This window comes from Myotis lucifugus, unplaced genomic scaffold (genome assembly GCF_000147115.1).
Source record: "Myotis lucifugus unplaced genomic scaffold, Myoluc2.0 scaffold_18, whole genome shotgun sequence".
NCBI lineage: Eukaryota > Metazoa > Chordata > Mammalia > Chiroptera > Vespertilionidae > Myotis > Myotis lucifugus.
Window position 1 is genome coordinate 9,165,660 of NW_005871066.1, and position 72,089 is coordinate 9,237,748.

Genomic DNA, 72,089 nt, shown 5'->3' on the forward strand with positions numbered 1-72,089 from the left:
AAAATAAGCTGTATTAGAGCACTTTCTCAGTAATATCATACAAAAAAGTGCTTATCCAAAAGTGTGAAATAAAGCAACTACCAATTTGTTACTTCATTTATAGAAAGATATTTCTGCTTCTCCCAGGTTTTTCTAAGTTTACAAACAACCACTTGAAGTTACAATAGCCTGAATATTTTAAATAGAACATTTTTTGAGAGCACAACTATTGCCAGATGTCAGTTATAGTTGAGGTTCAGACCCAGCCTCCTAAAATAACAACAACAACAAAAAACAACAACATGAAAAACACAGCAGGAGGAGAATTCCAATTAGTCACACCCAGGGAATAAACCAAAAAACTATTGCATAAGAATAAGCCCTAGGATATCCAGGTCCTTTTTCCCTTCCCCCTTCGTGGGCCAGAGATAAGACACTCCTGAGATTTCAAGCTGCAGGCTACCAGAGCCAGTGTGAGCGTGCCCTGCTCTACAGCATCCTCAGCAGAGATCGAGATGCTGAGGGAACTGACAGATGCTTTGTGTTGGTCAGGTTGTGATTCAGTCAAGAACTGCCCATCAGGAGAGCCTAGCAAATGTGAATTGCTCAGTAAACCCCCACCTCTCAATCCTTGCAACTGTGTACAAGCTTCTGAGCTATTATGCACAAAGCTCATCTGGTTAAAAGTGTCTGCATAGAATTTCAGGCTGCTAATCTGTCTTCTAAATTTCTCATTAGCAATTTCCTCTTGCCTGGAGGCTAGTCAGGGTAAAACTGAAAATCAAAGAGATACAGGCTTGTGGCTTATGGCTCTCTCAATGGATTGTTGCTTCTCCCTCTTCCTGCCACTCTTTGGGCTGGAAGAAAGAAGGGAGGAGTCAGGAGGGTAAGTTTCCATCTTGCTGTAAATCTCCGTCTGATGGGCTGTAAACTGATAGACTCTTTCTGGAAAGTATGTCATAGTATTTGTGAAGAGCCTCAGGTAGGTTAACTCTTATAACAGAAATACACCCAAAAGCAGAATGAATCAAACAATAGAAGTTTGTTTCTTGCACACATAATAAATACTATCTAGGACAGTGATGGCGAACCTTTTGAGCTCAGCGTGTCAGCATTTTGAAAAACCCTAACTTAACTCTGGTGCCGTGTCACATATAGAAATTTTTTGATATTTGCAACCATAGTAAAACAAAGACTTATATTTTTGATATTTATTTTATGTATTTAAATGCCATTTAACAAAGAAAAATCAACCAAAAAAATGAGTTCGCGTGTCACCTCTGACACGCGTGTCGTAGGTTCGCCATCACTGATCTAGGAGAACATATGCCACCAGCTTCCATCTCTAATATATGGCTTCCAAGTTTGTGTGGAGCACATCTCCATTCTGACCAGCTGGAAAGGTGAGAAACACGGGAGACTTTCTAGGACCAGGCCGGGGAGTGGCATACATCACTCCTGCTCAAATTGCATGAGGCCAAGTTCAGTCAACGACCGTATCTTACTGTAAGGGAGACTGGGAAATAGCGCCCGTGTGTCCAGAAAGAAGAGAAGAATGGCTAGCTGTTTCAGCTAGAAACTTTTAAAATATAGCATATACACTTTAACCCAATCTAGGAATCTGTTTTAAGGAAATGTTCAGAAATTCAGTCTGTGGCAGACCTAGAAGTCTTCCCCCCCAAAAAACTGTTTTCTCCTTTTCCTTCGTAATAGAAACTGTCCATTTTTTGCCAGTGCATGGCCATTTGGTAAAAAGAAAGCTCAACCCCTCTTACAACTAGGCATGGCATATGACTAAGTTCTGGCTTGTGAAATTCCTATGGCAGTTCCTAAACTCAGTTCCTAAAAGATTGTCTTTCCTTTCTGTTTGGACTCTCCTCCATTCTTCTGCCCAGAGAGTGGATGTGAAACCTAGACTCTTGACGCCATTTTGCACCATGAGGATGAAACCTGCTGCCTAGAGATGACAGAGTGCTGAGCTGTATGGAATCAAAGGTCTCTAGAAGCCCAAGAGCAGAGCCCCTAATGCCCACTTCCAGTTCGGAGGTAAGAGAAAAACAAGCTTCCTTCATGTCCAAGCCACTTGTTTGGGTCTCTGTTATCAGAGCCAAATCTAATCCTAACTGATGTAAGCCAGGGGATTTTTCTTCCAATATTTTTATCTTTTTCATGCTTTTCTATATATAGAATGATGCCAGTTTGCTAAAATATATTCATTATAATTCATTGGGTCATGTTATCATATAATTAAATGGGGGATTCTAAATGGGAGCTGTCTTCTGAAAGTTGCAAGCAATGCCCCCTTTTAAAGACTGAGATTTCAACTCACTTTTCTGGAAGACTGTGACTTTGTTTTACAAAAGACCACATAAAAGGGTCCTTAAGGTGCACAAAATAGAACAGTAAGAACCCACCCACTGTTAGTGTGGAAACTGTGTTATTCTAGTTTGAAAATGAAATTTGTAGTATACAATTGGACCAATGTCTTCAGATTTCTGTGTTTGTTTTGGGTTCTCATTGTTGTGGCTTTAGATCAGTGATGGCGAACCTATGACACGCGTGTCAGAGGTGACACGCGAACTCATTTTTTTGGTTGATTTTTCTTTGTTAAATGGCATTTAAATATATAAAATAAATATCAAAAATATAAGTCTTTGTTTTACTATGGTTGCAAAGATCAAAAAATTTCTATATGTGACACGGCACCAGAGTTAAGTTAGGGTTTTCCAAAATGCTGACACGCCGAGCTCAGAAGGTTCGCCATCACTGCTTTAGGTGATAGTGGGGCTATAAAGGGGAGAGAGAAATGCTTCCTGGGTGAAATGAATGGAGACAGGGCTGTGTTTCTATTATGGCTCTTTCCTGTGCAAGGTAGTGTGTGTAGTTGGGTCATTTTAGTGGGCCCGTTGAAAATGAGGAGAAAGGAGAAAATCTGAAAGGGGTGATTTTGTGAGGACTTGGAGAAGAGTATGAGTCCTGGGTGCTTCAGAACTGTTGGAAAGGAAATTAATGGAGTGTGATGATGGAGCATTAGGAGGGGTAGCGGAACATGTCAGGTAGGGTGGGTACCATGATGTGAGTTTGGGGGAAAGGGTTCAGACAAAGGACTTAAATGTGCAGATTTCCATAGGAAAACAGAAGCTCCAGATCCTTGTAGTCAGCTGCCTCCTAGTATCTCCATGTGGATGCCCTAGAGGTGTACCATCTGCATGGATACCCAAACCCCTTACCGGTGTATAGTCACTAACCCCTCGACCCTTTCTCCTCCCACCCAAGCAACCACCAAGTCCTTATCATTATTCCACCTTCATATCGTCAGGTTACCCACTCCTTTCCATCCCACTGACACTTTTTAATATCTGCTTTTTAGACCACCATAATCTCTTGTGGGAATTTAAGCAACAACTTCCTACTTAATTTCCCCTACCTCGGTTTTTCCTGCTCCAACATAGTCTCTACATTTCAGACAGTATCATCTTATTTTCAAATATCTGATCAATAATAGGAGAAAATTCTTGGGGAATGTGCATTTTATTTTTCAGAAAAACCATAAATGAGAAAACATTGCCAAAACATGTTTAAATTCTTAAATTGGTGGATACCCCATTATCCCTAATTACCCTTCTATTGAGTTACCGTTAATGCTCTACTCTCTTCAGTGTACCAAATCAATATTATAATGTGGTTTTTAAGTCTAATTTTTAATCTCCTTGGTTTTTTATTTTTTTGTGCCAGCCCTTCAAGGATACTGCTTTCTCTTTTTTCATCTTCATTTTTTCACTCACATTGAAATGCATTTGCATTACTCAGAGCAGCTCTTGGAAGTCTTTAAATACATGCATAGAGCACACATATTATTCTAAACATATTTCATAGACCTGATTGCACTAGCCAGTCTTCAATAAAACTGTCATTGTAGTTACTGCTATCCAAATGGTGACTATTTGTGTGGAATTAAGCATCACTTTCATCTTTCTAGGCTTCATCAATAACATGAAACCAGCTGGCCTATTCCTGTACCATAAAACTTTCTTTTAAAAAAAAGTCTGTTCATCACCTGAGATTCAATTGTTTTGTTTCATTTCACCTTGCACTCTGTTCTCCTGATTTTCTGGGCTACTAATTACTTGACTCATCTCCTACTCCTATTTATAACTCCTCACACTGGATGCATCCAGCTGTTTTGACTTGGCTTTTCTCCTCACCTACACTTCCCACTCACCCTCTGTGCATTTGTCTGCTTCTGGCCACCCAGGTAAATTAGCTACCTGCTCCAATCCAGTTCCCAGCACAGACCCTCTGAAGACCATCATTCTGTCAAGTCCTTGGCTTCCATAGCTGTGATCCAGGATTAGTTTATATCTAAGATCTTTCTCTGCCATAAAATTCTTTCATATCACTATCTATAAGAAGTTATATGAACACAACTTCATTTTTCAGCCCCTGGCTTCTAAGTTTTTGAAGGAGCTCCTAATTTCTTCAATAAGTATTTACTGGTATCTGACTGTGCCTTGCATCTTGGTCTGATGGCTCTCCCAGCCTTCCCTGGCTTCTTCTCTCTTTCCTTTCATGTAGGCATTTCCCCTAATAAAAACTTCACATGTTTAATTCCAGTGTGGCATCTGTCTTGGAGAACCAGGACTAAAACTGGTGAGTTTTGAAGTGTAGTACTATTCTTCCTTTCATCACTATTCTTCACTCATCACTATTCTTCCTTTCTTTTTAAAAAAATTATCTACCTAAAGCCAGAGGTGATTTTTTTTTCAGTTGTATTGAGCTGTAATAAACATACAATAAAATTTACCCCTTGTAACTATAATGTTTGATGATTTTTGACAAATATATACAGCCATGTAACTACTACCACTCTAAGCAATACAGAGAGCATTTCCATTGACCTAGAAAATTCTCTCTTTGATTCCCATACTCAATCCATAGCTCCAAGCAAACTCTGTTCTGCTTTCTGTCATTATCATTTTGTCTATTCTAGGATTTCATATAAATGGAGCCATACAATATGTAGCTTTGTGAATGACTTATTTCACTTAGCATACTATATTTTAAATTTATCATGTTGTATGTATTAATATTTCATTCTTTTGTATTGCTAAGCAGTATTCCATTGTACCATCATTTTTTTTTTGTAGCCATTCACCAGTTGTTTCCAATTTAGGGCTATTATGAATAATACTACTGTAAACATCTATGTAAAAGTTTTTGTGTCAATATATATTTCCACTCCACTTGGACAAACACCTACAAGTGAGAATGTGAGGTCATATTATAACTATATGAATTTTATAAGATACTGTCATACTTTCTTCCAAAGTGACTGTGCCCACCATTTTATATTCTCATAAACAGAAAATTGCAGTTACTCCACATCCTCATCAATACTTGATAGTTTAATCTTTTAAAATTTAGCTATTCTAGAGTTTTTTTATCTCATAATATCTCATTCTGGTTTTAATTTACAATTCTCTGATCACTAATGATGATGAGATTCTTTTAATTTAATTTTGACCATTTACATATCTTTTTGTGTCTATTGAAATTGTGTAGCCTTTTAAAAAATGGGCTATTTATCTTATTATTATTGAGTCATGAAACTTTTTTATGGATGCCAATTATTTAATTTATATTTCTGAATAAAAATGGCATTTTATTATATATGTACTAGAAGGATGCCAGGTTTCTGGGTTAATAAATTATATCTCTACTGACATAATATGGAATCACAGACTAACTGGAAACTTATTAAATGCCCACCTGTGCTTGGGGATTCACCCTGTGAAAATCCAACTGAAATAAGGTCTATTCAGCAGGGTCTGTCCCTACTCTGTGATCATCTGACACCCACCCTTACCCTCCTCTACTCCTAACTTCGGAAAACAATTCTAAAATCGAATAATCAGTATTCAATTACCAGTGGTTATGAATGGGCATATTGAGTGAATAAGGGAATGAATGATGGATAACTGTGAATAATCCACTCAAATTAAGCATGGCCTGGGCCAATTCTGGTTAGCGGGAAACTTGCCATGATTATTTGACTATAGATTCAAACCAGCTGCTGGTGGGTAATACCTACTGGTTCTGAAGCCCCTACCCTGAGCCAGACTTGCTGCATGTTTTATTTTGAATCCTACAGCCATCCTTCAAGGAAGGGGTTATTCCCTTTTACCACCCTCATTTTAGAGACACAGAGGTTGGCGATCAGTAAGCTGAAATGACCTTGTTCAAGAGCATGTCATCAGAAAGAGGCACACTCAAACCCAGACTTGTTGCAGATAGAAAGATTCATTCTTTTTTATGGCCGAGTCATATTCTATTGTACATATGCACCACTTCTTCTCTATCTTTTCCTCTGTTGATGGAAGGTTTAGGTTGCATCCATATCTTGGCTATTATAACTAACACTGTAATGAACACATGGATGCATATGTCTTTTTGATTTAGTGTTTTGGGTTTTTTCTGATAAATACGCAGATGTGGAATTGCTGGATCCTTTTTGTCTCATTATATACAGCCTTTGTTTTTGAAATTTATTTTGTCTGGCAGAAGTATTGTTACATCAGCTTATTTTGTTTGTTCGTTTTCATTTTCATGAAATATATTTTTCCATTCCTTTACTTTTAGTCTATGTGTGTCTTGATCTAAAGTGAGTCTCTCATAGACAGCATTTGTAAGGGTCTTGTTTTGTTATTCATTTAGCCACTGTATGTCTTTTGATTGGAGCATATAATCCATTTGCATTTAAAGTAATTGTTAATAGATTGTGTATTTATTGCCATCTTATTATTTATATTTTTGATCTTTTTTTTTTTCTTCTTCTTCTTAAAGAAGATCCTTTAACATTTTTTGTAATACTGGTTTGGTAGTGACAAACTCCTTTAGCTTTTTCTTACCTGGGAAACTTTTTATATGTCCTTTGATTCTAAATTATAGCTTTGCTGGGTAGAGTAATCTTGGTTGTAAGTCCTTGCTTTCATCATTTTGAATATTTTGTGCCAATTCCTTCTGACCAGCAAAGTTTCTGTTGAGAAATCAGCTCACAGTCTTATGGGAGCTCTCTGCTGCTTTTAGGATTCTCTCTTTGTCTTTAACCTTTGGCATTTTAATTACGTTGTGACTTGGCATGGGCCTCTTTAGATTCATCTTATTTGGGACTTTCTACACTTTCTGGACTTGTATGTCTATTTCCTTCACCAAGTTACAGAAGTTTTCTGTCATTATTTTTTTCAGATATATATAATTTTAGAGAGGAAGGGAGAAGGAGAAGAGATAGAAATATCAACAATGAGAGAGAATCATGGATCGGCTGCCTCCTGCATGCCCCACACTGGGGATCAAGCCCGCAACCCAGGCATGTGCCCCCAACCAGAATCGAACCCGGGAACCTTCAGTCAGCAGGGCAATGCTCTATCCACTGAGCCAAGCTGGCCAGGGCTTTCAGATAAGTTTTTAATCCTTTGCTCTCTCTCTTCTTGTTCTGGTACCTCTATGATGTGAATGTTGGTATGCTTACAGTTGTTTCAGAGGCTCCTTAAACTAAACTCATTTTCTTTTTGCTGTTCTGATTGGGTGTTTTCTGCTTCCTTATCCTCCAAGTTGCTGATTTTATTCTTTACTTCATCTACTTCACTATTGATTCCCTATTATGTATTCTTCATTTCTGACTGGTTCTTTTTATGTTTTCTATCTCCATTTTAATGTTTTCTATCTCACTAAATTCATATACTCTTCCCCGAAGATCACTGAGTACCCAATATTTTAAATTGTACATCTGGTAGATTGCTTGTCTCCATTTTGTTTAGTTCTTTCTCTGGGATTTTGTTCTTTTCTTTCATTTGGGATACTTTTCTTTGTCTCCTCATTTTGGCTGCCTCCTTGTGTTTGTTTCTATAAAATAGGTAGAGCTGCTATGTCTACTGGTCTTGGTAGAGTGGCCTTATATAATAGGTGTCCTGTACGACCCAGTACTTCAGCCTCCCTGGTCACCTCAGCTGAGAGCTTCAGGTCCATCCCCCCACCCTCCCCCACACCCTCCTGAGGGCTCTGTTCACCCTCCTGTTGTAATTGAGCCTTGATCGCTGTTGGCACACCAATGGGAGGGATTTTCTGCCAGGCCAATAAGCTGCAAGGACTGGCCACAGCCACCATGGAGGACCCACAGAGTAGGACTTGCTTTAGCAGGGCTTTGGTGCCTGCTGAGTCTGCTCCCTGGGTATGTCCCTCTTGGAGGTGCTTCCATTCGGTCTGAATCTGTCCACCAGGTTTGCTGGCTCTGGGGCCTCTCAGGAGGTACAGGACAAGGTCAGCCACTGCCTGTGCCCTGCCCAGGGCCATCTGTCATAAGCTACAGAGTTCTCTAATTTCATTCTAAATAAAGGGTTATTTAGGGGGGGAAATGCACCTATTAAACCCAAATTTCTCCAACTTGACCTTGAATTAATTATCTTTGCCCATGAGAGGAAGGAAGGAAGGAAGGAAGGAAGGAAGGAAGGAAGGAAGGAAGGAAGGAAGGAAGGAAGGAAGGAAGGAAAGAAGGGAAGAAGGAAGGAAGGAAGGAAGGAAAGAAGGGAAGAAGGGAAGAAGGAAGGAAGGAAAGAAAGAAAGAAAGAAAGAAAGAAAGAAAGAAAGAAAGAAAGAAAGAAAGAAAGAAAGAAAGAAAGAGAAGAGAAAAAAGAAAAAAGAAAGAAAGAAAAAAGAGAAGAGAAGAGAAGAAAGAAAGAAAGAAAGAAAGAAAGAAAGAAAGAAAGAAAGAAAGAAAGAAAGAAAGAAAGAAAGAAAGAAAGAAAGAAAGAAAGGAAGAAAGAAAGGAAGGAAGAAAGAAAGATCCTTTTTTAGCCTCGGGATGGATGTTTCCTGAATGACTTTTTTTTTTTAAACTGACATGAGAGAGAAGTGTTTGCTTTGATGGCAGGCTTTTATTCCCAGGTGTATGGGAAAAACTGGTGTTGTGCCTGGATGGCCTGGGGCTGGAAGCAAGCCTATAATTATATCAAGAATGAAACATCGAGAGGCTAAGCAACCTTTCCAGAAGCACTCTCATCTCTACGCCCAAATGAAAAGAGTGAGAGAAACCCACAGGTCTAAGTAGTATGTGTAAACAAGAAGAAATTTACTTCTGAAAAATAAAATAAAACGAAGGAAACAAAACTGACCACAGTTCTGCCCTTTTAAAATTTTTCCTACCCATATCCTGAAAACACACCCACATTTACGGTTCAGCCACATTTGTCTTTGGTCTTCTCTAATAGGCTTTTGAAAGAAATGTGTCCTGTGCCAGTATGAAAAGGTGCTTTACGCTCTGAAGTGTCTGAAAGGGTATACTACAGAGTTCCTCCTGGGTGGAGTATAGCTTGAGAAGCTAATGGTTCAGACTACTATAGGCTTTGGAACTCTGTGCATGTGAGTGCAAATCTTTACTGTGCCTCCTAACAGCTGTGTGACTTGGAGCATGTACCTTGCATCCTCTGCCTTAAGTCTTTCTGAAAGCAGACAGAAAATCATCAACAAATCATTAACCTCTCATTTGTTAGTGTTTGTGGCAAAACTTCTAATGCTCACCAGTACTCAGCTTTCCTCAAGCTGTGGGCACATACATAGTTAATGTGCGTTTCCAACTCACCCTTGAATCTGGACAGATATATGAAGCAGTTCTAGTCAACTGAGTGTGGGTCCAAATGTTATACACCAATCACAGGCTTAGCTGTAATGATGCCACATGATGCTCCTTGCTCCCTCTCCTCGCTGTCCCACCCCCATTGATGGTGCCTCATGATGGGAGCAGCCTGATCCCCGAGGTATAAGTTGGAGGAGTGCCCCGAGGAGAGCCACCCAGCCAGAAACATCCACAATGAATTTTTGCCTGAGCAAGTAATACATCTGTATTTGTATTAAGTTTCTGAGATCTAGGGGTTGCTTTTAAGCATTTAGCCTCCCTGAGTAATAACCTTTCCTAACTATTCAACGGGAAACATCATTATACCTGGTTGGATTATGGTAAGGATTACTTGAAATGTGTAGATAGAGCACCTAACACAAGGCTTGGCACCCAACTGAATAAAATTTTGTTCTTTTCTGGCAGACCACATTCAACTATAGTCTCCTTCCCTTGTGGAAAGGAAAAATACAAAACTGTAGGTTACTATGCAATTTAATCTTCAGCTTTCTATGGCCAGTCTGGTCTCTCTAGGTGACTATATTACCAAAAAATCCAAAGGTTTTCTAATGACTCCAGAACTTTTCTCAATCCTTTTCCCAAATCCACATCTTCTCTGTACTACCCTTCTGGTGTGGTTTTTTCTTTTTAATTATTAAAAGAACTCCAGATTTAATAAATGAAGCAAAAATTAGATCCAAGGAACTTTGAGCCAAATCTATAGCCCTAAGCACACCAGTTTCTGCAGACTAAAAGCTGACAGAATCCATTCTCTGTCTTCAGGGTACATGACAACATGCCATCTAGCTGCATGATTTGGGCATTTTTCTGAATTCCAGGCATAAACTGGGATCATCGTTGTGTCTCTCGTAAAAGGGAGACCCTGAAGCTGCATGCATACCTGTTTCCCAAACCTGTGACCACTTCAGAGCTTCCCTCTGTCAAGCAAATTGTTCTTTTCCTGAACATATCCCATCCCTCCCCCCAAACGATTGTGAAACGTAAGAAAAACAGAACAAATTGCAGAATTGGAAAATGTCTCCAGTTTGTTGACACATAAGAAGCTATCATTTGGGATGGACAACCCCAGGTGTTAACATAAGGTAGAGAGGTTTGGGAAAACATACCCTGTAAGTCCCCATTCTTGACAACCCACAACGTTTTCTTGGTTTCCATGTGTTTTGACTATAAAATAAATAGGAGTGTAAATGCAAATTGTTCTACATCTGTGACATATAGTACGTTCTCTGGAAATCATCTAACTTGATGGCAGATAAGGAGATAGCTTTAAATGTTAAACATAAGGTTGGGGCTAAAAAAAAACCCAACAAAAACATGCAAGGAAAATTCTCTGTGGTACTAAAAGACCATCTATCAAAACAGAAGAGTCCCGAGAAGATGGATAGGGTGTGCCCTTGGGCCAGTGGTTGGCAAACTCATTAGTCAACAGAGCCAAATATCAACAGTGCAACGATTGAAATTTCTTTTGAGAGACATATTTATAACTTAAACTATATAGGTAGGTACATTGTTATTAACTTAATTAGGGTACTCCTAAGGCTTAGGAAGAGCCACACTCAAGGGGCCAAAGAGCCACATGTGGCTCTCGAGCCGCAGTTTGCCGACCACTGCAGGCTTAGGCATATAGAGTCAGTAGGGACCCTCTTCCCACTCACACCTTCCAGCCCAGTTGAGGATGTAAGACAGTGCAGGCTTACAGCTGTCACAGAGTTTCATGCCACAATGAACCCAAGTGATCAGACCAAGGTGTCTAGTAAGATCCCACGATAGCACAGCCTAGTGGATTACTTTCTACGTGAAGATCCCTGAGGAGTGCCCATGTTCCCAAGATCTCTATTGAAAAGTCCTTCCCTGAAACTAAGTGGGCCCTGGAGGGTGAAATCTATGATCAATAGAGCATATCCTACCCCTTTACTTTTGTGTGTGTGTGTGTGAAGGTATTACATATGTGTCCTTATCCCCCCATTGCCCCTCCCCCACCCCACCCCACACCCTACCCCCACACCCTCACCCCCGGGTGTCTATGTCCATTGGTTATGCTTTACTCTTGTTGTCAAGTTTAGAAAGATGGTGTAATAATGGAATGACACTTACGCCACTACTTGGAAAAGCCAAATGCCTTTGCTGTCCTCCTTTGTTTGCTGCTATCCAGCCTTGGGGTAAAGTTATCTGCTACCCAGGCAAGTTCATTAAGATTTGGGATTTCAAATCTGCTGCACAATTCCAGTTGTAGCCAACTTTTAACATCATCCCAGCTCCACTGTTGGAGTTTTTGTTTTTTGTTGTTGTTTTTTTAATTGTTATTGATTTCAGAGGGAGAGGGAGAGGGAGAGAGAGAAACATCAATGATGAGAGAGAATCATTGATTGGAATAAAACCTTGACCTCCTCATTCATAGGTCAATGCTCAAACACTAAGCCACACTGGCCAGGCTGGAGTGTTTTTTAAATTTTTTTTCATTTTATATCTATCTCAGGCCCCCAAGCTTTTTCCAACACATATACTTGCAATTGTCAGAAAAAGGGCCTCTTGGTGTATGAGCCTCCACTATTATGACTTAGGTGCTAACAGCTCTTTTAAGAACTAACAGGTTATTTAAAAAATTAAAAAACACAGAAGCAAAGAGACACAACATTTATTGACATGGATTTTTAAAAAGTCCAATAGAAAAGCCAAATTCATTCTCTCTCTCTCTCTCTCTCTCTCTCTCTCTCTCTCTCTCTCTCTCCCCCTCTCCCTCTCCCTCTCCCTCTCCCTCTCCCTCTTGCCCTCTCCCCCCCCCCTTCTCTCCCTCTATCTGGTTTTATCTTACTCTATAATATTATAATTCTTAACCACACAGCCCCTTGCTGGAAGGTGCCTCTCCTGAGGAGACAAGGGAAATATGAACAAAAATAATGCTTGTTTACCGAAGATTTTCAGAGTCTTGTGACCGGACTCAAATTAGCTCAGGTCAATGGACTGGGAACAAAGAGGTTTCACAGTCTTCCTCAGACCCTAATGGTGTGCTCAGATGTCTGTGGTTGTCAATCACCTCTTGCCCCTCTCATTCCCCTTCCCTTGACATAAAAGAAGCCTGAACTCTGTACTTTCAGAAGATGGATTTGAGGTACCACGAGGGCCCCCATCTTCTCTGTCAGCACCTTCTCCACCAAAAAACCTTTCCTTACTCCTAACTCTGATGTTTTGAGTTTTGACTTTTTGAAACATCGAGCACATGGACTCTGGACCAATAACAACAAGACAAACAAGTAAACTGAATTCTATGGGGTGAAGCTCTCCTAGGAGAGATAGGACGCCAGACTTTCACCTTTGGCAGAGCAAGGCCAGCTTAAAAATAGTAAGAAGAAATCAATTTAAAAGTTACTAAATTCTTAAAGGACCGGTGTGAGCTAGCATAACTGTTTAAAGTACTCCTGGTAGTCCCTGATCCCAGGGGGGTTGTCACTGACAAGCTCTTTTCCAGGGATCTCGATCAGGAAGGCACATTTACTTTACAGAAAATCAAACGGAAAGATCCTGGGTTTATAATGGATTTTTCTGCATTCACAGAGAGCAAAAAACCAGGTGAAGAAGAGCAATTCACATCTTCTCACTCCTCAGGCAAGTGCTATAAAAAATCCTATCTATGGTCACAACCAACTGTTTTCTCACAACTAATTTTAATCTATTAATCCACTCATTCATCTTTTAAAATTGGATATTTGGCTTCAGTATGTATTTTATCTACAGTAAATATCTACAAATACCTACTTATGCCTAACCATAAGCACCTCCACCTTAGTGTTGACTCTGAGTTTATTTTTTAATGTATTTTAAATCTTTCAGGTTTAGAAAGGTTTTATTCACGGTTTGGGACTTGAGCTAGTTAGTAACTTTATGCTCTATTATTAGGTGTAAAGAAAGCATTAAAGCTTCACAGATGAAATGGTAAGTGGGATTATCACATTATTGATAGAAAAATACAATGTCTAAAATACTTTGTTCCCGTTGAAACCGGTTTGGCTCAGTGGATAGAGCATCGGCCTGTGGACTGGAAGGTCCCAGGTTCGATTCCGGTCAAGGGCGTGTACCTGGGTTGTGGGCACATTCCCAGTAGGAGATGTGCAGGAGGCAGCTGATCGATGTTTCTCTCTCATTGATGTTTCTAACTCTCTATCTCTCTCCCTTCCTCTCTGTAAAAAAAAAAAAAAAAATCAATAAAATATATTTTAAAATACTTTGTTCCCTAAGCCTCTACTAGGCCAATTTCAATTCAAGAACTACTGGAAACCAGAAGAGTAGCAAGACCTTAACAGCACTACCTAGGTACTCCAAAAGTTTTCCTTTCCATGTTTAAAAAGTATGGTTTGTTTCTACTTTAAAAATACACTTTTATTATAGAAGTTTTGAGAAAGACAGGAAATGAAATACTAAAGTCCATAATCCCATCAACCAGGTATAACCACTGTTACTTAACCACTCTTGTTAACAATTTAGTATCTTTTCAGACTTTTCTTTCCCATGCATTTATATAAGTATGTTTTCAAAATTGCTTTCAGATATAGAGTCTGTTGCACCTTCTCAAATTTCTGACAAAGTGTTTGAAAGTTAAACAGTAAGCATAAAGAGTGTTCTGCTTCTGAGAGCTCAGAACATTTTTATAAAAATCCATAATTGTAATTAAAGACATTATTTTTGCTTGAACATGCAATGTGCATATATTAGTTAATACTTAAATTCCCATCTGTCATCACCTTTGGTAATGTTATTCAATTGAATTGTCTATTATGGGAATACCTTCAGCTTCCAGTGGGAATCTGGTTCAAAGAGGCATCAAATACTTTCAAACACAACCTAACCTAGGAAATCAAATGGATGCAATTATTAAATATTTATATTTATGTTTTAAATTTCTTCAAAATGCAAATAAGATATAGCATTAGCCCTGACAGAGTGGCTCAGTTGGTTGGAGCATTGTCCCATACACCAAAAGGTTGAGGGTTCAGACCTAGCCAGTTTGGCTCAGTGGTTGGAGTGTCGGCCTGTGGATTGAAAGGTGTGTTCGATTACAGTCAAGGGCACGTACCTCCGTTGCAGGCTCAATCCTCTGCCCAGGTTGGGACGTGAGTTGGAGGCAACCAATCAATGTTTCTCTCTCTCTCTGTCTCTCCCCCTCCTTTCCACTCTCTCTAAAAATCAATGGAAAGGATATCCTCAGGTAGGATTAACAAAACAAACAAAAAAAAGTTACAGGGAGGTGGTGGGGGAGGGGTGGGTATTCAGTTCCCTGTCAGAGCACATACCTGGCTTGTGGGAATCCTCAGATCCCCAGTCAGGGCATGTATAGGAGGCAACAAATTCATGTTTCTCCCTCACATCAATGTTTTTTTTCCTCTCTCTCCCCTCCCTTATCTCTCTCTAAAATCAGTAAAAGACAAAACAGACATATCCTCCAGTGAGAATTTTTTTTAAAAGATAGAGTTTTATACTAGAGAGTTTTATTTTGATATCTCTAAACATTTAGTCATAGACTAGGGATTATAACTTCAAAATGTAAACTAAGAAAACATATTTAGAAAGCTATATTTTTAGAACTGTTTAAAATAGAGGTCACCACAAGTTTCAAACTATTCTGAGCAAGATGCTGTGAGCAACTCCACTATAAAATATTTGGAAAAAAAATAAAAACAGATCTATTGGCAAAGGAATCTATTTTTAATTCACTAAGGTTAATTAAGCATTTTTTTAAGGTTTGATTTTGTTTGAACCCAAGACTCCAGGTAAAGGCAAGCCATGGGAATGGGACCTCCACTTTTTCCAGTGAAGACTATATGGCATCTTCTTGATTCTTAGTTTCTTCAACATAAAATGATTAGTTCTACTTGAATCATAGTAACAGTATTTCTAGCACATGGTCAGGTCTGTAGCTGTCAGTGACTTCAGGGTGTTATTTGCTTGTTACCTTTTAAATGTCTCCAGGCAGCAGTCACCGGCCTGAAAGCCAGTGAGCAAGTGACCTTGATACTGAAAGGAAATGCCGCTTCATTTATTTATGCAAACACACAGAAAATAGATTCAACATTTGCATTGTAAGAGGGAATATCCTTTCTCAAAAGAACTCCACTGTATTCTTAATGAGAGAGATAGATGGTCCCCCAGAAAATCACACATGAAGTCCCTTCCATTTGTATATAATGAATTCCTGAAAATGTATTTGGAAATCGAAAATCAAACACAGTGGGTTCTACTTCTAGAGAGCCAAGACGTTATAAAATCTATAATTGTCATTTAAAAATTATTTTTGCTTGACTGTGCAATGTGTGCATATTATTTAATACATTAAAAATAATAAACTTAAAGTATAGATAAAATACATGTTTTGAACTAATTTCTTACCTACCTCAACGGCCAGTTATCTCAGCCGAGAGAAGAAACGTATTTAAAGCTAGGGCAAGGACTAGCTGATGCTATTTAATGGTGTCAGATAAGTTTTCCTAAGCTGGTTTTCAGGAGCACGTGGGATGCCAGCACCATCTTCTCTGAGAAGGGCAGGCGGGAAGCTGTGTCTCTGAAGCCTTGTGTATTCTCCCCTGCGTTTGGATCACTGCTCATTCTCAGTCAGCACTTACACAGCCCCCAGTTCCTCCACCGACACACGGTGCCTTTGATGATGTTTCAGACTGTCATCTGTGCTCTCTAGTTGGTTCTTTTCCTCCGAGACTAAACTTACAGTCAACCATTTCACGCCCATGGAGCATTTCACTGAAGGTCGCCATGACCTGCCCTCCGCATCCCTAACTGCATCATCACTGGTTTTGGCCCCTTCATTTTGCCACCTTCCAGACATTGTTATAAGATAATAAAATAAAAAGCTATTGATACTCAAATAATTGCATGAACATCCACAAATAATAACTGGAAAAAATAGAATGTTGGCTGGCAGGCAGAACCACCATAACATGGCCTAACGTGCATTTGTCAACTGAGCATAAGTGTCCGATCAGCAGAGATCCAACATGTGACAGTGGGGAGACGATGTAAAAGTTGTGTGAATGTCAAGGACTGCCTAAAACTCTGAGAAATAGCCACTGCTGGTACCAAGTTTAACTAAATGATAAAACATTACAGGCATTGTAGCATTAGTTTGTGGGAATGTACTTACATTTAGAAATTTATTCTTCAGAAACTTTGTGAATATGCTTTCTTTCCCTAAAGGTATACACTTGGACTCTGCCCAGGTACCAAGAACAATCAGAGGGAATAAAGGTGGGAGAAGAGCAAAATAAAAACCGCACATAGACCAAAAATTCTAAACTCGGCAGGGCTCCCAGCAAAGCTGCCCACCAGGAGACCGGGAGGATGGCCAGGGTGTGGGGTGTGGCAGGGTGAAGTGGGGCTTGAGTGCACTCCTTCCTTGTTGCCTGTGGCTTCCAGTACTTACAAGCGCACACAGATGTGGTTTATGTCTCCTAGGTGACCTTGGCCTGAGTACCAGGAGATCTGCATTCTAGCCGATGGGAAAGATCAGTGTAAATAAGCCCTTACTTTGAGAAAGAAAAATATATCAGAAATACACGCCTCTCTTTAAAAGGGAAATCTTTCTTTAATTAAAAGAAAACTGAGAAGTAAGTCCCTTGGGTTTAAAAAGCACTTTGTTTAGCCAGGCACTTTTCTCTGTATACCTTCTTTGTGCTGATAAGGTATGGAAAGATATGGAATATTTATAACCCAGGGACTAAGCAAGGGTCTGACTTGCTGACTAATACGTTTGAGGCAAAAGTCTAAAGTAAAATTAAAATTAATTTTGCGCCCTAGCCAGTTTGGCTCAGTGGATAGAGCGTCAGCCTGCGGACTCAAGGGTCCCAGGTTCGATTCCGGTCAAGGGCATGTACCTTGGTTTCGGACACATCCCCAGTGGGGAGTGTGCAGGAGGCAGCTGATCGATGTTTCTCTCTCATCGATGTTTCCAACTCTCTATCCCTCTCCCTTCCTCTCTGTAATAAATCAATAAAATATTTAAAAAATAAATAAATAAATTTAATTTTGCGAGGTTCTGAGCTGTCGGGCCAGAACGCATAATTCAGTAGCATCCTTAGACCTGGGCGAGCACAGAGGGGTATGAGTCTCCTCCCCTCAACCCCCACACCAAAGTTACTGTCCAAGTGGTGTCCCTGAGCCCTGGTCCAGGTGATATGGGGCTGGTTTTTGTTTCTCCTCTTCAGTAGCTATCTTATTCTCTAAAACCCCTCCTATTTGGAGTCAATCAGATGCCTGGAGTAACTCTAGGACTTGCATCTGTAATGTGATCTGGGGTTCCATTACCTGGGTCTCTCCCAGTGTGTACTAGTAGCCAGGTGTGCTGATCACTTCTATGGCCTAGAAACTATTTCTTTTGAGATGGGGCCAGCAGAGTGTTTTTATGTTTTCTAACATGCTAATTTTGAGTGGTTTTAATTTGTGTTGGGTAGGGGACAAGTTCAGTGCTCTGGGCTACCAGCTATTCACTGCTGACCCCTGGGTTTGAACCACCGGTGTGAGCCCACTAGTTAGATCAGTGATGGCGAACCTATGACACGCGTGTCAGAGGTAACATGCGAACTCATTTTTTTGGTTGATTTTTCTTTGTTAAATGGCATTTAAATATATAAAATAAATATCAAAAATATAAGTCTTTGTTTTACTATGGTTGCAAATATCAAAAAATTTCTATATGTGACACGGCACCAGAGTTAAGTTAGGGTTTTTCAAAGTGCTGACACGCCAAGCTCAAAAGGTTCACCATCACTGGGTTAGATCTTGCCTATTTATGCTCTGATCACCGTCTACAGTACCTGAAGGCAGCAGGGGTGACAGCAGGCTTCCTTTGCCCTGTGCCCCCACTGGCACCCAGGATTCCCCCACAGCCTCACAGCCTCTACCCCCCATGTCTGGCAGCACAGCTTCCTGAGTGGCCACACCTATCTCCCCAAGGGTCTTTTGAAACCATGGTTCAACAGGCAACTGGCCCTTCTTTTTTTTTTAAATATATTTTATTCAGAGAGGAGGAGAGGGATAGAGAGTAGAACATCGATGAGAAACATCGATGAGATATAGAAACATTGATTAGTTGCCTCTTGCACACCCCCCACTGGGGATGTGCCCGCAACCAAGGTACATGCCCTTGACTGGAATCGAACCTGGGACCCTTCAGTACGCAGGCCGAAGCTCTATCCACTGAGCCAAACCGGTTAGGGCCCAACTGGCCCTTTTAATTGAAGTCCTCTTTTGCCAATGATTAATATCATGACTTTGCTATCTCCCACATCTGTCCCAATCCCATGGGGACAGGATTGAAGATTCTGTGCATTCATTGGCTAATGGAACTCTAATTGCTCTGTCCATAGGTTACTGGCCTGTTCTCTTCACTGGCTGCCATCATCCTGATTGTCATCATCATATGGCTCTGTAAATTCCCTAATCTGAACCAATGTCACATGCAACCTCAACCCCCAGACCTTTGTCTTCTGATCTAGGTCTATCGTTAACACAATTCTCTATATTCTCACCTTCTTGCCCCAACATATGTGTCTGTTGCAGCCCACTTTCAAACCTCCACAAGTCTGTAGGCTCTGCATTCTACATTTATCAAGACTCTACCCACTTCTCACCATGTTCACTATTACCACTCGAATCCGAGCCACGGATTTCAAATAGCACCTGAATGCTCTTTGGAAAAACAGAATTTCTCAGTCACTGTGAGTTCATTCACTTCACCCTCACTCAGGCTCTTGCAGGCCTGAACGTCCTTCTCTTTACTGCGCCTCTGCCACTCCTGGTGGTTGGGTAGACGTGATCCAGTGGACCAGGGTTCCCTGTGCTGCTCCTTTGCAGACTTAAATACCCAGGTGGGCTATGCTGCCTGGTTTTTGTAGCTTTATTTTCCTTTTGTCACCATAAGAAATGTCCAAACCTGTAGAACATTTTTATAGGAGTTTATTTGAGCCAAGCTGATGACCTGTGCCAGGGAGCAAGATCTCAAATGTTCCTGAGAGTAAGTTTTGCTGCTGCTTTTATGCATTTGAAATTAAGAAGGGAAAGAAAGGAAGATCATATGAACGTGGGAGAAAGCAAGGCGGGGATTGAATTACAGGATAGTTAACAAGATTATGTGCTTTCTTGATGGTGGTTACGGTTTATTTCAAAGGTGTGTTAACCTAGATGCATAGAAACAATGGCAGGACTTAAGCCAAAGACAAACTTTTTACTAAAGGACTTATATGCCTACCCACTATGACTACCCAGGTAGGAATTGATGATCAGATCAACCTGTGAGGTTGTTTTCCATAGAGGCTCCTTTTCTCATCTACACTTTTTAACCTGATCTCAAGCATTTTGACATAGACAGCTTTGTTTAACAGAAGACATTCTCAACAAGTATTAGACCATTCTTTGATAAGACATTGATTTTTACCTTCGGGATGAATCTAATATGAAATTTTGCCTTTTGCTTTTAGTATTTTCTATTGTAGCTTTTCCCTCACCAAAGTCAGGGAACAAGCCTCCTAAAACAAGATATAAAGCTGAACTAATAAGTGGATGACCTAATCATTATTTGGAGGAAATTGCTTTTTAATCTTTAAATATGTAAGACTAGAGAGGATTTCGGCTAACGGTTTTGATGGCTCATTTACATCTGAATGTCAGGGTCTTTTGGAGAGCACGTGGCACTGAAATAATTGAGAGTTCTTAGTAACTTAGCTCAGCCCCGGTCAACTAGGAGAAGCATCCATCACACTGTGTGCAGGGGTTCACCTGTTTAAGATCCGGGCATTTACAATGTTTGGGTCTGTAGGCTTTTCACTTTCCTATTAGGGCAAGGAAGTGTAGCCCTTGAACCTGCAAGCCTTTGCCCTGCGTCATTCTAGGCAAAGGAGAAACTTTACTAAATATAACCCACTTGTTTGCTGACACGGTGTCCCCACCAGCATAAATCTCGTAGGTCCTGGCCTCCCTCTGAAGATCCCTTCTCCTCTCAGATATTTGGGGAGGGGCATTACCTCCTCACAGCTGCCTCACCAATCTGCAACCACAGTTGTGCCACCAACCTCCACTCCATCCATATCTTTATTCTCTGTTCCTCCACAGACCCTTCCTTGACTTTGCTGCCAGCCGCTCTTAAACCTGTAATGTGAACCAGTGCTAATGATTATCCGGGCCTTTAATTCCCAACAGTATGGCTAACCCTGAGTTTAATGAATAGCAAGACTTTAATAAGCCTTTGGAGCTAACAGGCAGGAATTACAACTCTGAGAGAGTTAAAGCTGGTACTAGAAATGAGGAATTGTAAAGCTCACAGGGCAGTTCACTGCCCAGCCCTGCTCTGGCCACTTCCCCAGTCCTACACTCTGCTTTTCCTTCTACCCGCTGCAGGGAGAGGGAGAGGGAGGGGGAGAAGGAGAGGGAGAGGCCCTCTGGTTCTTCTTCACATGGAGCCCTTGCCTTATCGTTTCTGTTTCAATGTTCCCCAAGTCTTCCCTTATTTTTGAGCCCCTTCTAATGTGCCCCAGCATGATTAACAGTTGAAATGTCCTCACCAGGGAGTGTCAGTCTTGCCTTAAGATCCCTAACAAGACACTGAACTAGAAGACAATAAAGTAAACATCAGTCCTTTTCCAGAGTCTGGGTTAATTAGTCTAGAATATTGCAAAGAGTAGGGCCCAAGCTGCCCAGCCTGGCCCTCCTGTGATCCCTCCTCAGCCTGGGTGAGGGTAGGTTCCCATGCCCCTCCCGCACCAGCTTCCAGCCTCCACTCCAGTAGGAACATCCACATATTTTCCAAGAACGGGAAACAATTTTTCTCAGAGACTCTGAAGACTAAATAAAGTTGAAACACTTTCCTGTGGAAAACAATTTGCAGAGCTGCCTTCCACCCTCGATGACACGGCTTCTTATGTTATTGTGCGTGAGCCGGATCCCCTTGGAAAGGCAGCGTCTGAATTTCTGCGTTCTAGAATATTTGCTTTTTCCTTTTAATAACCAAATATCCATTGTAGAGTCCTCCCAGAATAAAGGGTTAGTTACCCCGGAGGGGAATATTCTCCCTCCACCCCCCTAGTCTACAATACATCAAAGAAGGAAAGCTTTGAACGTACAGGTCTTTTTTTTTTTTCTCCCAAGATTTCAAAGATCCCAAGACAAATTCTTTGTTATGGATCAAGATCAAAGAGTTATGTCTTTCCTTTTTCCCCAGGAGTCTCTGTGAGGATGCTTTTCCCAAGCTATAGCCTAAGGTGGGCTGCCGGCCTCGCATCTGGCAGCAGGGTTACAGAGATTAGTGGGGGGAGAGGCAGGGGGAGCTATGGCAAGGGATCTAATGTAGGCTCCTGGCAGCAGGTGCCATGACCATCCTGCAGGGGCCCCAGTTCTAATCCCACTTCCCCAAAGGCTCTGAAAGGGCGTCACCCAGCCCTCACTCCTTTTTCAGTCATTCCCTGTAGGTGCCAGCTCCGGAGCAGGGGCATGGCAATGCGTCCGGGCCCATGTTCTCACTCTTAGACTTCAAATTCAGATGCAGCAGAACGACCTGCCTATAACCTCCTCTCTCTCTGAAGCATTTCACGCTCAGAGTCCTAGGATGTTAAACTAGAAGGACCTTAGAGTTTCTCAAATCCAAACTTACCCATTCAGACAAATAAGTGGAGGTCCAGAAGTGAACTCACATGGCAAAGTTGCAGGACCGGTTTGCCCCAAAGCTGGGACATAAGCCTCCTGCCTTCATGTAAAATGATCTCCCCATATAGCAAGGTTTTATGAATATGATGATGACATGATAAAAGAACAGGGGGAGACCCTACAGATTTTATCATTCAGAAAGAAGTCCCTAAGAGAATTCTATGTTACAAGCCGTAACTAGGCACTGGGAACACAAAGATCAATAGAATATGGTACTTCTCTTAGCTCACGGTCTGGTCTTTGAGAAAGGTGATGCCTCAATAATAAATATCTCTTCAGATCTAGTTAATTTAAGGCTACCACGAAGAGGCACTTTCCCAAGCTGAAAACTGTGTGCCCATTCTGATTTTGACAACATGGGGATAACTTAAGGTGTGCTGGAATACTTCAGGAATACTGTAGCTTTAGGGAAGTTTAAACATTGCCTGCTTGTTCAGGTAACAGGCAGAGTGTGCAGGGAGTTAGGGGATGGGTCCCATGACCTCGACTCCCTGGAGTGCTGAGTTAGTGTTTGTCCCAGAAGCCCAAGGGGTGTGCCCAAGCCTGGTGACCCAGGCACTATGCCACTCTTGCATGAGTCTGCAGATCTCTTCTCCTGCACAGAACCTGTTTGCATATCTCCTGGTGGGGCAGCCTCTCATAATAGCAAGAGCCAGTTCCTGCTTAGTAAGGTGACACTGCATTTTCAAGGCCCAGCATTGGCAGGGACCCAGGCAGGTGAGGACAGCCTGAGTCTCCCGAGGGTACCCTCCACCAAGGCTTCCCAGGAAGTATGTTCTTGAGCTGAGGCCAGTGGAGAACCAAGAATCTGGGCAGGGGAGTCTCAGAGAGCACTCCTTGCCAAACCACAAGCCAGGTACATTCTGCCAAGGGGACTCCGCCCCACACACCTGGTCAGCCAACTTCAAAGCCATTCTACCTCCCATGGAGCTCTGGATCCCTGAAATTCACTCCTGGATTAATACAAAATAATACAAAAAGCAAAGGAGAGGAGAGTTAAGATCACAGGGTTTTGGGGCCAGACTGCCTGGGTTCAAACCTGGCTCCCCTTCCTGCCCCGTTAACCTTGTGTAGGTGGGTCAGCACTTGGGCTATAGTCTTCTCATCTGTAAAATGGGGATAATAGAGGGAGCTACAGATGGATAAGTACATGTAAAGTGCCTAGTCCATAATAAGTATTGAGAGAAGAAAGGGTTTCTACTGCTCCAGTTTAATCTGTAACCAAAGGAACACAGTAAATTCTTAACCAAGGCCTTCCATGGGGGCTAGCCACGTACACTGTACTTTCTAACAGTCCCATTAAAAAGATAAATGATTATAGAAGGCAGTGCCTATTTTTCCTTCATCCTGATAAAAGTTTCAATGTAATTGCTTTCAGTGGTTGAGCGTTGACTTATGAACCAGGAGGTCACGGTTCGATTCCCAGTCAGGGCACATGCCCGGTTTCAGGCTTGATCACCAGTGTGGGGCATGCAGCAGGCAGCCAATCAATGACTCTCTCTCATCATTGATGTTTCTATCTCTCTCCCTCTCCCTTCCTCTCTGAAATCAATTTTAATAAAAAGAATAGGAAAATAATTGCTTCCAGACCCCTTCCTATGACTCTAGGTGTTTGATGACCCTACCTTAACTGTACAGTCTCTCCACCTGATGTATAACTGTTAATCCTTGAATGTATGTCACTAACGAAAACTGCTGATGCAAAGCTATATTTTTCTTTATCCTCCTGCCTATATGAACATTCTCTCACTTCTAAAGTTGGAAAACTGTTTCGAGGCTCTGCTGTTGGGCATGTCCTCAGTTTGGCCCAAATATAAATTTCTTCTCCTAAATTTACAGTGACTGCATTTCTTTTCATTACAGAATTTAATAATGTTAGAGATTATTAAAGCCTAACACACAGTCCTTGTTCCAAAATTCCTTATGATCTAATGGGTGAGCTGAGGAAATCATACATGAAACAACAGCAAAAACATGATAATATGTAATTTGGTTCCAAACTGTTGGTTCAGAGTCTAAGATCAGTGAGAATTAGCATAGAACTCATTGTACATTGTCTCTGGATAAAGCCCGCCTGTGAAAAGAGAGATAATGGGGAAGCATTATGGCTGAGCATGACTTGGGAGCCAGAGAGGCCAGGGATTTGAATTATGGCTCCACCAATTTCCAGCTGTGAGATTGTGACAAAATGCTATGATGGTTAATTTTATGTGTCACCTTGGTTGGTCAGCAATTATTCTGGGTGTTTCTGTGGGGGTATTTTTGGATAAGATCAACATTTAAATCAGCAGAGTGAGTAAAGCAGCTTGTCCTAATGTAGGTGGGCCTCACCCAATCAGTTGAAGGCCTGAATAAAACAAATAGGCCCACGTTTGCTAAGTACAAGAGGCTTCCTTGTTGGGGTCCAGCCCCAGCAGGTCCAGGGGTTCCCAAAGGTGTGGATGGAGTCGGCGAAGAAGGAATGACATGGAGACAGCGTTCAGTTGATCAGTGTGGTTGGGTTCTCTCTTTATTGTTCTATTACATCTATATTTATACTATTTGATCCCGTAAGCATGCCTCTATAATTATATCATGGTATGTTTCCGGAAACCTTCTACAGTTCCTAGTTTCATTTCCATAATCCTGTCTCTATCTAGTTCTGTTGATTTTAATCTTGTCTAGGTTAATCTCTGTGTTCCATTATAAGGGCTATTCCAAGGGCTATTGCTCTACTGATAAGCTACAAGGAAGTTACTGAAGGAGTTTATCCTACCCAGTAAAGGTTATGTCCTCCCAGCCTCGCTGCTTGCCTTCCTGGGACTGCCCTGTGTCAGTGGGTCTCCAGGGGTATAGGCTTTGGTGCTTTCCCTGGTGGGCAGACCCCTGGGGATGTGGGCCCAACAAGTCCCAAATTTATTGCCAACAGTCTTAGTCCAAGTTCTTCATAAGTAGTACATGGTATTTCTGTAACACTAGGGGGATTTACTGATTTATTCTCTTCCTTGGTCCTGTTAACCCCTAACCTGGGGAAACAACCTTTCTCGGGGAGGTGGTCCTGGTTAAAACACATAGCGTTAAAAGGGGGAGCAAATATATGTCATATATGCCAGGTCCCTTGAAACATAAGCTGCGCAGATGTTTCTTCCCTGCAGCGACTGCGTCAAGCAAGGGTGGATCAGCTTCCAGCACTTCCTCCCACCTGATTGCCTTAAAACTGTAACATCAATGCTTTTTTCTGCTTTTGGACTTGAATTGAAACATCAGCTCTGGTTCTCAAACCTGCCAGCCTTAGGACTAGAACCATGGGCTCTCCTGGTTATCAGGCCTTCACTCTCAGACTGGAACTAAAGCATTGGCTCTTCAGGGTCTCTACCTTGCCAACTTCAGATCTGAAGACTCAGTCTCCATAATCATGTATTATATGGATTACTAGTGGCCCATTGCACGAAGATTCGCGCAATAGGCCTTCCTTCCCCTGGCTGCCGGCATCGGTTTTCCTCCGGCACCCGGGACCCAGGCCTTTGGTCCAGCCGCAGCAGCGAGGCTTGGCTTCGCCCCCGGCAACCCAGGCCCCCAGCCCCGCCTTGAGCGGAGCCCAGGGCCGGCGGGAAGCTTGGCTTCCTCCATTGTCAGGAGCAACCCAAGCCTCCTGCTCGCTCCAGCTTAGTGACTGCCGCCATCTTCAGTCGTCTTCAGTCTTCGCTCTGCGCCTGTGTATAAAAATTAACCGCCATCTTTGTTGGGTTAATTTGCATAGTCTCTCTGATTGGCTAGTGTGTGTAGCAGAGTGATGGAGTGGCGGAGTGGCGGAGTGATGGTTAATTTGCATGTTTCTCTTTTATTATATAGGATATACTAATAATATGTATAGTTATCCTATTGCTTCTCTTTCTCTGAAGAACCCTGATGGATAGAGATGCTAATGTTTCTAAGCCTCAATTTTATCATCTATAACATGAGGATTGATAGTACCTACTCATAGAGTTGCTACAAAGATTCAACGAATTTTGCATTTGAGCACTCACGTGGCACCTAACATATTGGGTTGCTCAATAAATGTTAAATATTAGGGAGTGTTACTGCTCTCCCGCCAAAGACCACCACAAATACTCCTCTAGTTGGGCAAGTGGAGTTCATTTCCCATTGCAGTGAGGGAGAACATACAACAGAGTGTCAGAAAAGACCTGTGATAAGATTTGGGCTTGTGTTTAAGTAATTTGGAGAGGGTTTAAGAACGTGAGGCCTTGCTCTGGATTGAATGCTGTCCAAAAGCTGGAGTAATCTTATGGTTAGAGCTCAGGAGTGGGCTAAATTGTCATCTCCCAAAAGATATGTCCAAGTCTAAACCCCAGTGCCTATGAATGTGACTTTATTTGGAAAAGGAAACTTTTCAGACAGAATTAAACAAAAGCTGTAGAAATGAGATCATCCTGGGTTAACCAGGTGGGCCCTAAACCTAATGACAAGACTGCTTCTAAGAAGAGAAGACACGGAGACCAAGAGGAGAAACACAGGGGAGAAGGTGGTGTGAAGACAGAGGCAGATGGTGGAGAGATGTGTCTACAAGCCAAGAAACAACAAGAATTAGCATCAGCCACCAGAAGCTACAAGGCAGGCATGGAGCAGATTCTTGCTCAGAGCCTCCCAAGGGAAGCAACCTTGCTGACGCCTTGATTTCAGACTTCCAGACTCCAGAGCTTAAATGTTGTTTTAAGCCACTTAGAGGGAGGGCAGACTACAGGGAAGCCAAAGAAGCAGCAGCCACTCCTTCTAGCCAGAAGAGGGGTACACTGGGTGTACTGTGACTTGAACACTGCTCAAGTTGTGTCTGTGTTCAGACGTGATTATGAAGTGGACTAGTTTCTGTCTTGATCCATCAAAATCACAGAGTGATCTTGTCTTGTGTTCATATTTTCTAAAATTGTTTATGTTCAATAGAAAAACACTAAGGCTCTATGGGCTGCTTTTCTCTTGCTTGGGAGCTTCTAAGAAAAATCAGTTTTTTGTGTTTGTTTTTTAATCCTCACCCAAGCATATGTTTTTATTGATTTTTTTTTTAGAGAGAGGAAGGAAGAGAGAGAGAGAGGGAGAAACATTGATCAATTGCCTCCTGTATGCACCCCAATTGGGGATGGAACCTGAAACCTGGGTATGTGCTCTGACCAGGAATTGAACCTGCTACCTTTCTGGGTATGGGACAACACTCCAACAACTGAGTCATACCAACCAGGTCAAAAGTCAATTTTTTAAAAATTCTCTACCCATTATACCCAAATTGCTTTTGTGGGAGGGAGGGGAGCTATGAGAAGTGGTTAATCTTCCATCTTAGCCTTTTTGCTGTTTGTTGAAGAGTTGCTATTATCTGTCAGATTAGAAATTGTATGTTTCCTTCATCCCAAGAAATATATCAGGATTTGGTTCAGAGCACACAGGCACCCACTGACACTGTGACAAATGAATTAAAATGTGAGCAGTTCCAAGTGTCAAGAGTGTTTTCATCATTCTGGTTGTTGTCAAAGGAGCTGTGTGTCCAAACACAAGCCAAGTTGTTGGTGCATGTCCAAGAGGCCCACAGCTTGGGACAACTCTCTCGGGGCAACCAGCTAGACAGCTCCCTTTGCCATCCAGAAATGTTTTGCCAATCTCCTTTACTATTTCATTGCTGAACTACAGTAAATGTGCACTTACTCTAAGACATCATGACTAGGTGATGCAATAATTAAAACCCCACTTCCCCATTTTGTTCCATCCTTGCCTAGGCACACACATGCGTCTTCTTCGCAGATGCTGTAACTATCTCATTCTAGACTAAAGACTACACTTTCCTGGGTCAGAGCAGAGCAGAAGAGGCAGAACAGAGCTGTCTATCTGGAGAGAAGCTTCTCAGCAGGGCTATCTCGCCCCAGGGCCACCTCACAGCCATGCTGCTCCACAGCTGGGCTGCTTTCTAATTGAATTGTGAATCACAATTGACCTGTTTACACTAAATAAAGTTTCTTTCTTCACCGAACCCCAAACTGGGGATTCCTGTTGACATCAAATTGGTGCCAAGGACCATTACTTGGTAGTTGACACTACTACACCTAGAGCAGCGGTTCTCAGCCTGTGGGTTGCGACCCCTTTGGGGGTCGAACGACCCTTTCACAGGGGTCGCCTAAGACCATCAGAAAACACATATATAATTACATATTGTTTTTGTGATTAATCACTATGCTTTCATTATGTTCAATTTGTAACAGTGAAATTGGGGGTCACCACAACATGAGGAACTGTATTAAAGGGTCGAGGCATTAGGAAGGTTGAGAACCACTGACCTAGAGGTTTCCAGAAGAAAGCACAGGTCCAATAGTACCCGCACACATGCCACAAAGCAATGTGGAGTTATCTGCTTCCAGGTTAACCTTGGGGAGTTATCTGTTTCCAGGTTAACTGAGAAACACTCAGATTTCAACTGGAAGTTGCTACCAAACCCAATACAAATGATGCCATAGATGAGATAAAACAGAACAGCAATCTTTCTTTTTCTTTTAGTGCAAACTATAGAATGTGTTTCCAGGAGAAATATAAGCAAGGCCTAAGTATACAAGAGATTATTTGAATTGTGTTTCCTGGAGGATTTAACATAAATTACTGTAGCATTTTTGTATAAAATGCATCAGAGTATATGTACTTGTTATCATGACATTTCATTGCAATCTGATTTTCCCTGAGGTTTTAGGTAAATACAATTTTGAGACTGTATTTGCAATCTCTGTAATGCTAGGAGAATGAAAGGGGGAAAACCTCCTTGATTCTTCCACTGCCAGGAAATAGAAGGGTTCCAAGAATTGGTTCATTAGGTATAGGGAGCTGAGAGCTGATGAGCATTAATTGTACCCATCCAGATGATGAAGGGCTTTTATTCATTTTGATAATGATTCTGTGTCTTCTTTCTCCATGCCAGACCTCTCCTAGTGATTCTAGAAATCACTAACATCTGACTGCAAGATCTTGTTCAATTGAGAATAGGTTATTTGAAGGCTGACTTTTCTAAGGGTGCTGAGTATGAATTCTGATATTCAGGATGGTCTTAGACCAGCCGTGGGCAAACTAAAATGAATAAAACTAAAAAATAAAAATAAAAAAGACCATACCCTTTTATGTAATGATGTTTACTTTGAATTTATATTAGTTCACACAAACACTCCATCCATGCTTTTGTTCCGGCCCTCCGGTCCAGTTTAAGAACCCATTGTGGCCCTCGAGTCAAAAAGTTTGCCCACCCCTGTCTTAGACTCTTAGGCGACCCCTGAGAAAGGGTTGTTCAACTGCCAAAGGGGTTGCGACCCACAGGTTGAGAGCCGCTGGTCTAAGTAGGCACAGGGCTCATCCAGATTCAGGGGAGATGAGAGGTAGAGTCCAAGTCTTGAGGGGATTTCGCAAAACAACACAGAAGAGCATATAGAAGTATGGTCATCTTTAGCAAGTACAATCTGCCACCTTCCTTTTAAAAAAAACTATGGAAGAAAATATTTTTTCTTCCTTTTCTTTATAGAGGTTCTTTGAGGTTAAACCACACGTGCTACACTTATAAAGAGCCCTAAATATACCACAAGGTGTTAAAAATAGTGGCCCCTCAGTTAAGTCCCAACCAACTCAAAGACTTACGGTTCAAGGCATTAACTGATGAGTCAAAGAAATTCCAGTAATTGATCTGATCCACACAATATTCTTCAGCCCTTCACATCCTTGCTGGTAGCATATAGCAAAACTACATCACAGGGGCCTTCATTCCTCTTAGAACAAGGTAACTGCCAAGACTTGTGGAATTCCTAGAGGAGTATAAAATCTAAGGCAGGGAAGGGCATGAAAGATCAAGGAGAGTGATTAGACACAAGATGCGGAAGATAAGAGAAGGGAAAAGACCAGAGGGTTTTCAGCACTGGACACCACTCTGAGCAGACAGGACTTTATAAAAAAGGGTATCTGGAAGCTCACAGAATCACTGGGAGACTGGAGAACTGGACTCCAGAGGCCAGGAGTGTGATACAATCAGTAGAGCCAAATCATACCACAGAATCAGCCCACAGAAATCTTACACCAACCAATGCCTCTGTTCACCGAATGCCAGGGTTTGCATGGCTGCTGCCCATGTCACTGCTATTGCTGCCCCCCAACCTGGAAGTGACCCTCGCAGCTGCTGCCACTCGCCACCACATGGATCATAGCTGTGTCTGCTTCTTAGTGCTATTTCCAGGGAGAGTGCATCTGATTGGCTGAGCCTGAGTCACATGTCCATGCCTCACTGCAAAGGGAGTCTGGGAAAGTGAGTATAATTGTCTGCTGCTCTCTCCTATCAAGATCCATAAAGTGGGTGTTCCCTAAAATAGAAAGGAGGCTCAGATGATAGGTAGCCAAATCATGGGCAAAGTTCACTCTTTAACCACTTAGTCATTCCATAACCTTTTATGGAGACTTTATGTGCAGCACTATTCTAGGCATTGAGAAGAAAAGGTGGGCAGGAAAGACTTGGAGTAAGACAAAAATAAAGAAACAAGTAAGATAGTGCAGATAATGATAAGTGCAATGGAGAAAAGAAAATTGTGTAATAGGCTAACGCGTCACTGGGGAATGCATGGGGGCATATGTGGGCAGGGGTTGCTTTAAATGAGAGGATTAAGGAAGGCCTCTCCGTAGGTAGCAGAGTTGGGTGGAGCTGAGAGATGAGAAGGTATCAGCTGCTATGAAGGTCGGGGGGAAGAGCCCTCCAGATAGAGGGAAGAACAAATGCAAAGGTCCTGAGGTGGGAACACATGAGAGGCATAAAGGAAGAAACAAGTCAGTGTGCCTGGAACAGATGAGCAGCAGGGAGGTCTGATGACAGCGGATAGCAACCCGTAAATTTGTCTAGGTCTCCCTTAGCTAGACAAGAGCCAGGATATGGTAAGGACACTTTTACACTTGGGGATATGGTGCCCTTCCTTGTGGTGGAGACAGTATTGTCTTAGAGGCTGTGTCAAGAATAGTTTTGTGGACTCACAGAGGCTTTCCAACTTCTTGGCCAATACCCATTTCAGGCATACATTTCACTTTGCTTTACTGCTCTTGACAGATGCTGCATTTTTGTACAAACCAAAGGCAAGACCCTCCACCAACAAAAAAGACTATAACCCACTTTATTGCAATACTTGCTTTATTATAGTGGTCTGGAACTGAACTGCAATATCGCCAAGGTAGGCCTGTATAAGAGATATATATTATTCCACTGCATATATACACTGAGTGGCCAGATTATTATGACCACCTGACGTTTGTAGGCAAATTAACTATAATTTCTCGCTGAAGTTGCTAGAGGGCCAGACCGTTATAAATAGGGAAGCAGGTTGTTTACCACAACAGTAGAAGTGATTTTTTTATGAAGATATGGGTAAACAACACACGATTTAACAGCCTTTGAATGTGGGGTATATATTATTATGAGTGGCCAGATTATTATGACCACCCGACGTTTGTAGGCAAATTAGCCGTACACTGCATCATATGAATATGGAAGCCGAAGGCCTATTCAAACACCTTTGCTGTCTGCAGTTACCAAGATAGAGCGTCTCCAATTCGCACAGGAACACAAGGATTGGACAGTCGAGCATTGGAAAAAAGTCATGTGGTCCAATGAATCACGTTTCCAGTTGCATCATGCAGATGGCAGAGTGAGAATTTGGTGGAAACAGCATGAAAGCATGCACCCCACATGCATGAGTACAACCCTTCAAGCTGGTGGGGCAGTGTTATGGTTTGGGACATGTTTTCCTGGCATGATTTGGGCCCATTTAATTCATGTGGAACAATGTCTGAATAGCACAACATACCTAAGTATCGTTGCTGATCAAGTTCATCCTATCATGTTGATGGCATATCCCAATGGAGATGGCTTCTTCCAACAAGACAATGCGCCATGCCACAGTGCTCGTATTGTGCAGGAGTGGTTTCAAGAACATGAGGGAGACTTTACCTTGCTTAGGTGGCCCCCACAATCACCAGATCTCAATCCAATTGAGCATTTGTGGGATGAAGTTAAAAGAGCCATCAGGCAACTGGTTCCACAACCATCAAATCTCACAGAACTGGACAGTGCTATTCATCAGGCATGGTGTCAGATTCCTCGCATCACCTTTCAACATCTCTTGGAGTCAATGCCAAGAAGAATCGCCGCAGTATTGAAGGCAAAAGGTGGCCTACTGAAGTACTGATGGGGTGGTCATAATAATGTGGCCACTCATAATACTATATATGCCACATTCAAAGGCTGTTAAACCAAATTGTTTATCCATATCTTCAGAAAAAAATCACTTCTACTGTCGTGGAAAACAACCTGCTTCCCTATTTATAACAGTCTGGCCCTCTAGCAACTGCAGCGCTAAATTATAGCTAATTTGCCTACAAATGTCAGGTGGTCATAATAATCTGGACACTCAGTGTGTATGTGATGGTTAATTTTACATGTCAGCTTATTTAGGCTATGTTACCCAGATATTTGGTCAAAGATCAGACTGGATGTTGCTGTGAAGGTGTTTTTTAGATTACCATATATTAGGACGTTATCTTCTATAAGATGTGTGGGCCCATTTGATAAGTGGAAGCCTTAAAAGAAAACAGACTGAAGCCTCCTGAAAAACAGGAAATTCTGCCTCCAGAGGATCTTTGGATTGAGCTGCAACATTAACTCTTCCCTGGGTCCTCAACCTGGTAGCCTGCCCTGCAGATTTTGGACTGGCAAGCCTCCACAATCATGCAATTCAATTCCTTAATCTCTCTCTCTCTCTCTCTCTCTCTCTCTCTCTCTCTCTCTCTCTCTCTCTCTCTTCCCCCTTCTCTCTGTCCTATTTCTCTGCAGAACCCCAATTATATATATATATATATATTTTTTTTTTCACAAAACAATACTTGCCTTTCTGCATACAATATAATCTGGTGTTCTCTAGTCTCTTCTATTACAGAAAATAGTTGCTGATTACAACCCACTAACTGGATTTCATTTCTGTGAGGCTTTCCCCTGAGTTACCAGAGCCTTCATGCTGCTTCAATTCTGGGAGTGATAATAAGTTATAAAGTGGGAATAAAACAGAATTTCCTTAATTCACCTCCTTGTCATTTTACAAAGAAGGAAGCTGAAGAACAAGAGATGACATGATTTGCCGCTGATTTCTTTTACCCCAAGAAGTTTGTCATTTGATAACACAGCCATTCAATGGCTGTAATATGAAGTCATATTACATTCAATGGCTGTAATATGAAGTCATACCTCCTCTCTTTATGCATTAGCTTTTTAAAAAGATGGCTTTCAGAGAATAATTAATTAAGCCAAAGAAAGCCTTCCTAAAGGTGAATTTCAGGCAGAGCTGCATCTAAGTGAGGGAGTCAGGCAGAAGAAAGACCTGGGGCAGCAACTTCTCAACCCTCTCAGGCTGCGCTGAGCTACCTGCCTAAATAAAACATCATTTCTCTTTACAATAGTTGACGTGTTGGTTACTCATTGCCAGTTTTTGTTTCCTTCTTGATGTACCTGGTGCAAAAGCAGCTTTGTCTTCTGTTTTCTTATCTTGTCAGTGACTAGAAGTTAGAGTGACGCTTGGGAAGATGAGTCCTTCGGCCAGGCAAGGTTGCATCCAAAAGTCAGGAAAGAGGCTGATGAGTGAATAGTACAGCAAACCCCAACACCTGCTGAGAACAAGCCCTTGGAGTGAGTCCACCCACCCCTTCGTTCCCTGCCCACAAATGCCGCCCACAGGGACCCCGAGAATCATAGTACAGAGATGTTGCAATGGGCACAGACCAATGAGCAGGATATCGGGTCATGAGCAGCTTTGTGAAGACCTGCCCAGAAACCTGACCCATAAGCCTTCTTCACTCTCGAAGCCAACTTGGCACCTCAATGAAATGTAGGGACAGCTTTCATTTTAAAAATATGTTTTCATTTTGGCTCTCTAGATTGAATTTGATTTCTCTTTGGTAAATAGGTAAAATGTTGGGAAGACTTCCTTTCTTTGAAGTCTCTAGAAGTAGTTATTTCTGTGCATTTCTTTCTAACCTTCCATATCAAACTCTAAGTTCCAAAAGGCGCCAGGTCTTAATCATTTACAATCCACCCACCAGAGCTATCATACTGCCTTGTGTATATCGGAGTCTTACTAAATATCTGTGGGATCAGTGACATTTCTGTGCCTTGAAAGGTGGGCAGTATTTCCCAAGTTCTGAGGAATGCAGTCTTAAGAAACACACTTCCCCAAAAGAATTTCATGATCCTACCAACTGAGGAAACAATATAACCTATAGTCCCATAAAGTAGAATAAAATGCATATTTAGTATAATCAAGGCACTGAAAAGGCCTGCTGTCAAGAAACCCAGTATTTCCCACAGCTTCTAGAACAGTGGTTCTCAACCTTCCTAATACAGTTCCTCATGTTGTGGTGACCCCAATTTCATTGTTACAAATTGAGCATAATGAAAGCATAGTGATTAATCACAAAAACAATATGTAATTATATATGTGTTTTCCGATGGTCTTAGGCGACCCCTGTGAAAGGGTCGTTCGACCCCCAAAGGGGTCGCAACCCACAGGTTGAGAACCGCTGTTCTAGAACATGGGACCCTTCTGTTGTTGAGCACTACTAGCATTCTGTAGAACACGTTCTCACGCATATTTTGCAAACACTCTTTGGGAAAATGCTGCTTTAGAAATGTATGTAAGAAGCTTGGGAGGCATCAGTCGGTGCTTACTACAACAAAAAGCTGAAGAAACTAAAAATCAACAACTCCTCTTCAATCCATCTTGGAATTGAGGTCACAGGGCAAATGGCTGGCCCCCAACTCGGAGAAAGAAGCACAGGCAGGCACAGAGAAGCACATGTTACCAGAGCAGAGACCTCTGCAGGAGCCAGTGCCAGGCAGGGGCCCCTAGATTGTACTGGATACATTGCTGGAGGCTCAGTGTGGACAAGTAGGAGAGAGAAAAACCCCAGGGGAATCCCGTCTTAAGGCGGTGCCCCACACGTTTGTGACTTTTACCTCCATGAGCACTAACAGGTTCTCATGGGAAGGCAGGAGAAAAAGCCCCTCTGGCTTCCAGTTTCCAGGCAAGTGGCCATTTTAAAATATGCCAGAGTTCTCGGTTCTTAACAGGGAACTATATTTCAGGAGCTAATCAGTTGGGGTTTTACTAGAGCCTAAATGACGTAGGGGAAGGGAAATTCCCTCCTGTCTCACCTAAGGGGGAAGACTGAGAAGCACTTGTAAAGGTCACATCACAGGGGCACAGCCTCAGGAAGTGACAGAGCCCTCATCCCAGGACTGTGGCCTGCTTCCCCTCCCCGCACACCTCGCCACCACATCACTGGGGCTTCTGTATGTTAAAAGGGGACTACAGCGAAACCTGTGGAGAGGTCCACCTTGAAGGGATGCAGTGAGTGCTGGGAGGAAGAAAGCAGCGGCGATAGGAGAGAAGTGCTGTTTCCTCCTCCTAACATGCTCTCCTCAACCCCCTTCCCCGCTCCTGTGTCCACTTCCATCATCCACGGTGCCTCCCCACCTGCCCCAGTCCTGTCAACTCTTCAACTTTCTCCTCTTCCATGAAGCATCTCTGAGGACTCTAGCCCACAGTGCTCCCTGCTGCACTGTGGTCTTTACCACACAAGTAACTGAGAGCCCCAGTTCAAACACTAGCTGGATTTTTTTTTTCCTGGAGGTTCCATATCACCCCATTAGAACATCCACTTTTTGAGAGCCGGGGAGTGTGAATAATTTGGTGCCCTCACCTCCTATGGCATGTGGCATCTTGCTTCACATCCACGTGACAGGCCCAGGTGGGAAGGGGGCGGGGACTGGTTGGTGGATGAGTTGACTCTTTTTGCACAAGATGAAAGGAAAAGACTGTGTAGTTGCAGGAACTACCGCTGAAAGGGAACAGACTCTCATGGGGCTTCTCTCAGCCTCAGGAGAAGATCTGGATGGACTGGGTGCTGTTCTCAACACCATTTGCCCAAGAGCTGCTCACAAATGGCAGGTACTTCCAAGCTGACCTGCTCTGGTTGATTGCACTCAAGTAAGAGGGAAGAAAATAAAGAAAAATATAAACCCTTGACCTTTAAAGGGAGTGTGATTCTGCCTTCAAGTGTCCAGTGAAGGTTTAGGTCTGCTCTAAGTTACCTGAACTAGAAGTCACCCTCACTCCCAGACAGTTTCTTTCCTTTTGGGGGAGACATCGTGGTACAATGAAGAGTTGGTGCTTTGCGGTAGCAAGCCTACCCCTTACTAGCCAAAGTAACCTCTCTGAACTCGAGTCTCCTCCTCTCTACAATGGAGCAATTATATCTGTCTTACAGGTTTAATATGAGAATTAGAGATAATGTATACAAAGTGCAGAGGACAATACCTGATCATAAGTAGCAGCAATTCTGCCAGCCGGTGTGGCTCAGCGGTTGAGTGTCAAACTATGAACCAGGAGGTCAGAGTTCGATTCCCATCAGGGCACATGCCTGGGTTGCAGGCTCGATCCCCAGTAGGGGGCATGCAGTAGTCAGCCGATCAATGATTCTCTCTCATCATTGATGTTTCTATCTCTCTCTCCCTTCCTCTCTGAAATCAATAAAAGTATATTTTTTAAAAATTAGTAGCCGCAATCCTCATTATGAAAGTAAAAATATCCAACCTGCTCAACAAGACTCCTTCCACTAGAATTGCAAGAACTCATAAAATGGAATGTTTGTCCTCTTGATATGTGGCTTAAATTCTGTCTCCTTTCGCAATGCCATACCAAAAATAGCATTATCCTGATACATTGATTTTCCTAACATAAAAACAATCAAAATTTTAGATTATACACCAGAAATGGGGCCCAGCCAGTATCAAAGCTAATTTGTCTGAGTAAGAGAATTCAGAAAAGTAGAGAGATCACATATTTTATAGAACTGATTAGCATTTTCCACTCAGACCTCATGTGCACCGTGAGTGTCTTATGATTATCCCAGCAGTTGAGAATGAAACATGAATTGAATGTTTGTGCTGGAAGTTTTGGTAAATTTTTAGTTTGTTTTTGTATTGGCCTGGCAGAAGAAGATTTTTATTTTCAAGCTTGCACGCTGATCTTTATCCTCCTTGGCTCTGTGCTCTTCTTTCTTGTCGCATATTTAGACCTGCTCTATTATGCAAGCTATTTAATGTGGGTGAAAGTGCTACATGCAGCTTCTCTCTCGGTTGTGCATCTGGAAAGGCTCTTGGGATTAGTTCCAACCTTTATTACCTGATATAGAATTGAAGACCCTTCAGGAAACTCGTGGAGATTTGTGAGTTTTGAAGATTCCATTGGATCCAAATAGGTCTAGACCCAGAACTCCCCCAAGATTGCCCAGACGCAGGTGGAAACACCAGGGGTCTCTAAGTATTTGCCTCTTGCTTATATTTAACTTCATATATTCCAGAGTCTCTCTAAGCCAGAGTGGAAGCAGCTTCCCACTGCCTAGACCTGTACATTGCCCCGCGCCCTGAGCTTGGATCAGACCCAGCTGTCCAAGTAGCTCATCACTTTTTCTGTAGAATGGAGGGGCTGACGAGGAGCCAAGCCCTGGGTAAGATGCCAAAGCTCTTGTTATGTAAAAAACCTGTTTGACTTCCTCATGCTAGAGTAGAGGTTTCATAATTCTGTGTCATTTCCCATAATTCTGTGTCATTTCCCATAATTCTGTGTCATTTCCCATAATTTTGTGTCATTTCCCTGGTATAAGTAACTTGCGATTTAGTAGCTTCTGAAAGTGAAATCAGAACATGCAGAAGACATGGTCTCAGTCAGATCTGCAGAAATCATGTTCTTGGTTTCTGATCAACATGCTCTGGAATACTGTCTTCATCTAAGGGGCTGCTCTGTCTGACTCTGTGAGTGGCTGTAAGGGGCAGTCCTCAGGATGGTTTACATTTCTCTGTGATGGACAGTATGACCAATAGACTCCAAAGACCACTGTTTGTTTTTCAAATCAACCTTTTTATAAGGATATAGAGAAACTGCCCCCCCCCCAAAAAAACAAACAAACAAACACTGGATTAGTAGTTAGAGTGAGCATTGGGTTGATAATAGCTAACAATAGTAACTAACATTTATTAAGCAATTAACAGTCAGACACTGTTCTATGTGCTTTACATATAAGTGCTCATTCTATCTGATAAGCAGTCTTGAGAGAGACATTACTACTACCCCCCTTTTAAGATGAGGAGACTGAAGAAAGCATGGAGTGATTAAGTCATACATCCAAAGTCATGCAGCTGGAAAGTGGTCAGCTAGGAGTTGAACCCAAGAGGACTGTATTCGGAGTCTGTAAACTGCTACACCATACTACTTGTCCTGGAGTCAGGGACCTGGGATCCAGGCTTGCTTCTTGGTATTTTTCTGAGATTAATAGCATTGCCAATCACCTCGTCATCCTAGCCAGAAAGCTGAGAGTGGTCCTAGAGTCCATTCTCTCCTTCCCTCTCTCTCACCCTTCATAGCCAATGAATCCTCAAGTTCCACCACACTGGGTTCAAAAGCTACCTCCTCTCGGTCCCCATCTAGTCTCATATTGTTACCATCCATCATCCAAGCTGCTTTCTAAAATTCAGATGGGTCAAGTTATTTCCTGTCTTATTAACTATAGAGGAAATGTGCCCCTTTGAGGCTATATCTAAACCCCCTTCCTGTTGAAGAACCTGCCATTGTGTGAGCCTGGGTGAGGATCCACTTACTTGTCTTGGCCCCCTGGAAGCTAGGACATGAGTAGTAGACCTGGATTTGGCCAGCCCACTGCTCCTGCCTGAAATTGAGTCTGATTGATGCAAAGAAGCAGGGAAGCTTGAGGATTTATACTCTGTGACAGTGGCAGCTGGGATCCAGAATGGGTGGTGGTTGTACCTGTGTTAGCATCATAAAGAGACTCTGCTTATCTAAGCTGCCAGCCTCCATTGCTATCCATTTTCTAAACCCAGTCCTCTGGTCTACTCATGAACTCTAGGAGCTCCAAAAATCCAACTAATATAGCCTTTTCTTTTTTAAATTAACTAGAGTTTGGTTCTGTTTCTTTGCAACCAAGACCCCTGATGAAAAAAACTTAGTTCCAGGAGTAGGTTGCAACCAACAAACCTGTGGAATCTGAGACTAGTTATCTAAATTGTCAAAGGCTACACATCCCATTACTAATCAGAGATGGATGACTGGCAGCCTATGGCAGGCAGGAGAGAGCTGCCAACTGAATTAATTTCTGTCGTCACTAGACATCAAATATCCATTAAAGGCATGGTTTTGGAGAAACTGAATTGCTGCCACCATAAAATGGTTTGAAAGACATGAGAAATCTGAGGATGGTGAGATTCTCTGTCTAAGGACTGAGCAGCTTAAAGAAATGGAATGACAAACTAAAATGACTAAACTATGGCCTCATGATTTGGACTGAAACTAGAGACTGTCTATGACTGTGCAAAAAGAAGTTATTCACTCTGTAACTATAGAGCAGAGGGAGCGGAACACTGAAAGCGTAATTGATCCTGCGGACTGCCACATTCCCTTGCCAGTTGAATTCAGTCTTGTAAGATCTTTTGTGTAACATTTAGGGCCTTGAGTGTTATTTCTGTGTCTGTAACACTTCGCAAAGAGCCTGGCCCTCACCCAATGAACCCTTGTAAAATGAATGAGTAAGTAATCAAATTAAAGTTAGAAAACTTTTGTTAACGTTCTTCTTTCTTTCAAATTAACAAAGCCGTGATAAGGCAAGGACTGCTGTGATCACATATTGTATATTTTGCCTTCAGCAGTATTAAAAATTAGTGACTTTTTAAAATGCCATCACAATGATCTCCAAGACAGAAAAAAAGAAATTAGGGATATGCATTTTATTAGAGCCTGAAAGCAAAGCTCCACCTGCTGCAATCGTCTTCTCTTTGGGAACTGTACCCATTCGGTAAACTTACTCAGAATGACTTGGCAGAGCCATGACTTTTAAGAAATGAACAGCAGGAGCTGCAACATTTCAAAGGACTGGAGAGGGTTGCTCCGTGTTCCTCAGAGAGTGGTGCTCTAGTCATAACCCTTCAGAGTGTCCGCCTGCCAGGATCCAGATGGGCAGAGCAGCAGGCGGAAGGTAAATCAAAGGGCAAACTCTCTTTCTTTTCATTGAAGGAAAAATGAACCCAATCTCTTCACTGGACCCTCAGTTCCTGGCTCCTGACAGGTGATGAGAGTTTATGTGGCGCCTTTTCAGACTTCAAGTATCTGCACGCCGTGGACACCTGCCAGTGAGGATCTCAGACTGCCTATCTCTACCAAGTTGTTGTACAGATAGGCAAATCCCGCCCACTGTCAAAGTCCCTGTTCTCTCCTAGTTGGCCAGGCTCACCATCTCATTCGGGGCACACTTAGTTGGTGCTTTCTGTGCCACGTCGGGATTTAAATCCCAGGTTGCCCATTTCCTAGTTGTGTGACTATTGGCAAGTTACTTAACTTTTCTGTTCCTCTGGTTCCTCATCTGTAAGATACGCATAATGATACCTCCTGCTGAAGGCGTGGTGATCATTCAATATGATCATTTGTGTAAAGTAGCACAGGGCCCGGCCGAGGTCAGACCTCACTATCATTATTTTTGATACTGGTATGTTGAGTCCACACCTCTCATGACCAGCTTCTACTCAGTGGGTTGGCTACCATCTTTGTCCTCACACCTCTACACTTCTGAGACCTCCCATATATGCAGGAAAGCTGTGTGAGTCTAAAGTGTGTCAACCGAATGTATGCTGTCAGGCTGGCCTGGGCTCTTTCCAGAAAACTGCAACTATTGTTCTATATCCTTTTGGATTGTGTTTTTTTATGAATCTATTTTTCTTCTTTATTGGCTTATTATATATAACTACTTATATTAATTTTTGTTGTTGTTTAAGTTTTTACAGTACCCATAATTAACTCTACCTTCAAGTGAGATTGTACCACTTCACACATAATACAAGAACCTTACAATAGTTGCTATTTCTCATCTTTTGACCTATTGGTTATTGTCATATATTTACTTCTATATATTATACACCTTATGATCCATTTTTATTATTTGGCTTTAGGCAATGATCTTTTAAACAAATTTAAATTATAAAAATATTTTATATTTATTCACCTAGTTACCGTTTCCAATGTTCATGGTTTCTTGGTGTATATCCAGATTTTCATTTGTTATTCTTATCTTTCTGCCTGAAGGACTTCCTTTAAAATATCTTCTAGTAAAGCACTGTTGGACATAAATTCTTTACGCTTTTGAATGTCTAAAGTAAAGGCTTTATTTCACTTTTATTTAATTTTTGAAAGATACTTTTGCTGAGTATAAAAGTCTAGCTTGTCAGGTTTTCTTCTTATAGTACTTTAAAGATATTGCTCCATTGTCTTCTTCCATGTATTATTTCCAAAATATCTGCTGTCATTTTTATTTGTGTTCCTCTATACATGTCTTTTGCTCTGGATGGTTTTAAAATTTTATCTTTATCACTGGATTTAAAAATCTGATTTTGATGTGTCATGGTGTAATTTTCTTCATGTTTCTTATGTTTAAGGGTCATGGAGCTTCTTGTATCCATGAGTTTACAGTATTTATCAAATTTTGAAATTGTTTAACCATATTTCCTCAAATATGTTCTCTGTTCTGCTCCCCCTCCTAAATTTGGAGACTCCCATTCCACAGATATTAATCTATTAAAGTTTTCCCATTTCTCTGTTTATTCTTTTTTTTCTCTGTGTGTTTTATTTTGGATTATTTTTAAAGATTTGTCTTTAAAACTAGTAAAGTTTACTAGTCTTCTTCTGCATTGTATAATCTGCTATTAATTTTATCCAGGGCACTTTTTATTTCAGTTATTGTAATTTTCATCCCTCGAAGATACATTTGTATTTTTTATGACTTATTTGATATGTTCAATCTTTTCTCTACCTTCTTGAATTTACAGAATATAATTGTAATAACTGTTTGAATATCCCTGCCTACCCATTATATCATCTGTATCACTTCTAAGTTGATTTCAATCTATTGAATTTTTTCATTATTAGTGGTTATATTATTCTGCTTCTTGTGCCTTTTATAACTAGCACAATTGTAAGATGACCCAATGATGAAGTCCCTTTTTCAATTTCCTAGCCTTGATGAAAAGATATCATTCTCATGATAATATTACATTATATATCTAAAGGAAGATGAAATTTTGCAGATGAAACTTAAGTTCCCAAATCAATTTAATTAATCAAGATGTAAATTGTCTTTGGTGGGCCTGAGCTATTTAGGTGAGCTCTTAACAAGAAATCTAGAAAGCAAAGACAAAGGATGTCAGAGAAATGCGTTTTTGATGGTCTTGAAGGAGACACAATCCCCCTAAGTTGTACAGCTGCAAGGATTCTGCCAACAGTCAAATGAACTTGAAAGAGGACCCTGAGCCTTAGCTGAGACCACAGCCCTGGCCAACACCTTGATTACAAACTTTTAAGCCCTGAGCAAAGAACCCATTTGAGCCTTGCCCAGACTTCTGACCTACATAACTGAAATGATAAATGGGTGTTGCCAGAAAGTGTGTGGTTATTTGCTATGCAGCAATAGAAAATTAATACAACTACTAATATTTTATTGCATTTCAGGTACTGTTAATTTTAACTTTTAAAAATTTGTATTCCTATAAATTTTTTTAAAATTCATTGTTTATTTTTTAATTTTTTATTGATTTTATTGATTTTTTTATTGAATTTGTTGTTTCACTTGTTTATGCATTCAGTGGTTGATCCTTCTATGTGCCCTGATGGGGGATCGAACCCACAACCGTGGTTTATCAAGATGATGCTCTGCCCACCTGAGGAATCTGGCCGGGGCATCCTATAAATATTCTTGACCTTAGATGCAATGCAGTTACTTGGCAACAGTTTGATCCTTTCGGGGTTGTTTTTCAGCTTTCTTGGGTGGAACCAGAGCAGTGTTTAAACTAGGAGTAATTTTTTCCTGACTAGTGAGGCAAACATCTTACCTAATTTCCCACAAATAATGAGATTTTCCATTCTGGCTATTGGGAACAGGAACTTTTGCAAGCCCTGTGTTAGCTTCAGATATTTTCCCCTCTAATTATATGAGTAGTTTCTTCTCCAATGTTATGAGCCTCAGACATATGCACTCACTGATTAGTACATAGCTGCTAATCTCTAGACCTCTCTCTCCCTCTCTCCCTCCCTCTCTCTACCTTTCTCCTTTCTGGTTACCTGCCCTTCCTTGGTTTCTCCACTCTCATAGCTTTGAGTCCCCAACTCAGGGAGCAACTGGGTTCTTCCTAGATTTCCCTCCCTTACACCATTGCCTGAAACTTTTTCCAGGCAGTTATCTGGGATAATTGTAGAGTTTATTTCATTTGTTTCCCATCCCTTAGAGATTACTTTCTATTACTTCTTGATACCCAGTGTCTTGATGTTCATATATTTTTCTAGTTTTTTAGTTTCAGGAAAGAAGGTATATCCTGTCCCTGTTACTTTATCCTCTATAATAAAAGCCTAATATGCAAATTGACTGAACAGCAGAATGGGGGGGGGGTGGCAAGCGGGTGGCGCCAGGCCAGCCAAGGCAGGTGCCAGCAGGTAGAGGGAGTGGATGGCGATCCGGGGGCAGAGGCAGAGCGATGGAGGGAGGGCCTGCCGCTTGCCTCCCACAGAGCAAGGCCACCAGTGGCGATGGCGGGTCAGCAATGGGGGGCAGGGCCAGCCAGCGCCATCCCCCAATCGGCCCGCCAGTCACCTCCCACAGAGAGAGGCCACCAGTGGTGGCAGCAATGGCCCTCTGGTCACCTCCTGCAGAGGGAAGCCAGACTGTGGCTTAAGCCCACTCCCCACAGGGGCTGGGCCTCAGCCATCAGTTGGACATTCCCAGAGGGCTCCCGGACTGTGAGAGGGCACAGGCTGAGCTGAGGGACCCCCCACTGAGTGCATGAATTTTCGTGCACTGGGCCTCTAGCCTTACCATAATTGGCTATACTTCTTTGTATTATTATTTTAGTAATTGCTCTGGAATTGCAATATACATCCTTAATTTCTCATAGTTCACTTAAATTTTATATTGTACCACTAAAATAAAATATAGAAACCATGACACCATTTGTTCCATATACCCCCATGATTTTTGTTATAATTATTATATGTAATACATCCACATTTGTTATAAATCATATGGCACCATTATAATTTTTCTTTAAATAGTTTTGTGATTTATATAAAGAAATTAAGAGGAAAGGGGCAAAGAAAATATATTCTTTTACATTTACAATTTTAATGTTATTTGTTCTTTTAAAGAGACACAAATATCCACCCAGTATTATTTACCTTCAGCCTGAGGAACTTCCTTTAGCATTTCTTATAGTTAAGTCCACTGGCAATGATACTTTTCATTTTATTTCATCTGAAAATATCTTTATTTTATCTTCATTCCTGAAGGATATTTTTTCTGGATATAGAAACTGCATTGATTTCATTTTTCTTCCAGCACCTTAAAGATACTGGTTCACTCTTTCCACTCTCCATACTTTCTGATGAGAACTCAGCCATTAATTAAATTATGATTCCCTCATATATAATGTGTTGTTTTTGTTCTTGATGCTTTGAGGACTTGTTCTCTATCTTTGGCTTTCAACCGTTTGACCAGGATGTGCCTGATTATGGTTTATGCTTTTTCTACTTGATGTCCTTTGGGCATGCTTTATTTATAAATTTCTGGGTTTTTAAATCAAAATTTGGAAAATATTTTTGCCATTTTTTATTAAACTTATTTTCTCTCATCTTCTGGGATCCCAATTACACATATTTTGGAGCATGATATTTATATAAAAGGTTCTGTTATGTTTTTTATTTCCAATCTTTTTTTCTCTCTATGCTTCACATTGGACAATTACTATTGATCTTTGCTGTCACTGACTCTATTATTTCCATTCAACTGTTAAGTCCATTCAGTGAATTTTTTATTTCAGGTATTGTATTTTTAAGTCCTGGAATTTCATTTTGTTTGTTTTTATTTCCCTTTTGGAATTGTCTATTTTCTTAATTCATTGAGCTCATATTTTGTTTTATTTCATTGAGAATAATTACAATAGCTATTTAAAAGTTCTTGTCTGCTACCTCTAATATCTAGGTTTCTCAAGTTCTTACCCAACTCATTTTCTTTTCCCTTGAGAATATATTCCACTTTCTTGGTGGTTGGTTTTTTTTTATGTTAGGAAAATTTGGATTTATAGTGCATTTTGTGAATGGTAAGTTATATGAAGTCTTGATTTTTCTTGAACAAACGGTATTCTTTTGCTTATGAAACTGTTTCTTGATTGGCAGTGCCAATCTCAGTTCAGATCATCTGTCTTTGGCTAAGGTGCCTTGAATCTGTTTCATGCAGTGTGATTCAATAATTAGAGAAACTGGTAGACAGAATTTGGGAATGTCCTCTCCCTTTCTCTCCTGGGATTCTCCAACTTTCTCCACTGGCCGTGGATTCTCCTACTAGGGAGATTGTGGATTTTCTGATTCCTTCCCCACCATGCACTGGCTATGCACCCAGGCTAATAGGCATGGATACGGGGGGCTTACTTAACACATTGTGCACCAGTAGTTTTATTGCTAGCTTTACCCAGTGGCCAGATAAGTTTCTATTGAACAAGTACAAAAAACGTTTTACAAAGTATCATACTTTAAAAAGATATTAGCTTGTAAGAACATGTAATAAATAACTTCAAAATGCAATGGGTATTTAATTTTAAGGCGTGCCTTTAACATTTATGTAAAACACTGTGTAATATGAAAACACGAGAATGCTCGTGACCACCCGCAATGTGTTAATACAGCTTCCCTCCTCAAAGGATTTATTCCTTGCCAGCGTTGTCTATTTCTATTCTGTCTCCAGTGTCTTTGAGTCTTTGCTTTTTGCTTTGTGTCCAGGTTTTATAGTTATTTACTGCAGGGAAGATTCCAGGATGGTCTTATTTATCATCACCTAAATCTGAAATCCCTCTCACTTATCTTTTAAATTCAAGAATCTTGTCAGTTGAAGTCAAACACTGTCCAGAGCCTCGTAGAAACCTGTTCAACTAGCTCATATGGTGAGAAGTATCTACTAGTAGGCCTACTTTCTGCAGTCATTGTTCATCTTCAGAGCACCTAGTTGGCCATTATCATTTTGAAAGTACTCCTTAATTTCACTGTTCAACTCAAAAACCCTGTTAAAAACTCTTCCTGTGGTAAGCCACCAAATTTCTGTATATTTATATGGTCTTGGTCCAGGTTTTTACACAGTTTAAAATATTCTCAAGTTAATTAGTCTTTGTATATCAAAGTTAGCCATATTGTAGCATCATCCAAAACTTTCTATCACTTCATCTTGAAGGGTGTTTAACAACACCGCTTCTCTAAGAAGAAAGCAGTGTGTTGTGACCATGTGAGTAGATTTTTCCTTTTACAAGATACAAAAACTCTCAGAGACCCAACCATTGACCAGGACCATTCGTATGCAAATCAACACACTTCTCCCAGGACAGATCATTTGTTTATAGATATGAAGGCTAAACATTAATTCTATTTTGGCCTTTGTTTGTTGTGGGCAACTTTTTGTGTTCTTGAATTTCACAATTACTTGCAAATCTTACCAACACCGCAGCATGGCATTTATTGGTGAAATCTACTAACTCCAACTAGATTAAAAAGCTAGTGGTCTTTGAGTTTATTTCACAAAACCTCTTCAAAATCGTGTATTGTGTCATCAATACTTCAACTCTTCACACTGTTTGAGAGTGTGGAACCTTCCAATTTCTTGCACCACATCTTATCTTAACATTTTATTTGCAATGATTGTACATGATCACATTTATTAGGCTCTTACTGACTGTGTGACTTTTCCTGTTTGAAGTAATAAGATCTGCTACTAAATAACACATCTCTTGGTCCTTTTCACTGTTTTATTTTTTTTTAATATATTTTATTAATTTTTTACAGAGAGGAAGGGAGAGGGATAGAGAGTTAGAAACATCGATGAGAGAGAAACATCAATCAGCCGCCTCCTGCACACTCCCCACTGGGGATGTGCCCGCAACCAAGGCACATGCCCTTGACCAGAATCGAACCTGGGACCCTTCAGTACGCAGGCCAACGCTCTATCCACTGAGCCAAACCGGCCAGGGCCTTTTCACTGTTTTAAACTGATTACTTTGAGATTCTAATTACTGTTTAAATCAGCACCTTCTCAAATGGCTGTGACTTGTATGTAAGGGTTTTTTTTGTTTGTTTGTTTTGTTTTTCAATTTTCTTGGAGCTATCGCTCCATTTGTAAGTTGTTTAACATAGCAGGGGTTGGCAAACCACTATCCATGAGCCAAATCCCACCAGAGGTCTGTGTTTGCACAGCCTTCAGAGCTAATATTGGTTTGTACATATTCAAAGAGTTGTAAACAGGTAAAGAAGAATATGTAAAAGAGATCATAAGTGGCCTGCAGAACCTAAAATATTTTCTATCTCTATCGAGATTTGTTTTAAACCACAAAAAGAATATATACTCTTCCTTCCATTTCCTCTAGTGACCAATGACACACTTTGTAAGACAGCTGGCAGGGTTAGGAGTATTGCCTATGTCAGTGTAACAGAAATTTCTTTCTTAGAACCGATGAAAATCATCACAAAAGAAGGAAGTAGATGAGATGCGAGTGGTCAGGCTTAGCCAAATTCTCCTTAATGTCCCAAACCCCATATGGGTTAAGTGGAGCCTGTTATGTAACCTTTTTGTGGGGCTGCCGTACAGTCAGAATGAAAAACCTCTGTGACATCCAGGCACTGTGAAAGTAAAACTTACTCTCCCTTGATATCTGACATCACAGAAAATAGTTCTTGGTCAAAAGCCTTGGTTTGTTTAGAGATCAGACAAGCCCCTCTGGTGTCCCGTTCTAGCTTTCCCTGGCCAAGCTGCCTAATCTTGCAATTTCAACTCAGGCTCAAATACAGCCGTGCCTCAGGGTTGCCATTTTGGGGGAAGGAGATTTGCTTTTGGAATCTTGGTAGTGGGGTAGACAAAGCACTAGAGCAGATGGGTGAACCCTCAGGCAGAGGACAGAAAGGTAGCTGTTGGAAGACAGATAAGTTCTTTATAAGTAAGTTCTGTCCAGCAGAAGATGAAGACTGGACGTAGACATAACTAAAGACTATATAATCATGAAGATTCGAGATAAATAAGGTATAGGCTTGGCCACCAACTCTCACAGATACAGGAATACAAAAGCCTCCCTAGCCTCAATGTTTTTCAATTCTGTGGTGGTGTTCTTGCTGCAGAGCTCCCCACGGGATCAGACTGCGGCTAGGCTTCAGCTGAAACCACATCTTACTTAGCTTATCCTCTGCGCTCTCCTCCTCCCCTCACTCCCTCACAGTGTTCAGGAGAGATCACTCTCTCAGTTAATCACTTGTGCAAGGATCCCTGCTGCAGGCTATGCTATGAGGAAATGTTACCTAAGACCAGGTTTAAAGCAAGTGCCTATGCCAGTAGCATCTATTGTGCTGTATTTCTCAGAAACCATGAGTGCCCCAGGTAGAGTGCAGGGATGAGCTTTATTCCAAAACTGTTTTATACCATGGGCATTAAATATGTAGATCCTCTGAACCTTAAGAGAAAAATTTAAGAAGAATTAAATGGATGGGGGTGCAAATTATGGGTCCATACCAATCATAAAGACAAAAAGGAGATGCATAAGTGATTATCTCCTAATTTTCAAGATTAGTTTCTGAAGATCTGTGGCAGGATAGTGAGAAGCTAGGAAAACTCCTAGGCAAGTAAAAAGGGAAACTGACGCAAGAAAATTAAACAAGGCCGAATAGTCTGGGCAGCTTGCAGCCAGCTTGTGAATCACAGGACCTTATCTTCCCCGACCAAGGACACTTGAAAGCAAAGGATTAATATCGTTCCTCTCTAATAAGAGAATGCATAACTTAAATCATCCTGGCCTAGGAAAATACAGAACAAAGAACCCAGCTAACACAAGGACAAATATCACTTAGGGGATGCTAGGACAGGAAAAGAGGAAGGAGAAAAAAGGGGGAGTTTATGTCACCCACCAAATGAAGAAGTCAGCTGTCTTAGTACTTTCCAAACAAGATGCAACAATGGAAAAGGGGACTTTAAAACCTAATGTGCAACCCAAGATATCTAGCAGAGAAATCTTAAAACCTAAAGGAAGAAGGGTATAAAACCCCTTGAACCGACACGGAGCACATGCTCAGACTAGCTGAGTGGCCCACTTGTGCTTTATGCCAAGTGTATTTTTAAAATTTGCTTGCCTTGCTTCCTTAATAAATTCACTTGCTTTGCTACAACACTGCTGTCTGTCACTCATTTAAAATCTTTCTTATGAGATTTACAAGGGCTGAGGAGGTGACAGTCCTCTTCCTCCGACCTGGGGCTGTCCAATAACAGAACCACTGCAAATCATTTTCAGATTGTCACTAGTCTGGTTCAAAGGGTTAAGTGTATGGTTTTAGTATGTCTCAGTCCTATCCATAGTTTTTTTTTGAGAGCATAGGGCACATGACATAATAAATTAGATACTGGCACCTATATTTGATGCTTTTATCACAGAAGAAAATATGACCAGGGTTATATGCTGTTTTCTGACATGGGATCACCAAAAAGTTCTAGAAAGCTTTAATGAAAAGATTAAAATGAATCTAAGAAATTCATACATTGATGTCTATTTCTAGAAAAGAATATAATAAATTTGAAACTATAGCTTTTAAATCCCTGCCCAAGCGAATAGCCAAGGAAAAAGAGTCGATATAAGAAGGATTGAGCTTTTGGAGATATTCCTCTATTGATTTTAACTTTAACAGCTTCTTTAAGTGACATTCCATCATTGATTCATAACCCTTTATATCATTTTTCCAACTAGGTAGGAATTCTTACCATCTTCATGCTTAAAGTATGACAAGTGGAGGCAAATGCCTCAAACTCCACGATTAATCCATTCAACCCCTCCTCCCACTATCCCTACTGGCAACTGCGCTGTCACTGGAGAAATCGGTCTCAGGGAGAAAAGATAATCTATATACACAACCATCATCAAGACAAAGCCAGCTGCGTTGCCACTTCTACCATTTAATTTACCTCTCTCATTATTCAGGTCTAACTTAAGCTACACAGAAAAGCTAGCAAGGTACATAATCAAACACAGTTGTCCACCCCAGATTAAATACCTCCCTAGGAATGGCCCCAATTTTCATCACTTGCTATTAGCTTTTTATATTTTGCATTTGACAATAACACTGGGGTCAACAAACTTGGTTCTAGTAATTGTTACCAACTCTCTGAGACTTAAGGCCAATCAATCACCTCTCTGGGCTTCAATTTCCTCAGCTTCAAAAGAGAGAGAGAGAGAGAGAGAGAGAGAGAGAGAGAGAGAGAGAGATCAGTGTATCTGCATCAGGAAACACTGGTTTAGAGAGATGACTTTTGCACACAAAAAATCATATGATAATCTAAACCAAATATCACTATAAACTACAGACCCTCCTTGCGGCATTCCCACTATACTGAATATAAGAAAAGGTTTTTGTGATAAATGAGTTCAAATTGTTTGAGCAAAAAAGAAATGTTGGCAATGGAAACTTTTTAGATGGCATGCTTACTAAAAATTCCAACTCTGTCTTTGGTGGTACACTGAACTGGAGGAACTTTTCCAGGTTCATAAGTCAATGATTGTAGTTGGCCTGGTCAAAAACCAGTATAGATGTTGCTGTGAAGGTATTTTTTAGATGTGCTTAACATTTAAACCAGTAGACTTTGAGTACAGTATATTATCCTCCCATAATGTGAGTGGGCCTCATCCAAACAGTTGAAAGCCTTAAGAGGAAATTCTATGGTTACTAGAAGAAGAAGGGATTTGGCCTCAAAACTGTAGCATACAACCCTACTTGGGTTTTTAGCCTGCATAACCTGCCCTGTGTATTTTGACCTCAACATTGCTTCAACTCCTACCTGAATTTCTATACTGCCAACCAGCCCATTGGATTTCAGAATTGCCAACTCCCATAATCACATGAGCCATTTTAAAAATCAATTTTTCAATATATGATTAGATATAGATATAGATATAGATATAGATATAGATATAGATATAGATACTCCTATTGGTTCTGTTTCTCTGGAGGACCTTGACTAGCATACTGGTATTGTGTTGTGACTTAACCAAATATCTATATAGAAAGTACAAATTTCCATTGTCTGCTTTTTGTCTCCTAATATAATATGAACCCCCTTGAGAGTGTTTCATATAATAAATAATTATCTTCTAGAGGAAATGAGGCACAGTATGGTCGTATGGAAAAAGTACTTATTAAAAGACAAGATAATTAGTTCCCATTGCTCTCCTTTATCACTCATGGACTTGATTGTGCCACCATTAGAAGTAGGATAGTGGTGCTATGCTTGTCTGAGGCAATGACTTGCTGAACTGATTTTTTTTTAAAATTTAAAGTCTTTATTGTTTAAAGTATTACATGAGTCTCCTTTTCCCCCCATTGACCTCTCCCCAGCCGCTCTCACCCCCCAACATGCCCTCCCCTCCCTCCCTGATCTGTGTCCATTGGTTATGCTCATATGCATGCATACAAGTCCTTTGGTTGATTTCTTACCCCCTCACCCCCCACCTTCCCTCATTGTTGGACAATCTATTCAATGCTTCTATGACTCTGGTTCTGTTTTTGTTCATCAGTTTATGTTGTTCATTATATTCCACAAATGACTGAGATCCCTCTGCCCGCTGGCACGCGCCTTGGCTGGCCTGGCACTGCCTGCTCACCGGCCCGCCCCCTGCCAACCGTTCGGTCAATTTGCATATTACACTTTTATTATATAGGATAATTCACATGTAATACAGTTCACCTATTTGAAGTGTACAATTTTGTGGTTTTAGTATGTAAACAGAACTCTACAACCACCACCACAATTTATCTTTCTCTGACTGGCTTATTTCACTTAGCATAATGCTCTCCAGTTCCATCCATGCTGTTGCAAATGGTAAGAATTCCTTCTTTTTTTACAGCAGCATAGTATTCCATTGTGTAGATGTACCACAGTTTTCTAATCCACTCATCTGCTGATGGGCACTTAGGCTGTTTCCAAGAAAACAAACACCAATCAGAAAGAATATATGCTGAACTGATTTTTGGTGATCCTTTCAATTTCTTAAAAGTGTGGTTTTCTGACTTAATGGCTACTGTGCTTGAGGAAGTAAATCTAGATCGTCTTCTGACAAGACTTTGAACAACTTCACCATGGCCAGGTTTGATTGAGGGAGAGAATGATGTTGTTAATCCACATTCTTGGCACAGTTTCTGGTTCAAACTGGCCCTCAATGAATGGCTTCCCATGCTAATGAACAATTTATAAAAGCTACTTAATGATGATCTTGGCTTCATACACTGTATAGTTACTTTGGAATCCCTAGAGTTCTTTTATTTTGGCATAGATATCCATTCCATCTAAACAGTCCCTTGAAAGAAGCAATCACCACAAATGGAATGGGATCCTTTATAATGCCTAAATGGGCAGGTTTTTTATACCCTCAATAACTCACTTTTCTTTTCTTTTTTTTTTTAAGTATATTTTATTGATTTTTTACAGAGAGGAAGGGAGAGATAGAGTCAGAAACATTGACGAGAGAGAAGCATCAATCAGCCGCTTCCTGCACATCTCTCACCGGGGATGTGCCCGCAACCCAGGCACATGCCCCTGACCGGAATCGAACCTGGGACCTTTCAGTCTGCAGGCCGACGCTCTATCCACTGAGCCAAACCGGTTCCAGCAATAACTCACTTTTCTTATCTATAAATACTGATAATGAGAATTTCCATCCTTTAAAGTTATAAATATTGATTATACTGTAATAATTAATTTGAAATCATTAGCACAATGCTTGGCACAAGAGAAATGTTCAAAAGTTATGAATAAATAACAATTTCTTAGGTTATCCTTACAGTTTTTAACTGTATATAGTTGTGTTTGGGAATACACTGTGTGTCCTAAATATAAAGTATAATGTAACAGCAGGTATACATATATGAATCTCAGTTCAGCAATTCAAGTGAGCATAAAATATAGCATTATTTTTCTATCATTCCGCTTAATTTCTCTTCCTGGCTTACATTATGCTAGGGTTGTGGAAACTTACTCTTAAAGTCTCCATTTCCCAAGGAGGCTCTAATGGAGCTAAGGCATTGAGTCGGTGGTGGAGGGAGTGGCATCTTGTCTCCACAAGTGTCCACTGAGACTTCTATAGTTATGGTCTTGGGTCAGAGCTAAAATACCCATTCCTGTCCTCACAGCCTCTTTCAGTCCAGCCCTTTTCCCCTCTGACTTCCCTGTTTAATTTACCCTTTTTTAAAACTTTCCCCAGCATTCTAGTATAATATCCACTGCTTGGCAGTGAAATGCCAGTATCTTAAGGTTCTATGCAGGAAAATGGTTTTAGAACTAGTTTTTAAGGGATTTATTCTATACCACTAGAGCAGTCATTTTTTATAACAGCTTTATTAAGATACTAGAGGCCTGGTGCATGAAAATATGTGCACTGGGGGGCAAGGGAAATCCCTCAGCCCGGCCTGCACCCTCTCGCAGTCTGGGAGCCCTTAGGGGATGTGCAACTGATGGCCTTCCTCTGCAGGAGGCAACCAGGAAGGCCGATAAGGGGACAGCACCGGTTCCCCCCCCCCCCCGCCATTGCCCCTCTGCTGCAGCTGGTTGCCGCTGCCCCTGATTGCTGTCCCCTCCTTCTGCCCATTGGCACACACCTTGGCTGGTCTGGCACTGCCTGCTCACTGGCCGCCCCCTGCCAACCATTCGGTCAATTTGCATATTACACTGTTATTATATAGGATAATTCACATGTAATTATGATAAGTTCACCTATTTGAAGTGTACAATTCTGTGGTTTTAGTATGTAACAGAACTCTACAATCACCACCACAATCAATTTTAGAACATTTTCATTACCATAAAAAAAAACACCTGTTACCGATTAGTAGCTACTTCCAATTTCCTCTCCCCAACCTCACCAGCCCTATGTCTCTACAGCTTTCCTTATTCTGCACATTTAACATAAATGATATCATACAATATGTGGCCCTTTGATTGGCTTTGTTCACTTAGCATGTTTTCATGTTGTAGCATGTATTAATACTTTTTTATTGCCAAATAATATTGTGTTACTTGGATACATTACATTTTATTTAACCATTTATTAGTTGAACATTTAAGTTCTTTTCACTTTTGCAATGCTCCTATGAACATTCATGTATGAGTTTGTGTTTGGACGTATGTTTTCATTTCTCTTAGGTATATACCTAACAGTGGAAAGGCTGGGTCATGTGGCAATCTTTATTTAACCTTTTGAGGAACTGCTAGACAGTTTTCCAAAGTGTTTGCACAATTTTACATTCCCACTTGTTACTATCTGTCATTTTGATCATAGCCATCCTAGTGAGAAGAAGAGGTATTAGCTCAATTGTGGTTTTTATGTGCATTTCCCTGGTAGGTAATGATGTCAATCATCTTTTTCTGTGTTATTGGCATTTGTATATCTTCTTTCATATTCTTTGTATATCTATTCATATTCTTTGCCTATTTTTAATTGGTTTATTTGTTCTTTTATTATTGAGTTGTAACAGTTCTTATGTGTTCTAGATACAATACCTAGATATATATATTTGCAAATATTTTCTCTAATTTTGTGGCTTGTCTTTGCATTTTCTTGATAATGTTTTCTGTAATGCAAAATTTTTAATTTTTGATGAACTCTAAGATACTATTTTCTCTTTTGTCACTTTTGCTTTTGGAGTCATAAAAAAAACAATTGCCTAATCCAAGTTCACAATGATTTATGTCTGTTTTCTTTTCAAGAGTTTTATAGTTTTAGGCTACTATAATTGGGTTCAATCCATTTTGAGTTGGTAGTTGTATATGGTGTGAGGTAAGGATTCAGTGTCAGTCTTTTGCATGTGACTTTCTAGCTGTTCCAGTGTTCTTTTGTTTAAAAGCTTATTCTTTTCCTATTGAGTGGTTTTGACACCCTTCAAAAATTAACTGACCACATGGTTTATTTCTGAATTCTCAATTCTATTCCATTGTTTTAAATATCTATCCCTATGCCAATACCACACTATCATGATTATTGTTGCTTTGTGTTAAGTTTTTAAATCAGGAAGTCTGAGTCTTTCAACTATGTACTTCTTTTCCAAGATTATTTTGGCTGTGCTGAATCTCTTGAATTTCCAAATGAATTCCAAATCACCTTGTCAATTTTTTAATGGCTGTGTGTTTTTCTTTTGCATGCACAAATCCTGTTCATAGTAATATTGACCATCAGGGCTGAAATACCCATTCCTGTCCTCACAGCCTCATTCAGGATGTTTTCTCGGTTTTTATTATAAGTGTGGATGAAAGGGGCCACATGCGAACACAAGCTCAGGGAAGGCCTGCATGGCAGTCTTGCAAACTCAAAGACCTAAAGTAACCACAAAGGATGGTTTGAAATTAAACTTTAACTAAAAGCAGTTATGGTGGGTAGTTACATCCTAGGCTGGTATCTTCACTGACAAGGTCAACCTTTACCTTAACTGAGCCTATCTATCTTTTTGCACCTATGATAACATACCCTTGAAATGTCTGGGTAACTTGTAACTTCCCTTTTTCCAGACCTCTTGGGGTACAACCTAATGTGTCTGGGCGCCAGGACAGATACCACAAATTCTTTCATTGTTGTCATGTTAATTGTTCCTGCACCCACCTAAGTATGTGTCTATCATTTTACTTTTTATCCAATCCCAAGGGTTTCCCTGCTTTGCTTTATCCTGTCTAGTCTATCACCAATGGATTTCATGTAACCCACCTACGTCCCTTCCTTTGATTGCAATGTATAAATATAGATGTAACCCACCATTCTCTGGAGCATTATCTCAATCCGTTGAGGTTCCGCTTCACAGCAATTGTTGACAGTTTGGCTCAAATAAACTCAAAAAAATTCTTTACAGGGTTGAATGTTTTTAATGTTAACATAAGTATTTCAGTTATAATAAAACTCTTGTTTAAATCCTGGTCATCAATTTCACAATCTGAATCATCATCTGACCAATGAGTAAATGTGTTTTTTCATTCTTCCCTTTGTTGCATCTCTTCATCAAATACAAAAACAAGTTCTTCTTGTTGTTGTTCCTCTGGAGGATGCAGTTGATTTGATGTCTCATCAGATACAGACGATGATTCCTTGAATGTCACTGTAGATGGTCAATGTCTATTTGTTTTTATTTCTATCCAAAGCTCTGAGTCCAGGTCAGACAACCTTTAGACATTGCTTGGAGATTACTTGCTTAGTATTTTATTTAGTTAGTTAGTTTTGGACTCAGTAGACTTGCAGTTCTTGGAGAGTTTGGCAGACTCTATATATGAGCTAGAGGCTTGATCTGATATAAACTCAGAATAGGAATTTTTTTTAATATATTTTATTGATTTTTCACAGAGAGGAAGGGAGAGAGATAGAGAGTTAGAAACATCGATGAGAGAGAAACATCGATCAGCTGCCTCCTGCACATCCCCTACTGGGGATGTGTCTGCAACCCAGGTACATTCCCTTGACGGGAATCGAACCTGGGACCTTTCAGTCGCAGGCCGATGCTCTATCCACTGAGCCAAACCGGTTCCAGCAGGAATTTTTTTAAAAAGTTCTTGACTCAACACGTAAGTTCCAGTGCAGTGGGTGGAACTACTCTTAATTACAATAAAACAAATCTCGGCTCAACCCTAACCCTTGCATCAAGCAAGTTACTCTGCAGCAGATGGGAAAGGAGCTTTTGATTCCCTCCTTGTGCCATTCACATCGTGGCCCCAGAAGCACTTCATTCACTGCTTGCTAAACTGATGGCCCATTCATCAACCGCAGGATACTGCCTTACACAAATGTACCTATTTCTGACCCAGGAAGAAGCTTCTAGAGTGGAGGAGCTCAATCAGAACCAGAACTGGAGAAGGTCACAGCAGGCAAATCCCCTGAAGCTTTGTCAAAAAGCTTGTGTCTGCTCTCTGTCCCTATATCACTCCACTCTGGGAATATAAAAAAAAAAGGGTAGAAGAAATGAGAAAATCAGATATATTCATTTGAGAAAATATCCTAGATCACTCTGATAACCACTGTTCTACAATCATACAGAAAACAACAAGGGTTCCATAAGCCAACCGGAGCCAAACTTTTAACTTTGGGGGAAGAAGAAAGAGAGGAGAAGGAGCTTGGCCTTAAAATCAGTATTTTCTTTAATCTGGATCATACAGATTATGAGAAGCAGAAATGGGTTAGGCAGTCTTGCCAACAAATGGTCCTTCGTAAAAGGACCAGAAAAAAATGGAGCAAAAAGATTGAAAAAGAAAAATTGACATATAACAGAAATGATGATGTGAAAAATAAGAAGAAAGGTAAAGAGAGAGAAAAGAGTAAATAAAATGTTATATGTCAACTGTAATTTAGAATAAATTATTTTAATGTGAAAAAGAAGTTTAAAAAAGTAAAGAGTGAAAAAATATTTTAAAATATGAGCAATAAAATAGCAATAAATACAAATCTATCAACAATTGAATCTAAAAATCAAAATAATCGAACAAGAAATCTAATGAGCACAATAAACTGGTGAATAAAATAGAATCAGAGGCATGGAAACATGAAACAGATTGAGGAATCTCAGAGGGAAGGGGGAGGGGGGGAGACCTTACCTATGGACACAAACAAAAGGGCGTGAAGGCCTGGGGCAGGTAAGGGTGGGAACCGGGTGGAGGGGGAGCAATGCGGGGGAAGAAGGGGGAGATCTGTAATGCTCTCAACAATAAAGATTTTTTTTTTAAGAAAAGAAGAAAAAAGTAAAGAGCTGGTTCCAGGAAGTTAGAGTCAGGATACGGGAATTTGAGCAAGAGAGACTGCTGACTTAAAATGGAATTACAGACACAGGACCAGGAAAGAACCCTTGGGGAATGGCTCTAATTTTATTTTTGAGGAAGTGAACAAGGATTCAAGAAGAAGTAGAAAGAAGAATTGTGGAGCAAATTTAAGGAACTTTCTAAGAAGAGAAAAGAAACTTTGGAGAAAGAAACTGAAAGGAAAGACTAGCATAAAATGTACAGAATGGAAGGCCCTTTCAGTTTAAGACATCCTATTTCATATGTAGAGGTTGCACAAAATTAGATTTATGAACATCAGAGTTTTGCCTGGCAGGGAGAATACTAGTAAGCATTAAATAAGGCAAGCAACCAATTACTTAGCCTCCAGTGCTCTCATATAGAATTTTAAAAATCTACTGGGTGAACCATTTTTGAAGGAGATGGTGGAGGAGACTTTGTTTCCGTTCCCCTGGGGGGAAGTGACAAACAGGAAGGGAATACAGCACAGACCAAAGGCACTGCAGTGTGTTTGTGTACTTGCTATGTTTTCCAGCTTTACTGTGTATTATTTGCAAAACTTGAAATTGTTATTTTCCAGATTCACGTGTGCTCTGTTATGCAATTAGCCTACATGGGGTGATTTTCATAGCATGCTTTATAACTTACTTTATTACTTTATTTCTTATTAAAGTTTCAGTGAAGTTGCTCATCATTGTTTTGAGTATCCACATCGAAACTGGGGAGACTCTAGGGTTGAGGAGCTAGAGTCAGATGGTTTCAGCTTTAAACCTCTCTACCACTTGTTAGATGTGTAATTTAGGACAAAGTATCTAATCTCTGTTCTTTAAGGTAATCCCCACCCCAAAGGATTGCCATAAAGCATACATTAGATAACTCTTGTAGAATGTTTGACACAATGCTTTGTATAGAGTAAGTGCTCAATAAATAACAGTTATTGTTCCTCTTATTATTATCTGGAATAACCCTTGTCCTAAAAGCAAACCCCCCAAAAAGCCCATGTTCAAAAGAGAAGGAAGGAAATAAACAGTAGCATTAAGAAGAAGGAATAGGCATATTATCTTATTTGAAAGTGGGGATAATAAAAACACCAAAGTGGTTGTAAACAGCATATATAAAGTACACAACCAATCAGTATATTTAAGGGCAAGAACTAGGTTAGTGCTGGATTAGGAATGGGCCCTTTAATTGCTCTAAGTTGAGAAATATGATAGTGCTACATCCAACCAGCAGTGGAGTCTGGCCACACCCACACTGGGTTAAAAATGGTAATCATACAATAACATCATAACTATATCAAAGTACCACAAAACCAACCCTATTTAATGCAAACATTTATTGTTATTAGATAGAGATTCAGATCAAATATAAATAATTGAAAAAATTCTTTTGGGAGAGCAGGTTTGCTTTCAAGCAAAAAGATCTTGGAACTTTAAAACAGGGGAAGGGAGCACCAAGGAAAGAGAAAAGGACCCAGAATAGGGTAATTCTAAGTTCACGTTGCCTATTTCACAGCTGAGTCACAATTCACGGAGGCATTTGGAAGCAGGGTGGGGAGAAACTTGAATGCATGCCGTGTGGTTGCCCATGGGCAACTGAGTGAAGCCGACAGAGAAGGGCCCTGGGAAGTGAGAGAAAGGATGCCAACACGTAAGCGAATCTGAAGCAGGGAGGACGGAGAGGCAGTGCTTTCTGCCATTTGAGCTGACCTAAACACCAGGAGAGATGTTTTCATGAAAAATCAACCATTGGATCATCAATGTGCCTTATACCTGGATTTGGGCTTCTGTTGAGGTGTGTTGGTATGAGATCAAAACACCTGACAAGTCCCTTTTCATAAGCCAACCTCGGAAGACCCGGTTGATTTTGACGTTCCTGCTGTGATTTTGGGGACTGTTTTTTTTCTTGTCAGCATTTTATTGCATCAGCTTAGAAAGGTCAAGACAGGTTTCTCAGTCAGTCCGACATAACCAGTTTTTCCTCTGGCATACAGGCAGGCAAGGCCACTGCATGTGGTGATGGAAGCTATGCCTTGGTCACACAAGGCCTCCAGAAGAGTGAGTGGGGACAGATCTAGCCTGGTCTGCTTGTCAAGATGCAGGAAAGGAGCTTTTTTAGTAACTTGCACAACAGTTCTAATGAGTTAGTAGTGGCTATGGAAATAGATTTCTGTTTATCCACTGAAGCCCAAGGTTGTATGTTTGCATCTAACAAACAGTAGAATCATACTTGCCACAGATGAGCACATTATGAGAGGCATGTGGACATGGGACTGAGACTGACAAAGAAAAGAAGAGTTTTGTGTCTCTCGACTCCTCTCACACTTACCTCATGGCCTTCAGTCATCACTGGGTGAAACTTAAATGGAATTTATTTTATTTTTTCCATTACCATTTATCCCCTGTAAGCCCTCTTCCACCTCCACACCTTCCCCCACAATCACCACACTCTTGTCCATGTCCATGAATTCTCTCTCTTTTTTTTTTCTTTTTTGCTCATTCCCTTAGCCCCTTTGCCCCAACTCAGACACACACACCAGAGCTGTCTGCCTGCTGTCGATTACTCTGCCTCTATTTTGCTTGGTAGGTCAGTTTGTTCATTAAATTCCACATATGAGTGAAATCATCCGGTACTTGTCTTTCTCTGATTGGCTTATTTCACTGAGCATAATATTCTCCAGGTCCATCCATGCTGTCACAAAAGGTAAAATGTTCTTTCTTTTACAACAGAGTAGTATTTAATTGTGTAAGTGTACCACAGCTTCTTTACCCATTCACATACTACTGGAAACTTGGGCTGCTTCCAAATTTTGACTGTTGTAAATAATGCTGCAATGAACATATATAGGGGCACATATATTCTTTTGAATTAATGTTTCGAGTTTCTTTGGATAAATTCCCAGAAGTGGAATTGCTAGGTCATAAGGCAGTTCCATTTTTAATTTTTTAAGGTAACTCCATACTGCTTTCCACAGCGGCTACACAATCTACATTCCCACCAACAGTGCATTCCCACCAACAGTCCCTTTTCCCCACATCCTTGCCAGCACTTGTTGATTTACTAATGATAGTCATTCTGACAGGCATGAGGTGATATCTCATTGTGGTTTTTAACTTGCATTTATCGGATGACTAGTGACTTTGAGCATCTTTTCACATGTCTGTTAGCCTTCTGTGTTTCCTCTTTGGAGATGTGTCTATTCAGGTCTTTTGCCCATTTTTTAATTGGATTGTTCGTTTGTTTGTTTTTTGTTTTGAGTTGTATAAGTTCTTTATAATTTTGGACATTAGCCCCTTATCAGATGTGTCATTAGCAAATATGGTCTCCATTCAGTGGGTTGTCTTTTCATTTTGTTGATGATTTCCTTTGCTGTGCAAAAAATCCTTTAGTTTGATGTAGTCCCATTTGTTTATTTCTTCTTTTGTTGCTCTTGCCATAATGTGCTCATCTCATGGCAAGTATGATTCAGAAAAAGTATTGCTATGAGAAATGTCCAAGATTTCACTGCCTATGTTTTCTTCTAGAATTTTTATGGTTTCAAGTCTAACATTTAAGTCTTTAATCCACTTTGAATGTATTCTTGTGTGCAGTGTAAGAAGTTGGTCTAGTTTCATTTTTTGTATGTATCTGTTCTATTTTCCCAACAAAATTTATTGAATAGACTCTCTTTAGTCCATTGTATGCTTGTGCTTCCTTGGTCAAATATTAACTGACTATAAAGGTGTGGGAAATATTCTGTTTCATTGATCTATATGTAGTTTTTATTCCAGTACCCTGCTGTTTTGATTACTATAGTCTGGTAGTATACTTTGATATCAAGTAGCATGATTTATCCAACTTTGTTCTTCTTTCTCAAGATTGTTGTTGCTATTCATGGTCTTTTGTGGTTCATATAAATTTTTGAAACAGTTGTTCTAGTTCTGTGAAATACGCCATTGGTATCTTGATAGAAATTCTGTTGAATCTGCAGATTGCTTTGGGTAGTATGGACATTTTAATTATGTTAATTCTTTCTATCCATGAACATGATGTATGCTTCCACTTATTTGCATCTTCTTTGATTTCTTTCTTCAGTGTCATATTTTCTGAATACAAGTCTTTTATATCCTTGGTTAAATTTATTTCTAAGGCCCTGCTCAGTGGTCAGCAACTCATTAGTCAACAGAGCCAAATATCAACAGTACAACGATTGAAATTTCTTTGGAGAGCCAAATTTTTTAAACTTAAACTATATAGGTAGGTACATTGTTATTAACTTAATTAGGGTACTCCTAAACTGGTCTTTGCTAAAATCGTTCTCAATCTGATTGAGGTATGTTCGCTGAGGTCGACCCCTTCCAACTTTCCCATCCACACTAGTCTTGTATACTTGTTTCCTCTATCTCCTTTCCAAAAACCGACTTCTGCGCATAGGCCACGAAGTTTCAATCGCACTGTATGTGCACACCCGCACGTGGTATTTTGTGGAAGAGCCACACTCAAGGGGCCAAAGAGCCGCATGTGGCTCATGACTCGCGATTTGCCGACCACTGCTCTAGCTGGTTTGGCTCAGTGGATAGAATGTCGGCCTAAGGACTGTAGGGTCCAAGGTTCTATTCCGGTCAAGGGCACATTACCAGGTTGTGGGCTCAATCCCCAATGTGGGGCATGCAAGAGGCAGCCAATCACTGATTCTCTCTTATCATTGATGTTTCTGTCTCTCTCTCCCTCACTCTTCCTCTCTGAAATCAATGAAAATAATTTTTTTAAAAAGCATAATGCAAATTTATTCCTAGGTATTTTATTCTTTTTTAAGCAATTGGCATTGGGATTGTTTTTTTAGTTTCCCTTTTGATGGTTCATTATTGGTGTATAAAATGACACTGATTTCTGAATATTTATTTTGCATCCTGCTACTTTACTGAACTACTTTAATAGTTTTTTTTTTCTTTTTGGTGGAATCTTTAGGATTTTTTATATAAAATATCATGTCATCTGCAAATAATAATAGTATTACTTCTTCCTTTCAAATTTGTATGTCATTTATTCCTTCTTCTTGTCTGATTACTGTGGCTAGGACTTCCAAAACCATGTTGAATAAAGAGTGGTGAAAGCAGATATCCTTGTCTTGTTCCTGATCTTGAGGTGAATACTGGCAGTTTTTGCCCATTGAGTATGATGTTGGCTGTGGGTTTGCTTTATACAGTCTTTATTACATTGAGGTATATTCCCTCTATTCCCACTTTGCCGAGAGTTTTCACCATAAATGGGTGATGGATTTTCTCAAATGCTTTTTCTGCATCTATTGATATGATCATGTGGTTTTTACCCTTCAATTTGTTTATGGGGTATATCACATTTATTGTGTTGTAGATATTGTACCAACTTTGCATCCCCAGGATAAATACCTCTTGATCATGGTGTATTATCTTTTTAATGTATTGCTGGGTTTGGTTTGCTAATATTTTGTTGAGGATTTTAGCGTCTATGATCATCAGGAATATTGGTCTGTAATTTTCTTTCTTTCCGGGGAAAGCGGTGGCTGAAGGGAAGAGCTGCCCTTCTCTTGTAGAAAAGAAGCAGTGTCACCAAGTGTGCCTTTCTTCTGTGTAGTACCAGCATCATAGCCCCTGTGCCACTCAAAAAAGTATGTTCTGGAGTCAAGGTTTTAAGGATTCTCCTTTCTTCCTTTCTACAAATTACTGAAAAGTCTTATACATTTTAGATTGTATATTTGAATTCTGGCTTTCTTGTATAGCTTTTTTGTTTTTCTAGCATTTTGGATTGCTTTGAATTTGTCTTATAGAGAATAAATAGCTTTTTTATGCATAATTATAAATGAATTCCAGCTTCTTACTTATGCTAGATATTACATATAAGTTACTCTGGAAGAACATTGACTTTTCCTTTTAATTTGGATTATTGCTTTCTAGGCCTGCTGAAAATTCTGAGATTTCCTTTTTAAAAAATGATTTTAAGAAGTGTAAGTAATTGTATTACTAGGTTGGTTATATCTTTTCTTTTATCCCACACTGTCTTTCTCTTAGCTTTTCACCTTTGTTTAGCTGAATAATATCACTAATACACACACACACACACACACACACAAAGGATAGAAGAAAGCATTTTTTTTCTGCTTAATTCTAGAATGGCTTATCTGATTAATGTGGACTGGACCTTTATATTTCTTGCTGCTGAGGAAAGATGGGATACCAACCTTCAGATACAGATTAGCTCATCTTTAGATGTAAGGTGTTCTGAAAATCATGTATTTAATCACCTTGAGGTAGGATAAACTCTTGGATGTCATGTGTATTACTGCTCATATGCTGTTGGTTTTTACCATTTGAACCTATGCAGAAAACACTTCATGCAGGATAACAGAGTGATATGAGGTACTGGTGGTGCAGATGAGTCAGCAGCAATGATGAGAAGTAAGAACTGCCTGTACCTTATCTTCCCCATCTATCTGCCATGTGAACCAGACTTTAGGCAAAACATTGAATCCCACATAGAGAGCTAGGGGAGATATAAAAACAGCATTGGCAAAGAGTCCTTGATAGGAAGGACCTCATGCCCTACAAAGCACATGCCACAAATGTATTAAAAAAAAAAAGACTGTGTGTGCAATGTTAGAATAATGATGTCAAGAGCAAATGACCTAAATGACTCTGCTTCATTTTATTATCATTCACTGAGCCAAGAACAATAGACAAAAACAGCCGTTGACATACATCCACCTGAACAGTACTTTGAAGACATAACTGTCCTAAGACATAACTGAGAGGACATGAGACTGTGAGAGCAATGACTCTCTCAAGTCTTCCAAGGTTTTGAATTCCACACTCTCCTGTTTTAGCAGCCTTAAGTTTTTTTTATTACTTCTTGTCTCTTCAGGATCTTTAACTTATTGGTCTCTTCTGAAACCTTCTATTCCATATAACCATACCTGCTTTTCTTTTTTAAAAAAATAAGGAATGAAAGCAAAAAAAGAAAAAAAATGGAGAAAAGAAAATTTAATTTTTAAAAATTGATTTCAGAGAGAAAGGAAAGGGAAAGAGAGACAGAAACATCAATGATGAGAAAGAATCATTGAGCCATCAGCTGCCTCCTGTATACCCCCTGTTGGGAATTGAGCCCACAACCCAGGCATGTGCCCTGACCGGGAATTGAACAGTGACTTCCTGGTTCATCGGTTGATGCTCAGCCTCTGAGCCACACTGGCTGGGCAAGAAAAATATTTTAAATCCACTTCCTTTTCTGGAGACTCCACTTCACCACAAAGAAATTAGTTACATTTCCAACAGTTTCCTCACCGGCCACCAATTTCTCAACATAATCCTATCTGACTTTTTCTCTTACCAAACTATGAAATTATTTTCATAAAGATTACTATAATTTTTTGCCAAAAGATTCAATAAATATTTTGATCTTCTTCTTGAATCAGCAGCCAAAATGATGACTGATCCCTTCCTTAAACATGCTTATCCTTTGGCTAACATGATTCTGTGCACTCCTGATATTCCTCTTTTGTTTGTGGCTGCTACTTCATTGTCTTCTTTGTTGGCTCATCCTCTTCTGTGCTGCCTTTAAGTTCATCAAGGCTCAGTTGTAGGCTCGCTGGAGCCTAGACTACCTCCTTAGACAATCTCGAACACACCCAGAGCTTAAATCCCATATATCTTCAGTGTGCCTCTGATACATGCAAACAAAGATTTCACATAGCTCTCTCTTTTGAGCTCTAGATGAGGAGAGCTATGTGAAATCTTTGTTTGCATGTATCAGAGGCACTTTCCACTCAAACATCCTAAGATGAAAAATGATCTATCCCCCCAAGTTAGCTCATCTGTGGTGTTTTTTATTTCAGTAAATATATCAGCACCAAAATCTACTCAACTGAGCAAGCCTGAAGCTTGGGAGTTGTCCTTGCCACCCACCACTTGCTCATCCTCCATCTATAAATCATTACAAAGATTTGTTCATGTTACCTTCTGAATATCCCTTGAATCAATTTCTTTTATCTCCTCTCTTATTACCATAGTCCAATCTACCACCAACTCTCACCTGAATCACTATAATAACCTTTTAACGGGCCACTTCATATCCTCCACTCAATTTTCTACTCTGTTGGCAAATTGATTTTTGTTTAATTTAACCTAAATATGATCATGTAATTTCCCAGCTTAAAAGCCTGTCAATAGACTCCAATTGTGTTAAAGATTAAGACCAAAATATACATCTTGTATACAATGTAAACCCTGCCCCTCTTTTCCACCTCATTTCTCAATACTCTCCCTCATAGGGGAATGTGCCATGTTCAGTACTGCCTCAAACATTTGCAAAAAGTCTTCTTTCTCCTCCAAACAATCTTTTCTTCTCCCCAAGTTTACTTAGTTAACTCCTATTCCTACTGCAAATTTTAACTCAAACATTACTTTCTCAGGGAAGCATTCTTAGAACTACCATTCCAGGTTAAGCTCACCTTTTAAGCATTATGGAAGCTTCATATCTTTCTTTCACATCACTTTCCATGGTTCATAACCCAATATTTGATCAATTTCTGTCTCCTAGCTAGACTGTATACTCCATGAGAGCAGAAAGAGCATGAGTTTTCCCATCACCATTGTAGCCCCAGAACCTAGAATAGCAATTGGCGCAAAGTAGATGCTGAATAAATAAACATGTCAGTAATAGTGCTTTACTGTGCAAGGCAGGCAATAAGAAGTAAATAAAGGTATTAATTCTATGCCTCAGGTAATAAACATAAAAAGACTCAGAGAAGAAAAACATAATATGAATAAAATTTCCAGTGACATATTTATGAACCTTTTAGGAACTGAACCAAAAGGTGGTTGGGAGAGGATATATAACTCTACACTATGTCTTTTGCAATGCTGTCAGATTTAATCTGAAAAGAAAAACACCTCCCAATAATCAATTCTATAAGAAAACTTTAAAAAAGGACCAAGAGAAGAATAGTGGTTTATATTAAAACTAGTAGCCCGGTGCACGAAATTCATGCACATTAAAAGGGAATTAATTGCCCTAACTGGTTTGGCTCAGTGGATAGAGCATCAGCCTGTGGACTCAAGGGTCCCTGGTTCGATTCCGGTCAAGGGCATGTACCTTGGTTGCAGGCACATCCCCAGTGGGGAGTGTGCAGGAGGCAGCTGATTGATGTTTCTCTCTCATCGATGTTTCTAACTCTCTATCCCTCTCCCTTCCTCTCTGTAAAAAATCAATAAAATATTTTTTTTAAAAAAGGGAATTAATTAGCAGAGATATTTTAATATTGCTATTTGCCCTTTCTCTATAATAGAAGTGTGAGAGATGAAAGGAAATTAGTAAAATGTATATGAAAATAATATATAAATTTATTAATAAATAAACAGTAACAAATAGATATAACAACAACAGAGGCATGATATAAAAACAACAAAAACATGATATAAAACAACAGTGATGCAAACAATGACTGATAAAGTGATTAAACTTATTCTAATATCTCCCTGTACACCACATTAAGAGTGAAAACACTTTCAGAGTGCTTGACTAATTTCCCTTGTGATGAAGTATTTAGAACTTTAACTGTAACATCACATGCTCTTCAAACTCAAGAGAAAGCAACATATAACTGACCATGTGCAAAAACGGGTTTAGGTAGGAATATGCCTACTTTGTCTAGAGTTTGTCCTTGTGATTTATTAACAGTCATCACAAATGCTGGCATCACGGGAAACCGTCGTCGAATCAATTTAAATGGGAGGCCAGTGTCAGATGGGGACAAATTAATTCTTGGAATCAGAACAGCCTCTCCCTCTGCAGATCCTGTTAATACTTCAGCTTCGATAATGTTAGGTCTTAATCTTTTGATAATAAATCTGGTACCATTATAAAGACCCCATTTACTGTTGAGATTTCTCAATAGCCTGATGATTGCACCCACTTTCAATTTTAATTTATGACACGGCATTCCCGAAGGAGTAATACTATTAAGAAATTCGATGGGAAAATTTTCCTTTTCAGCATCATCTGTGGAATCAATTGAATCATCACTCAAATATGTGTGAAAATCTCCATCGAGTATATCCAAATTTTCTTCATTTAATTTTTTGAACATGCTCATTTTTTGGACAAAGAATTGCACATTTAGATATATTTTTAATATTATCTATAGCAGTGGTTCTCAACCTTGGCTGCACATTAGAATCACCTGGGAATCTTTTTAAAATCCTGATTCCTGGGCCTCATCCTCCGGAAATTGTTTCTTTGTTATGGGGTGGGGCCACAACATTAGTAACAAAGAAACAGAATTAAAACTTTATTGTGGGGAGCCGCTACAGTGTTTTGGACAGGTTCAAGCCTTGGACTGATGAAAGGGCACAGTCCTCTCATTGCCACGTGCAAGTCCCAGCTTGTAGGGCAGAGCCCTCCCAACACAATTATAGCGAACAGCTATAATTGTAAGCTTGAACCTATGGTCCGAACACGTGGCCCCACGTGCCTGAGTGATGTAGGCTTGATAGAGTTCAGGTGCATGTAGTTGAGTAGGATTGAAACCCAGGAGAATGTTGTAAACATCTTGGTCACGCCCTTACTTTGCCTCGTAGCTTCTGCTATAAAATAAAGGCATGGCTGTGGGCGTGGTCGCTGTCTCTCAGAGAAGCAGGGTCCCACCGAGACCCGGCTTTCATTCTCTTGTCTGTCTTTTCTAAGCCTTTCAGCCGCCCCAACTCAGGTTCACCCTTGGCTGTGCTGGCGCAGCACACTTTATAAAGATATGCCTCCACGCTCCCAGGGCAGGTTCCTGCCTCAAACCCCGCCCTTACAGGAAACAGCTCCGGGAAACAGCTCTGGGGAGGTCACAGCCATTGCCAAGACAACCCCTGCAGGACTGACTTCCTTCCACTTGGTCGAGGTTCTGGTGGTCATGATGAACACCACCCAGGGTTTTTATATAAGTAGTATCTGTATTTCAGACTGAATTTTCATTAGATTTCTCTGTAAAATAGATCTACCTCTCCTCCTATCCAAAATACCTAGAAAATATAGTTTAAAAAATAATGAATCACAAAATAGAAAGGTATGATCAGATTGACAGGGAGAGTCCAAAGTAGAAAACCAGGATCCATATCATGTGCAGGAGAAGACTATTCCAGAAACACAAACAATTTCAGAGAAACTCTAAACCAGGAAATCAATTTCTGTTGTGAGCCACATAGTAAATGTTTCAGGCAGAGTGTAAAATAAAGTGAGGCTAGTGAGCTTTACAAAGGAGCACTTCCTTGGTATTACATCCTAGGCGCCTCTCTTTCCTCACCTTAGTCCTAGTCTTGAGTTTAGGTTTTGTGAGTTATGTACTCTGTAGCAATTAATCAACTCTGTCATTGCATACTAAAAGCAGTCATGTGCTCCAATAAATCTTTATTTACAAAAACAGGTAGCAGGGTGGGTTTGGCCTGAGGGCAATAGTTTTGCTGACTCCTGCCCAAGTTCAGGATCCACAAACACAATGAAGCACAATTGGGCAAGAATACAAAAAACAACAGTAAAAAGAGTTACACCAGAGGAGATCCTCCCCTTACCACTGGGTTTTCTCCACTCCATACTGAGCAGTGGGCAGCAGTAGAATTTCCCAAGTCCTATAGAATCATGACATGCTCAAAACTGTCTTTTTAAAATACTCTCACGTTTTAATGCAGTCACATTTGACTGACTATAGAATTCTAATCTATATGTATAAAAGCCTAAGCGACCTTTACGACTGAACAACTGGAACGACCAGAACGACCAGTCGACCAGTTGCTATGACACGCACTGATTACCAGGTGGCAGATGCTCAATGCAGGAGCTTCCCCCTGGTGGTCAGTGCACTCCCACAGCCAACCTCCCATGGCCAGCCAACCTCCCCTGGTCCTTCCCCCTGGCTGGTCCCTCCCCACAGACGGCAGCCAACCTCCCGCCGTCCCTTCCCACCCGCCATGCACAAATTTGTGCACCAGGTCTCTAGTGTAAAATAATTTCCTCTCAGACTCAGAGACTGTTCTGTTGTCTTCCAGTATCCTGTATTGATGATGCAAAAATCCATTGACATTCTGCTTCTTATTTTTTTTGTAAGTAATCTTTCTTTTTACTCTGGGAACTTTTAGAATTTTCTTTTGATCTTAGAGAGAAGAGAAAAAAATCAGCAAGAAAGTATAGTAGATAGGAAACATAAAGGAAAATGTCAGGATATGATCTGACCTGATTGTATGAATGGATTAAATTCCTCTAGCAATTTACAAAAAAACCCTCTATTTTTAAAAAAAATCAAATCATATATATCAAATGAACTACAAAATGTCTGGAGGCTATGCTAAATATAATCAATAAATATTTACTCAAGGGTCTTAGAGTTTACCGACTGGGAACATAGCTAAGCAGAAACCAAGAAGTGTCCCAAAGAAGAAAGCAGAGTAAAAAGTTCAGCAGGAATGTTATTACACAGCAATAAGTAAATAACACATGCCAGAAGGCTAATAACCACTCCCAAGGGGAGGATGACGGAAGTGATGGTGTGTAACTTCTAAGGCTAGGTCATAAAAGACAATGTAGCTTTCCACCTTGCTCACGAAAATATTTGCTCTAGAAGCCTTCAGCCACTATGTAGGTATCTGGCTACCTTAAGCTTGACATGTTGTGAGTAGTCCAAACTAGCACATTTTGGGTGAAAAGGCCCTGGGACTATAAGAAAAAAGAGAAATGCCCAGTTGGTCCTCAATTGTACCAGGACCCTCCTGATTCAGCTCCAGCATCTATCTGACTACAACACAAATACTGAGCCAAAGTGTACATGGCTAAGTCTGTCCTGAATTCCTGACCCACAGAAACTGAGAGAGATAGCGTGTTTTTTTAAGTGCAGGGTGTCTTACAGTCGACAGGGCAGAGTACGTAAATGCCCTGCTTGCCTCCTTCCACAACCACACCAAACTTACTACTAATTATAAAACAATCCCAGAGAACCACCTGAAGACTAGCTAAACAGAACTCTTATAACTAAGGAAGTAAAGAATAAGCCACATGGAGACTAATAGGAGGGTCGAAGACATGAAACAGTTTGGTCCCACACCCATGTTTGGCCATTAAGAATCAGGAGTGATGGACACAGACACCAGGGGGGTAAGGGCATGAGCGGGAGGTGGGGGGGGGAGAGCAAGGGGGGTAAGGACACATATGTAATACCTTAATCAATAAAGAGAAAATAGAATCAGGAGTGAGCCCAACTGGGTGGCTCAGTTGGTTGGAGCGTGACCCCATCCACCAAAGAGATGTTGCAGATTTGATTCCCCGTCAGGGCCAATCAGTGATTCTCTCTCATCATTGATGTTTCTCTCATCTTCCTCTCTGAAATCAATAAAAAAAAATTGTTTAAACAGAAAAAAAAAACACAAATAAAAGAAAGCAGCATGGAAAGTTCTTTCACAGAAGAATCCTAACAAGGAACTGTTATGTTGTATAAACTTTCCCAGAAGATAAGAAAAGATACAAAGCTTCTCAACTCATTCTTTGATACTATTATAACTCTCATATTAAAACCAGACAAGGATATAGCTTAAGATAAAGAAAATAAAACTCTAAGCTAATGTCACTCCTGAACCTGTGAAAGTTCTAAGTATAATATTAACAAATTGAATATAACAATATATCCTATATAATAAACGGCGAATGCCGAAACCGGTTTGGCTCAGTGGATAGAGCGTCGGCCTGCGGACTGAAAGGTCCCAGGTTCGATTCCGGTCAA